Genomic DNA, 70,233 nt, shown 5'->3' with positions numbered 1-70,233 from the left:
CTGGTTGACATTTAAATTATGACGTGCAAAACTAGGATCTATACTAGGTACATCGATGTACGACCAAGCGAAGACGTCTTTATTCAATGATAAAAAGTTTACAAGCTGTGCTTTAAGAGTAGGGTCAAAATTAGCCCCTACATAGACAAATTTGGGATCGTCTTCAGTCCCCAGGTTCACTCGCTCCTTTTCTTTAGTTTGAACTACTATTTTAGAATCGGAAGCGACCTCAGTGGAGCTGGTCGCAGGTGCTGCTTTGTCGATCTAAAGAATGGAGATCTTAGCAACAGGAGTTGGTGTTACCTCTGTGGTTATGACAACATGGGCTGATGCGACCTCTGTGGTCATGACAATAGGGGCTTGTGTGACCTCTGGGATCCTGACTGGTGGATTAGCATGGGCTGGGGCGACTTCTGAGGTCCTGACTGGTGGATTGAAAGGGGCTGGGGCGACCTCTGGGGTCCTGACTGGTGGATTGACAGTTTTGACAAAGCCCCCAGTGTTCTCCTTTGGCGTTTTGGGTTTGACCCCAGTGACTATGTCTTTGGCCATCGTGGTGCTGGTGAGCTCACTCTTGGTTCGGATGGAAGCCCCAACGGACTTGTTCGCTGAGAGGACCTGATTGCAGTGGTAAGCCTCGAGCCGGTTGCTGCAAAGCTCCATCATACCTCTAGGGCCGGGAAAGCGGAGTACCTGATGGAGTGTTGATGGTATTGCTTGCATTTGATGGATCCAGCGACGTCCTAGGATGGCACTATAGGACGAATGGACATCCAAAACACTGAAACGTGTGTTGATGTTGACTTTGTCCTCCCTTGATCCAACGGAGACAGAGAGAATGATGTCACCAATTGGGTCGGCTCAAGAGCCATTAAATCCATATAGAGGGGCTATCGGATCTATGAAGACCGATCTGGGCAAGTTCATCTCTTTGATGGCCTGATAGAACAAGATGTCACATGAATTACCTGGGTTTACCAGGACACGTTTGACTGTCCAATCGCTGATTTTGACGTGGACGACCAGGGCATCATTATGGGGGAGGCAAACCTTGTTGAGGTTGGGCTCCGTGAAAGTTATATCACTTGAATTACCACCTGAACTGCGTGGAACAGGTGCTACCTGGGAGGAGAACTGGTAGACTTCCTGGAGAGCGCCTACGCGTCTCCTTTTTTCTCTAGTGGATGTAACAGAATCATCCTGGAACATGATCATGTTGATTATCATGTCGTTATCTCTGTCAGATGAGTGTTGACGACGGTCACGATGGGAACGGTCGCTCGGGCGTCCTCTGCTACGGGAGCGAGCTTGACTATTATGGCAAGCTAGAGATCTGCTACGCTCTCTGCGAGCCATGAGCTTATGGCGCAGGTCACCATCGGCAATATTGGTATAATGCATGATATGACCCAACTCGACGAGGTCTTGGAGGTAGTGCTTGAGCCCCCAGCACTCATTAGTATCATGACATTTTGCTCGATGGAAGGCACAGTAGGGTTTGCCTGGTCGATCCTCCGGCTGCCGCACTTCAAGTCGGTAATAGGCAGCTTTCTTGATCTTTTCCAGTATGTAACTAGGAGATCGGGTGAGTACGGCGAACTCGCGGTTGTTGGGCGTTTTGTTTCCAGACTTCTGTCCTTGTTGTCTGTGTCGCTTTTTTGAAGGTGGAGCATCATCAGAGATCGCTGCCACTTGTTGTTCTTCTATTAGGCCTTGACATTTCAGGCCTTCTTGCAACTTGATATACTTATCTACTCGAGCATACAGCTCAGATAAAGTTTCTAGACGTTCTTTCAAGAGCGATCTGGAGAGCGCTGTGTTGCATACACAGCAGGCGTTGGTGAATGCCAATATGGCAAATGACTCTTTGAGGCTGCTCTCCATGCATAATAGTTCGGTTTTGAACTGACCTAAGAAAGCACGGATGGTTTCATCTTTACCTAGTGAGAGCTGAAAAAGTGAATCTAGGTCTACTTTTTTACGCCTGTTGTGGACGTACTGGCTGGCGAATAGATCGGTGAGATTATCGAAGTTCTTTAGTCTGCTTTTTTACGCCTGTTGTGGACGTACTGGCTGGCGAATAGATCGGTGAGATTCTCGAAGTTCTTTATCGAGTCTGGCTCGAGTGAAAAGAACCAATCGAGAGCGCCATCTTGCAGGCTAGCAGGAAACAGACGGTAGTGGAGATGATCGAACTCCTGGGCACTATAGAGTGTGAGGCTCTGAATGTAGCGAGCCACGTGTTGACCGGGACATGTGTTGCCATCGTACATTGCAAAGCTTGGTTGGACGAAATCTGGAGGGGAAGGTTTACTGAGTACCTCAGCAGTGAAAGGGGATGCCCAATACGTCTTTAGCATCTTCTGAACGATTTGAGTGGCGTCTTTCTTGACTGCACTCTGATCGATTCTTTGCGAGAGCTCGTTAATTTGCTGATTAACTTCGTTGATACCGTCCTCTACTATGGCACCAGGTGGATTTTGCGCGTCCACTTGTGCTCGTAATGCAACATTCTCCTGCCTAAGCAGGGTGATGTGCTCGTTCATTGTACCTAGTTGACTTGCTAAGCTCTGGATTTGAGCTTCGAGGTTTGTCATGCTTCGTGAGCTTGAGGATTTTTGCTTATGTAAAGTGGTTTCTCAAGAAATCGAAACTACAAACGGCGCCAATGTAAAGGAGTTATTTAGTTTGGGCTTTACAACTTGTGATTAAAGTGGAGGAGATGGGGATATTAGATTGGAAAGACCGAGTTCGTTCTGAGCGAACTGCCTACATATCTATCTCTCACATCTAGGAGGAGAGTAGAATCAGGTTTGGCGTAGTTCATGTATGGCGTATTTATAGTTGATGATCATGAGGATCCACGCAACACGTGTGCTGACAAACACAGATGTAGGGTTGAGATTGAGGAGTGTATGAATGGTGTTGGTAGGAATTATATAATGATGGAGAGTGGTTACAGTGGTTCGTATTTTACGGTAATGGATTGTGTAAGTACGGCTTTGACAATGATTACATCTAGAAGATGGATGATGTCATTAGACCGAACGTTCTGCATGAGGATGTGCGAGTTGAGCTACTTTGGAGAGATCTCGTAGATCGTGTGCTTAAGCTGATGATGTGAGTCGTTCTGAAGCCAGTTTGGTGGACGAGGGCATGAGGTCGGTATGGTATTTCCCTTATACTGGACACGTGCCTGATATTCCTTAATGAGAATATCACTCCCTCGCAGTTCCTTTATAAACAGAACTGTTAGAAGTGAGTACAAGCGTTTTAGTATTATCCCCACCGAACGTTGAATTTTGGCCCCATAATACATCATCTTACTTGTTCAGTCAAAGTAACGCCTAGCACTTTGTTTCAAACTTTTTTGAGGTAAGCTCGCAACACTGGGAGGGAACATGAACCTCGCGGGCTGATGGAACTGGCCCATAGTAAGGAGGCTAGGCGCCCACGCCAGCACGCCTGTTATAAAGCATCCCACAGAAACGTGGGGGTGTGGTGCACTTTGACCAACTCAGCTAGGGGCTGATTCCCTATTGTGTCAATATCATCTTACTTGGTCACTAAGTTATTGAGTGTTCACCTTCCTCGAAAACAAAGCTCTTTTGTCTTAAGCTTCCACTTTGTAATAATCAATGTAAAGTACGTTTTTTTCTTGGACGGCAAAAAGATCTTAAACACTAAAAGGTCAAAGAAAACAAACAATAAACTTGAGAATTTTTCCAAGTCACCCTCCGTGAAACAGTAGCATTTCTCTATAAATTGTTCTCATCCTCGTAAGCCTCTGAAGTGTATAGAGATCAAATGAGCTGAACTGTTTTACTTCGTGCAATACAGATATGGCTGAGGCTATAGTGAAGTTTTCTCTACAGAGGCTAAAATCTGTACTGTTGGAAGAAAACCAAAAGATTTCAAGTTTAGAAGATCAAACTCAAATTCTCATTAGCCTACTTGATGAAATTGGTGGCTTCTTTGAATCTACAGATGGAACGACAGGGAAGAATTGTGAATTGGAAACTCGTTGGTTTCGCGAACTGATAGATATAGTTTATAACATGGAAGATTGTATAGATAATTTTGTCGTTCATATGGAAAATCAAAGTGCGTCTGATCAAACAATATTGATTGATCAATGCAAAATTGAGCTGGAAAATTTAGAGAAAAGCCTTCTTCATGTTAGGAACCAAATGCTTGAAGACAAAAAAGGAAAAGCAGTAAAACCTGAAAGCTTAGATGTGGAGGAGAATACTTCCAAGGCTGATGCTGAGCCAGGTGAGGCATCTTCATCACCAACTTCCTTTAAAGTATATCTTAGCAACTTACCATATTTTCTTCAGTCATGCTTGAAGTATTGTTGCATCTTTCCTGAAAATTACGCAATACCCAAAGGAAGACTGGTTCGTTTATTGGTTGCGGAAGGTCTCATACAAGAAAAACCAGGACAGATCGCCGAAGATATAGCCAAAGAAAATATAAAAGAATTGGCTAACCTCGGAGTGCTTCATGTAGATGGGAATAAACTCAAAGTCCCTGAAACAATTCGAGCATTTATGCTTTGTATGATGGGGGAAGAGGGTTTTATTGTATCATGCACTAGTTCAGATACTAATGTCCCTCCTACTACTCGGCGTCTTTCAATACATCTGGATGCAAACAACATTCCGGACAACCTGAATAACCTCCCACTTCGATCTCTATTCCTGTTTGGAATTAGAAGCCTATCAGATGCTGCACTTGATTCCCTAAGGCCTGTTTTTCATGAGAAGAAGTTTTTACGGGTATTGGATCTAGAAGATGTCCATATCAAGAACATACCTGATGAACTTGGTGATATGATTCACCTGAGATATCTTGGCTTAAAAAATTCAGACATAGATGCGCTTCCAGAGAGTGTAACTAATCTTCGGAACCTTCAAACTCTAGATATCCGATGGAATGGAAAGATAACAGATATTTCGAGCAGTATATTGAAACTTGTACAACTAAGACACCTCAAAATGTTCAAAAATTGGGGTATAAACGGGGTGCGAGAGATTCTAGTACCTACAGATATAGGGAGATCAGAAAATCTCCAGACTTTCACTGGCTTATATGCAGGTGGGGGCATTGCTGCAGCTTTAGGTAACCTTACGCAACTTAAAAGACTGGGTGTAATGGATGTCGCAGCAGATCATGTCAATGATTTATCTGTCTCTATCATGAAGATGAAGGGACTTCATTCATTGTCCCTAGAAGCGAAATCTTCTTATGCTAGTGAAGTACTTCCTTCCTTTGAACCGTTCTCGCCTCCACCAGATCTTCAAAAGCTTCGTCTGGGAGGGCGACTAGAAAAGATGCCCAGTTGGTTTTCTTTAATGGGAAATCTTATCAAACTAAGGCTAGGATTCTCCCATCTATCTGAAGATCCAGCTTTAGTCCTCCAGTTCCTACCTAACTTGAAACATCTCACGTTGTGGCGTGCTTATGATGGAAAGCAGATAGGGAAGGAATTTTGTGGGGTGGGCGGATTTCCTAAGCTTGAGGTTCTTGTTATTGCTTCTCATGTCCTGGAAGAATGGACAGAGCTTGAAGAGGGTGCGTTGCCAAACTTGAAATATCTCCACATGCATAACTGTTTGAGATTGAGAACGCTCCCTGAAGGCTTACAGCATATCACCACACTGCAGGAGTTGAAGCTGATTCCTTTGCTCGATGATCACGTAGAGAGGTTGAAACCTGACGGGGGTGAAGAAAACCATAAGATCAGAAACATTCCTCTAATAAGTTTCATGCCAACTTCTGTGGTTGAACAGCTTATGAGAGGCCATCCAGCTGGGCAATGTGCTTAGTGTTTTGGTGAAGACTTCATGTTGTCATTTGGTGGTGAAAATAATATAGTCGAGCCAAGCATCTTCCCTTCTCTTGAACTTTGCAGTTCTGTAATTCGTTACTCTCTAGTTGTTTTATGGATTTGACTTTATATCTATATGACTATATCAATATCTTTCCTTTGTGTGAATACATAATGTCTGAAATGTTATTTCTCTATAGTGCACTTCAACTGCAGGAGATCTAAGAAACTGACATCAGAAAAATTACATGACTAGAGATCTACACTCTGATCAAGCAAAGCATAATTGCTAAACCTCATAAACTCAGTTGCTTTGCCTTCTGACTCAAAACTTGTCATCAAGGTGTTCAAAGTTAGTATCCTAAAAAACATATCGGTCATCTATGATATTTGATATCCATATATAGGATAAATGTAGCTCAATCAACCCTTTTGCTTATAAATAAATAAATAAAGGTATAAATAAAAAATAAAAAATAAAAAATAAAATAAAATAAAATTGTAGCTCGATCAACCTTCTCCATCTTGTAAATTGGAAGTTTTCGAGTGACCCAAACTAGGACTACTACAATAACTTGAACTATATCAATGAGCATAAGGAACATTACATCTTACACGATCTCATCCCAGAAATCAAAATCAGAGTCTGCAAAACTATATTCTAATAAACTGGATGCTGCAAATTAACAAATATGTACACAGAATCTACATTTTCTTCTATTATAACTTGTGTTTATTTTTTTAATCTCCCCAAGATATCCATATCTAACTGTAGTGGAACATATCAAGTTTTTCCCTATCTGTCCTCCTCAGGAGTAAACCATGGTATACTGATCCCTCCCTATTAAATAATAGATAATGTTACAGAAAGATGGGTGTTACATGATAATTAAAACAAAAGTACAACCAGAAACCCAATAAAATCTATAGTATGTCCTACAGGGACATTTCATACAAGTGATAAATGGAGGTCTAGTAGTGCTCCAAGCTAAACCTCTTAAGTTCATGAAAGAGCCTATTCTTGTAGCAGCATCTGCACCAAAATTTGCTTCCCCAAAGTGTGGGAAACTCTCCAAAAATCAACCTGCTGAACTGCTCTTAGCCATCTAGGTTTGAGTTTCCTTGGCACTTTCCCACCGCCAAAGGCAAGTACCGGAACCATAGAGTCGCTCTCAATCCAAGTGTTTTCTACTGCCCATTAAGCTGCTAGGACAATTGTAGTGCTTTCAGCTTCATAGTTAAATATGACACCCGTTCCGTTCGCTAGTACCACCAGGAAATCTGCCTCGCGATCTTAAAAAACACTCCTCCACCTCCACTACGAGGGTTTCCCCTTGAAGCTCCATCAGCACGTATTTGCTTTTACCATTTCTAGTCAGGAGGGATCCAAGATAGTTTTTTAATTCTGCTTGAAGGTCTAGCCCTGCCCTTTATGCCCAAGAACGACTGTAAGGACAGGTCCTCAATGGAATCAAACCTAGTAACTTGGAGCAATCAGACCTACTGTTCTTACTTCTCTAAGGATATCTCGCTTGAGAAGAACAATATTCAGCTGCATATCCTCAAAAAAGATTGTATTTCTTGCCACTCTCTTCAGTTGAGGTCTTACTCAACTAGCTGAATTGGTCATTATGCAACAATATTTTTGTTTGCTGAAAGCCATTGTGTGAGCAACACAATTCCTACTGAAACAGATGGATCAATCATTCTCCAAGATGCATATCACTTCTTACTGTCATCTGGTGTGAGTCAGGGTGAATTTCTGTTACTGGTTTTCTCAACAAGTATTTCATATAGAAAATGAGAATGCTGTTTAGTTACATAACTGGAGAATATATTCTGCGAGATATAATGAACAGAAGAAAGTTGATGCAAGTCTTCTTGATGACAAACGAAAACGTGGTTCTCTCATACTTTTCATCCACTGGTTAAATCTCAGCTAGGATATTTTTCCCAATAAACTGAACTAGGTTATCTTATTCCACCTCTTAGAAAGAAAAATCTTACGTCAAAATCTTTGATAACATGGTGATACATTATACAAATGTTTTACCTCGACCACACGCAATCTAATTGTATCCTGGGTCAAGAACCATACCCGAGCCCTATTTGTCCCATGCAACACGTCTAAGGCTACATTTGTCGGGTATGCACAGGAACAATCCATGAATGAGATACCTTCGATGAGTAATACGAAATTAGAATTCGTCGTTAATGATGGTATAATGGCTCCATTCAGCACCAATAAATGGTGCCCCAACAATGCCCTAGTGGAAATATTGGGGCACCTGCTCTTCCGAAACATTGACTTCCTCAGATCATATCCTATCAAAAACAATGTAACAATCAAGGACCTTATCAAAATCTCTTGTTCACCCTCTTAATCCGGTCCTTCATTCTGTAATTCAAAAATGTTTGCTTCCCCTCTAGAAACATCATCAATGACCCAACTTGCCAAAATGTGGCACTGAACAAGAAACCCTTAACCATCTCATATTGAGCTTTCTTATGCCCCAAGCTTCGTCATGCAAACTAAAAAGCTACGTAATCAACATACCCCATCTTCACACCATATTAGTTGGAGAATACCACCTGAGGGATGAAGGGCTTTGAGTACTGATTGGGCTTGCCATGGTAACCCAGGACATATTGGGATTGACGGAGTAATTAGCGATCCACTGGGACAACTATTCATTCAGTTCCTATAAAATTGGCATCCCACCAAACAAAATTAAGAAGGCCCTTACAGTACATATTCATTTAAAACTCACTAATGACTTGACTTGCACCTTAGGCTCCTTAAAACTCTACAAGCAGTTTTGACTTTTGAGGAACATGAAGCAAGCTATAACTATATAAGGTGTAAGGTGAATGCAGCGGTTTGGCTGCCAAAGCATCATTGGAAGCTAGTTAACACCAGTAGGAGCATCTATTGATGCCCCAGTATCCAGTAGATAACTAAGAAATCATATAGTTGATTACGTAGAGTACTAATGGAGTATTGATGATGTAATAAGTGTGTCTATAACTAAGAAACCATTTTGTTGTTAATATAGCAGGGAAAACTAGGATTTGCAAATGGGGTAACAGGCAATCTTGTTCTTTTACCAGTACATCAGAAAAATAAAATACGTTGTCACCGCCTCACTCATAGCCGCCACCCATTCAGCACAATTCTCATCTTCAACTTGTGATCTTAGCCAAAAGGCCTGAAGACCGAGAACGTGCAATTCATTAGACTCAAGTTATGAGTGAGTCTTATCCCAAAAATAATAATAAATAAATAAAAAATGGAGTTATGAGTGAGGTTTTAAACATTGGATCACATAAATACTAATATCATTAGATGGCCAACCATCACCTTCACTAAGACTTAACACTTTATCATTCTTTGACCATGTCATGAGTTAGGTTTTAAGTTTTAACTATTGAATTCTACACTGTGATTGATAAAAGCCTGGTGTTAACAATGATTATAAATTCTTAATAGAATTTATATACTTAACAATTATTAAAGCTGTTCCAGTTTCAGCAGCAGTATTTAGGAAGACACTTCTATATGAGCAATACGCACATCCACGTGTTTGGGGGAATGGCTGTGTGAGAAATAGAGAGATATTTAAAAGAAAAACATCTTCAAACATAACCTTATCATCATTATTTATAGTCATACATCAACCAATTTACAAATATGAGTTTTTTAGAATACATACTGACAATAAACCAACACACCTTATATACATGTTCGGAACCTAGTTTAAGTTCAAACTTCAAAACAAAATCTGCGGACTCTCATGCATTACATTACCTAACCATTAATGCAGGCTTATACATAAAACAAAACAGAAAACTGACTACTTACGTGTTAATCCGCCATGTCATTCAGCCTTTCTACAACCACCAGCAAAACAAAGCAAGAATAACTTCCAAAAGTTTAACACTGAACATTGGCTGAAGCAGCTTCTGGATGGTAATTAAGCATTTCTTCCCACATCATTTCCCTGATCATCTCTTCCCCTAGATCCTCGTCTATATCAAGATCAATTGGGACCTCGGCAGGAGGGTTGCTGTTAGGATCATAGAGAGGTGACATGTAAGGGTGCTGGAGGGCTTCTGTTACACTTATTCTCTTGGATGGATCAAACACAAGCATCTTTTGCAACAGGTCAATTGCTAATGGATTTGCTTTGGAATAAATACGGCTAAAGGGAGAACCAGGAGAATATGGAAGGGATTTTATGTATTTCCTGGCCTTTGGATTATCAATAAACTCAAGATTCGCCTCGTTCTGACTGCCAAGAACATTGATGATAAGTTTGAGCTGATTGAGGCACTCCGTACCAGGGAAGATGGGTTTACGACCCAGAAGTTCGGCAAAGATGCAGCCAACAGACCATACATCAATCGAGGTACCGTAATTGTCACAACACAGTAGAAGCTCTGGGGCTCGGTACCAACGAGTGACAACATATTCAGTCATGAACTGCCCCTTTCCACTGCTAGTGCGTGCCAACCCAAAGTCACATATCTTCAAGTCACAGTTTGCATTAACAAGGAGGTTCCCAGGCTTCAGGTCCCTATGAAGGATGTTTGCAGAGTGGAGATACTTCAATCCCCGGAGTAACTACACTTAAAGATTTGAGGTTAAATATCACGTAAACATTTGCAAATACAAGTGTAAGGTGAACAGCATACCTGAAAGAGAAAATATTGGCAGTGGTCATTAGAAAGCTCTTGTGAAGACTTAATAATCTGATGCAAATCAGTATCCATTAGCTCATAAACAAGATAGACATCCTTAAAACTTGTCTTATGAATAGGCACCATAACATCTTTCAAAGCAATAACATTCTCATGCTTTAAATGTCTAAGAAGTTTGAGTTCCCTGAGAGTTCTGAGTGCGTCAACTCGATTCTCAAATACATTATGTATCCTCTTTATAGCCACTTTCTCATTTGATTCTCTGTTCACAGATGAACACACAACACCATAGGCTCCTCTACCAATTGGTTTTATCGGTACATATTTTGTGTCAATTTCAAATAACGTTTGCCACATCGAGTAGTAATGTTTTCCTTCTGCTCTGATTCCATTTGGTGGGTCCACATATGTAGCCATCTAACCTGCTGGAAAAATCAATTTCAATTTTCTTATGCAACAAAAAAACAATTGGGGAAATTTTGGAGACATACCTTAGATTAAAGATTCGATCTCAATTAGCCTACATCTCTCGACTTTCAATTTCACACCGAAAATATCTGCCTTAACGAAAATATCTGGTTTTGGTTTATTAACGACAGCTGCCTGCTGCTCATTATTATTATTATTTTATATTGTTACAAAACGACACTCGTTTTTTACGGGTGTCAATCATCCGGTTTGCGCCTACTGATTTTTTAATTTACGGTTCTCGTCCTGGTTTTTAGCGGTTCTTAAAATTGTGGCCTTTGTGGGAACTTATCCATAACAACGACTGATTCTAGTTCTTGACTTCGGTTCTCAAGTCAAAATAAAATCGTATATTTTAGTTGTTTGCTATACTTTTAAATTAGCCCAATTTTGAGGAAAATGAAGTCTATAGAGAATACGGTTTTTTATGAGTAATTCACAATGATAAATTTTGGAGACAAATAACTCACGAATCCACTATTTTAAAATTAGTGACCCTCAAAGACACTCATTTAATCTACCAAAAAAAAAAAGACACTCATTTAAAATAAATATTTTCCAATTTGACTTTTTTTGTCATTTTACTATAAACAATGAGTGTTCATACTGGTGTATGAACAATGATTGTTCATATCCAAATAGATAAATATACCATATACAATATATTAATGTATGAACATTCAATGTTCATACCCAATCAATATTCATACTCAAAGACTGAACATTGAATGTTCATACCAAAAGGACCAAGAACTATGAACATTGAATGTTCATACCCAAAGACTATGAACATTTAATGTTCATACTCAATGGACTATGAATATTGAATGTTCATACCCACAGGACTATGAACATTGAATGTTCATACCCAAGGACTATAAACATTGTATAATGACTATGAACATTGAATATTCATACTCAATCAATGTTCATACCCAAGGACTATAAACATTGTATAAGGACTATGAACATTGAATATTCTTACCCAAGGACTATGGACATTGAATGTTCATACCCAAAAGACTATAAACATTGAATATTCACATCTAATCAATGTTCATACCCAAAGACTATGAACATTCAATGTTCATATTAAATACACCGGGTCGTTTCGTCTGGGGTGAGATGTTAATTATTTTGCGTCAGGGGTATACTTGACATTTCATTTACCCGATCCGTTTTTTTTTTCGCGTCAAGGGTATATTTGACATTTCATCTACTCGGTCCTTGTGAGTTACAAAAATTAAAATGTGTCATTGAGAGCTACTTTTTCAGCATTTTTGTCATTGAGAGTCACTCCCTGTTTAAATTATTTATAATGTTATGTACCATGAAAACTACATAGTACACAAGCAAATATAATTTTTAAAATATATATAAAAAAAAATCTATAAACAAAAAAATAATCAAGTGAGCAGAACGAACGTTCTAGACTGAAAGGGGTGTATGTGGTCAAAATTTCATTTGGTTGGTTTCTGTATGTCCTCATCTCTTCTCTTTGTCTCCTTCTCCGCCCTTCTAATTCTCCACTCACGCCGTCTCCTTTTCCCCTCTCCACACCATTTCAATATCTTCCTTTCTTTCTCCACCCTTTTTTAATCTCTCTACCCCCACTACTATGCAATATACTGATTTTTAAAATATAAATGAATGTCTTAACTCTTAAGTTCTTATATATTTATTTAGGGTGTGTTTGTTTAGTGGCAAATTTCTAGTGGGAAAACATTAGATTTGCCAGTATTTTTCCACTAGAGTTTTGCCCCGCTAATTTGTAGTGGAAAAATTTAAATTTGCTAGTGTTTGTTTGCAAAAATTTCTAGTAGGAAAAATTAATGAAGGAGATATAGAGAGATGATGAGACAAGTGAGAGAGTAGAGCAGATGAAGAGAGAGAGAGAGAGAGAAGAGATGGTGACAAATTATTGTTGCCCTAGTGGAAAAATAAGGGATGACAAAAAAATTTAGAGGAGAGCTGAAGTCTATTTTCTCATTTCTAATGGGAAAATTTCATTTGCAGGCAAATAGCAAATAGTATTTGCCACTACCCTTAAATGCACCCAAACACTAGCAAATAGTACATCTAGTAGGAAAATTTTATTTACCACCCCATTTGTCACTAAACAAACACAGCCTTATTTCTAATTTTTTATGGTAAAAGTAGGATACCATTGGGTTTTGGTCGTTCTTTAAAAGAAAAAACACTTTCTAAACTTACCCAGTTCTTTTAGTACCCCGTTTTTTTATGTGGTTCTTAAAAACATGGCCCAAAATATCGCCGAGATATCCGATATCTCGCCGATATATATCGGTAAATTGGTACACCGATATCGATATTTCCGACATATATCCACAGAATATTGAACCCCTTTTTTTCCGAGATATATCGGAATTTCCGATATGAAAGGTTATATCGCCGATATAATCGATATTTCCGAGATAATCGATATATATCGGTTGACTTTTTGATCAATTGTTAATAATTTAATATTAAAATTTCCGAAATATCCGAGATATATCAGCGAGATATCCGATATATATCGGTGAGATATCCGATATTTTAGAAACTTTGGACTGGTCACCAAAAAAACCGAGATATCCGATATATATCGGTTTTTGGGTACACCGATATATTAACCGATATCGAAATTTTGGGCCTTGCTTAAAAATAGAACATATCTCTACTATAACGATCTAGACCTCCAAACAAAAGTAGACGTATGGAACTAGTACTCAAACGCACTGTGCAAGTTGCCTTCATGCTAATCAACGATTGACGTCAAAGAAAATATGAGGGAATCAAGAAGGATGATAAGACACAATTAAGGATATACATTAGAAATATTAATGACATTCATTACCAAATAATGAGAGGAAAACGGAGAGGAAGGAAGCAGTTACAAAAACGATTATAAGAAAATGGATGTAAACATCTTCTAGAGGGGTCTACTTCGATTATCTCCAATTGGATCTCCCAAGTGATTATCTCCATAGAATTACGTTTGGCTTAATTCTAGTTCGATCGAAGAACTGAACTAGATAGCTCTACATAACGGAGTGCAGCCGCTTCTATTCAAACTTGTTTTCTTTGTATATAATAGTAAAAGTAAAATTTTTACCATTTACAAATCAGTTTAATAAAAAACCTTTGTTAGGGATGACCAAATTTACCGAACAAACAAGTTCATTCATCTAACATTTATCTTCAAGTTGTGGGCATACTCTGAATGAATTTCAACTAAGGTAGTGTAAAAACAGTAGCCGTTGCCCGTCGGGAATATTCGAAAAAAGAAACTTCGCCGAAATAAGAAAGTCAAGTGACAAGTCAACTGGAACGTTAAAGTTGCCACGTCAGAAAAGTTAGATTCCCAGCTGTTGGCTTGTTACTTGGTTGTTACGCAAAATTAGGGTTTTACTCTCTCTCTCTCTCAAAGCTCTAAAGTCAAGGGCGAATTTTTTCCGTCAATTAACTCACTCAAGGTAATTTATTTAACTCTCTTAATCTATTGGTCCAATTTCGTTAATTTTCTTCATGTAATTTAGAGTTTAATTAGTGTTACTTCATCTGTTTAATTGTAGTTATTTCGAAATTAACTTAAACCGTTTGTTGCATTGAGGTGGATTGATATTGCTATCTCTGATGTAGATAAAGAGAAGGTTTCAAACATGGAAAGACAATCACAAGGTGTTTCTCAGGAGCTGCAGTGTTTGACAGCAAAGTGGTACTTGAATAGAAAGGAATTAGAAGGCCATTCTCTATCAAGAAAGGATGGTATTGACTTAAACAAAGAAACACATGTGCGGAGTTTATACTGCTGTTTCGTCCAGGACTTGGGAAAGAAGCTGCAAGTGTATGCCTTTTCACTTCAAATATATTCATGCCATATTGACATGTAATGAAAGATAATGATGCTTTATATTGCAGTCCTCAGTTGACAATAGCGACTGCAATGGTGTTATGCCATCGGTTTTACTTGCGCCAGTCTCATGCTAAAAGTGATTGGCGGGTATACATCTTGCACCTTCTAGACTTGCACTTTCTTTTTAACATTATCGCATTACTTTGGATTTGTTTCCCGTTTGTGCGACTATTTTATTGCGGTCTGAAGCCAAGTTATATCCGTAAACATAGTTAACTCTTTGATTGTACTCATTGTCTTTTATAACATTTTACATTGTAAATAAGCTTGCTCCGAGATCCTTGCATGATGACTAAGAGAATATGGATTTTACTTATAAAACACGTATTTTGAAATATTCATTTAAATTGAAATATTTGCCTTGGTGATTATGCATGAAGACTCTGTAGCTTTGGAAACATGGGCTTACTGGGGTTATGTAGAAGGACACATTACTGAAGGTGGACTAGGAGATAATGTGCACTTCAGTTGCTTATAAAAATTGTTCTTTGGTTGCTAATGTAGAATAAAACATCGCATGTAATGGATATTAAAGCATCTAGCACTTCTTTCATTTCTTAGATTGCACTATTTCATGTTATATCATATGGACACTTAGTTGAGGAAACCAGGTGTATTGATAGATTTACCTAATAGAAAAGTGAATGGCATAGGTGAGTCTGGAAATGATTTTAGTTTTCCTTGCCTTATCAAATATCGGGACCCCTCCTCTCTCAGGAACATAATTAATGAGTAAATTTAATCTGTATGTCCATTGACCAAACTAAATAACAAAGGGATCGGTTTCCGTCTGGTTGCATGTATCCTTTGCCACTATTTGGAGAACAAAATTACCCTTTAGTCCCTTACTGCTTTGCCTTCATTTACTCATGGTTTTTATCTCGTCAGTAAAAGTTGACTACTGTCAGTGATCCAAATTTTGTAAGATGAAAATGTGAAAGCAGAGTCTAGTTGGCTATTCTCAATTTGGCCAAGGAATATGACTTTTCGATGGGAGGATATTATTTGCAGAGATTCTTGACTAGGGAGTATGTGGTTCCCTTTTGGGTTGTTTTGTTACATAGTGCTGCTTTGTGCTTGTAGGTTACCAAGGCCTACTTTCTTTGATCTAATAAAATTTATCTCTTTACCGATCAGAGTGCAGTTTTAAATCCATGTTTCTTGGTCAATCTGTCATATGAACCAAATATACAACAGGGAAACTTTGTTTGGGGAGTCTTTACAATAATTTTATGTCGTTCGTCTCATATGCTCATTCAAATTCTTTGAGCTCAGTGTCCTAAGAGGTTTTTACCAATCTCAAAGGTTCTCGAGTAAAATATGTTATCAGCAATCTAGGATCCAACTAAGATGGTCAGTCCAAGTTTTCAGTCATAGAGCATGATCGCTTTATGTCTTCTCATGAACTTAGTTAAATCCTGTGGTTCATTGATAAATTGTTTTTTTACTCCGTGCTTACCAGTTTAATATTGGGTTGGAGAGGTTTTACAAATATCATACATAATTCGGTTCATATGCTCATTAAAATTCTTGGAGCTTAGTGACCGAAGAGGTTTACCAATCTCAATTCTCAAGGGAAATGTAATTGGCAGCGCTTTGGGATCCAGCTAAGATGGTCGGTCAATAACACACTTTCATGAACTTATTTATATTTTGTGGTCAGTTGATTGCGTCCTTACGAGTAAATGTGAGTTTATCCCGAAAAGAGTTACTATCTATTCAAATAGAAGTGTACAGGTGAAAAGCTTAAATATGCAAACCTAAAGGCGGCACTTAAAATTATTGTTCCTTTCTCTCATCTATTTTTTTCCTGTGTTCTGTCAGATTTTCACCGTTCCCCTGATTATACCACATCACTGGTTTAGATCGGGTGTTTGGCTAATACATGAAAGATTGACAATTTAGAACGACCCTAGAATGTAGATATTTGACTATTCTTTAATTGCAAAGTTTGTTAGGCGTTGAAGAGGAGGCACCAAATTAGTTCACTACCCGAAATATTGTAATGCAAGAAACATTGGAATTTAAAGGGAGTGGAATATAACTTGATGGCTTGTACATTAGAAACTCAATGCACAGTAACTACTTGTAAGTTGTAACATTCAGACCTTCATTAAAGACTTTTTACGTTTTCCTTGCACTCTAACATCTCTAGGAATTTCAAAATTGGATTGAACAAGTCAGCGGGGCACTGTTCCAATAGAGACACAGACATGGTTTGAACCCAACATGTTTGATTTATTTATCTGTTTCTTTATCAATTTCTAATTCCATGGGCTTCTTCTTATTTTTTCACATAATTTACTGGTGTCTGAAAGTACTTCAAGTTTTAAGTTTAACTTTGCACATTTACAGACGATTGGGACAGTAAGCATGTTTCTTGCTTGCAAGATGGAAGAAACTCCGCGCTTGCTGAAGGATGTTATTGTTGTGGCGTACGAGATGATATATAGACGTGATCCCACTGCTTCTCAAAGAATCAAACAGAAGGTCTGACTGATATAGATCTGTTAAATATGTATGGGTGTGCTTCGCTTTATTTTAAAAGCGACTTACACCTGCTTTTCATGTGAAGGATGTTTATGAGAAGCAGAAGGAACTTATTGTGACTGGAGAGAGACTCTTGCTTGCAACAATTGGGTTTGATTTCAATATTCAACATCCTTACAAGCCACTTGTTGCAGCTTTAAAGAAACTAGAAATATCTGGTAACGATGTGGCAAAAGTGGCATGGAATTTCGTAAATGACTGGTAAAGATCTTATTGCTTTCCTCATTGACACTCTGTATCTTTATTGACCTAAAACAGCTTTAACCTCGTGCTTTTCTGATTATGCTTTTTAAGTACTGAAGTTTGGTTTTGCGTACCTGTAGGCTTCGGACGACTCTTTGCTTGCAGTACAAACCTCATTATGTTGCTGCTGGTTCCCTTTATCTTGCTGCTAAATTTTGCAAAGTCAAGTTGCCTTCGGAGAAAGGAAAGGTTTGGTGGCTGGAATTTGATGTGTCACCCCAGCAGTTAGGAGGTTAGTTTCTACAAATATATTCCTTGTTTAAGCTTGTGAATGAAAAGTGAATCTGTTAAGTATATGGATCTGTTGTAAAGAAATGCTAGGTACCTTGGTGTAAACCATTTAGGATGCCCTGATTGACTTGTTTGTTGATGCAACCCCATATATTCTTGACCCCCCTGAGCTTGTGAATGAAAAGTAAATCTGTAAATTATGTGGATCTGCTGTGAAGTAATGTTAGGTGCTTTGATGTAAATTTTTTTTGTAGGGGCTCAACTGGCTTGTTGGTTGATGCAACTCCATATTTTCTTGACCCTACGAGAAGGATGGATAATATTAGATTCACCTTCCATAAAATTGGTTAATAGCATTTTCCAAAGAAATCTTGGGGCCACAAGTGAACTCAATGGCAGTTTTATATCCTTCTTAGTAATGGCGTGGGTATGATTCCCGTTATAGTGATACTGAGAATAGGGGTGATAACCTATTTGCGGTGAAAGGGGATAACCTGATCCTGATGCTGATGCTGAGGGTGATGCAATGGGAGAAGGGAGTGGCGATGGTGCAGCATCATTAACTGGATAGTTGGGAAACGGTGGTGGTGAGGTGCCAGGAATGGGATGGACAGGTAGAGGAGCTCGAAGGGTGGGACTATATCTACTGGTGATTTTGGATGTTGTCACGGCTAAGGCCTGCAGTTGAGTCCCATTGAGGGCTAATGCGAGGCTTGTAATAGAGTACGTGACAACTTGGATCTTTCTATAGGGATTATGTTGGGTGCAGGGGGTTGACAACCAAGACAAAGGGGTGGGGTGTAAATGGGGTGAGGTGCATTGGGTTGCGGAAATCGGTATAATGGGCCTGGGGCCTTAAACCATCAGCTTCTTGCTGATGGCGAGGGTTTGATGTAATCTGTTTGTTATATACTTATATTTTATGAAATTAACTATTAACGACAAAAATAATAATAACATATAAATAAATTGCATTTATAGTCTGGCCATCATATAAATTTCCTCCAAAGGTCAGGTTGTTGAACCTGTACTTTCCTCCTCAGTTACAACTGTTAAGCTCAACAAATGCACTTTGTTTTAACCTATCGAACCCATTCCCTCCACTAAGCGTGGATGAAATATTTATATCAAAGGTGAGCCCATTGTAGGATTTGAAATTTTCTTCTTAAACAAGAAAATAAACGAAATAATTAAAATGTTACGTAATTTTGAATGTGAGTCTTACTTTTCAACTGTTTTTTTTTTTCCTAATTGCAATGCTTACTGCTTCATCCGTTCTCAACTCAATTGTCTTATGTTACAGAGGTTATCAAGCAGATGTTGGGGTTATTGGAAGAGAACAAAAGACCACAGGTGCCTGCATCTCCTGAGAAGGCGACACCTCGACTTGTAAAACAAGCAACATCCACTAGTCCAGAGTCGTGTGTTCTAGATGGGAGCAGATCAACGAGTGAATCAATGAAAGAAATTGAAGAGAATGCTGGAGTAGGTGGCAAGTCCAGACATCCTAGTGATGCATGCCTTCAGAACAGCCAGACTTTGCCCAGTCACGACATCTGTGTTGTCAGAAACGTAGAAGTTTTACAATGTCAAACAAGCGATTGTGGAAGCTCACATAGTGTTGTTGAAGATGACAGTAGGACAGATGAGGGTGAGGTTCAGGTGAAAATGGAGGAATGCAATCAAAGTGCTGCCTGTAAGATTGTTTCTGATGGTGGAGGGCTGAGTAAGATTGACAAGGATCGCATTAAAGAAACATGGAAGAAGAGAAAATTTGAAAAAGCTGCAAATAAGAAGAAATTAACATCGTTGGATGATGATAAAGATGATTCTTGGATAGTTAGAGAACTGGAAAATGGCATAGAGCTGGGGTGTGCTTCTTCAGAGAAGAGACAGAGATTGTGACACTGTTTTGAATATAAACCAGATGCTCAGACTACTTATATTGAACGATTTCATTCTTCACAAAGATGACAACTTTTTACATTTTGTATTTACAATTTGTTAACCGTAATTATTGCACACAATTGTGAATATATCATATCATTGAGATCTATTGGATATCGTGATGTTTTCATGTAATGTCACTCCTTTATCAGTTAGAGCAGTACATCACATGTAATTGTAGAGATCTCGAGTCCAAAAAGAAGATACCTATTTATTGGAAAGTTCTCTCTCTCTCACTCTCTCACATACACACCCCACACACACGCGATACACACACTCACACACACACGCGCGATGCTGTTAGCGTATCATGTATCACAGATGAAATGTGATTGGATGACGTATGCAGTTTATTTTTCCAGTGCTGAATTTTTTTGGAGTCTAAATTGGTGTTACAAGCATTAGTGAATCAACAATAAATAATTATGTAGTAGATTCTGGATACTTTTGACTTCAATATTTTTGAGTAGATGAAATGGTATATAAACTTTTCAACTTTGAAACTGTTACATAAGTGCAATTTTCATTAATCAAGGACTATCAACGGAGGTGATAGCGCGGTTTGGGTCAGGCTTATATCTTCATATCTCCATCCTGAGCTCGGCTTTGACCCAATGGCCCAAAGAGAAGTTTTCCCTCTGCCAAGTTACAACTTACAAGCTCCTTGACCCAATTTAAGTCATTCAGTCTGAATATGATAGCGCATGTTTGGTACAAAAGATCTCCAAGTTAAAACTATGAAAGAAAAGATGATAAGTAAACATGAGCCCTTGCTTTTGTTTCCAAACTGAAGCTAATCCTAAAAATGAAAATCAAGCCTAATTACAATATATTATGCGGGTTTTCAATTTGATTATGCACGTTAATACTCTTTGTAATTCAGAGATGGTTCAACGAGGAAAAAAAACGTGCATCCCATTAAAGAAAAAAAAGAAGTCAAAAACCGCGTAAACATGTTGATAGCTCAAAGTTTATATTTTCTTCCATAGTTCCATGGTATTAACATGTGGTACTTCCCTTGAGTAAAAATAAACGTGAAAAAAGGAAGTAAAAAAAACGTGTAAACATGTGGTACTTCCCTTGTGGGGTTTACTGGTGTAAAGCGTTATTATTTCCGTTTTTTTTTTAGTTTTTCTTCATTCTAAAGTCTAAACGTTTAGTAGATTATAAAATGACTGTACATTATAGACATGTAAGTGGCTGTAGTTTAGTGGTTAGAATTCCACGTTGTGGCCGTGGAGACCTGGGCTCGAATCCCAGCAGCCACACTCGTACTTTTTCGTTTTTTTAACTCTCAATTCAAACAAACCGTTTCATTATCAGTCTTTCGGTGCATCCTCATCCACACTAAACTTTTTCTAGCTTTTATCTCAAAATTATCCATTCCATCAGCCCCTCATTTATTTTGTTTTTCTCTCTCTCTCATTAAAACCTTATCTCTTTTCTCTTCCTTACTCACTAACTCACTTACACATTCCACTACTACTACTACTACTCTCTTTTTTCCCGCTAACTCTTATTAATAAACTCAAACGATCTTGTTAGTATATATACACTCATTCAAACCAACTTGGTGTTCAAGAAATCATCTAAACATGGGAGTTCTACAACAAGGACCTGTTGTCTGCCCAAGTTTACGAACAAAACAAGCTGTAGTAATGAATGGAAGACTGTTCAGTTCTACAGTTGTTACAAAAAGAAGCTGCAAAGTTGGTATTATTAAGATTAATCATTTCTCTTACAAAGGGTCAGTGTTGGCGAGGCGGGGCAATATAATTCAGTGTACTTATAGTTCATCTTCTAATGATAATGGAAGCACGGCCGAGAATTTTGATGAAAATAACGATGAATATGTTAATTCTAGTGTTGTTGAAGCTGGTATGTGTATGTATGATTCAACTTTTTTATTGTTGTTGTATAGTTGTTGAGATGAGTGTTTTTGTTATGTGTAGTTGAGGTGAAAAGTGGGGCTGATGGATTTATGATTAAAATGAGAGATGGTAAACGGTTTAGATGTGTTCATAATAATCCACAAAGTGGGCATTTACCCGATTACGCTCCCCATCCTGCGATTGTGTTGAAGATGGAAGATGGAAGTGATCTTCTTCTTCCTATTATTGTTTGTAAGTAATTTTTTTAGCACATTTTTCCAACAAAAATATCTATGAATTACAGTGTTATTAATGAAGATCTTTTTGTGTTTGCAGTGGAGATGCCTAGTGTGTTGCTCATGGCTGCGGTTCGGAATATTCAAATTGTATGATCCTTTTTTTCCTTTGTTGTAAACCAACCATTTGAGATTAAAGTTTAGTACTTCTTTTTACCCCCTTTTTATGAGCTATGAAATGATTTGGAGTTTGTGATGATGTTTCAGCCTAGACCTACTCTTTACCAGTTAGCAAAGGTGATGATTGAGAAGATGGGATATGAGGTAAGTTGCTTTTGTACATTCATCAGTTGAAGCAATTGATATTCGTTGTTTTTGAAAACCATAATTCGTGCAATCTTGGTTACTTGATATAGTTGGGTTTGTGGTGTTTCTTTTATAGGTAAAACTTGCTCGAGTCACCAAGAGAGTGCACGAGGCGTATTTTGCTCAACTTCATCTTTCCAAGGTACAGTCATGTTTAATCTTTTTGCTTTCATTAGTATACTTTGTGTTTGTAGCACGCAGTATGACACATTTTGTTTTTTACCAGTTTTTATTGAATGTAACCTCAAAATGATAGGACAAACTATATTTGCAAGATGCTTAGTTTATTTTGTTTCATGTGCATTTTGGAAAGAAGAATGTGAAAATCAATTAAGGCTGTGTTTGGTTCAATGAATTTAGATTCATGGAAATACATGGGTAGTTATGTAAATAGGGAGAGAACAGAGAGCGCGAAAATGGTAATCATGGTTAGGGAAGCCATAGAATTCGAGATATTTCTGTCTAAGGGTATCGTAATTAGGGAAGGGAACTTGATTTTTGAAAAAAAGGATGGAGCAGATTGGGTAACTTCCCCTTCTGCAGTCTCCAACTTCGGTCTTCTTCTTCTTCTTCTTCAGTTTTCTTCATTTTCCAGGAATTTGGATTCCTTGAACCAAACACAGCCTAAAAGAAGAAAATTGTTTCATTATTCAACTAAGTGACTTGCGCATTGAGATAACTACTTTAGATTAATAATGTTCAGAATTCAGATAAGGTAAGTGGTGATCTTATATTTCACATTTCTTCTCAGATTGGTAATGAAACAGAGAGAATAAGCTTTGATCTTCGGCCCTCAGATGCCATCAATATCGCAGTGAGATGCAAGGTATTTCGTTTTTTAATTTTTTTTTTGAAATGGATGCATAATGTTAAATTATTTTGGCATGTGTAAATGCTTATTATGCCAGTCTATCAAAAATAGTTGAAATATTCATATTAATCCACACTATCAAAAGCCTGCTGTCGGACCTAATAAGCAACAGATGCCTGCGCTCGGAAGCTTTCACATGTTGGCTCTTAGAGCATTCATTGGGCCTTGCAGGGGAGATGAGTGAAGAAAACTAATGTTCTCCACTTTCCACAACTTACGACCATGAAAATAGAATGCATCATAATTTCGGATGTGCTGCAGTTGACAATTATGATATCTTAGTTTCAGCAAAAGCAAGAATAAATGGAATGTTATGTGAATTTGGGTATAAAATCAAGATGGTGTTTGTTACTGAAATGAAACTTGTTTGAGTTCTACGCAATAATGACATGGACAACTGTCGACGCTTTTACTTTATAAATTACCTTCACAAATCCGATGATCAAATTCTACTGTACTGTGTCTGGAGTGTAACGGTGTATGGCCCAATGAAGTCTTATAAACTGGTGTTTTTGAAAGGTTTTCGAGAAGTGCATCCTTTTGAAGAAAAGAGGAGTAATTTTTTTTTTGAATCTGTGAAATTATAGCAAGTGATTTCACAATTGGTAGCCAAATAGGGATTTGCCTACTGGTGTATTCTTAGCTTTTGAGAATCCAACCCTCTGTTTGACATGTTGTTTTCTTACTCCCTCTGCATGTATATTATATATTTCTATCATGTTACTGTTTGACTTGGTGCATTCTACTAGCTATGATCTGAACGCAAATTTTTTGTAAGCTCCCAAATTTATTTGCATATTAGTAGTGTACTATTATGCTTCCTTTAACAGACACAACTTGATGGATGCGACGTGCAAGATAGATGTCACTGTCCTATATTCCATTGGTTTTAACTTCTTTTACCTGAAATTCTATTTATTTTAGATGAATGAACTTTTTCTGCTTCTGGATGATAATTTTATTATATACAGGTACCAATACAAGTTAACAAGTATTTGGCATATAGTGATGGAATGAGAATTATCGAACCTGCGAAGCTGGCTACTGAAGACCCACATTCTGATGGCTTGTTGTTCTCAACACTGGATAGGTAGGATCTGGAACCTGTACTGACTTGTTTGTATATATGCATCACGTATGTGTATGACTACAATGTATACATGTGTATATCCATGTCAAAGAGTACTTAAATTCTGTCATCACTTTCTTTTGGTTCCATTTCCATTATGTTTTCATTCTTGAAGATGTTGTTTTCAACAATTTAATTTTTATGTTAAAATATCTCCAGATCATGTGTATATTCTAATCTAAATTAATCTGTTATGGCAATAATGAATTATCACGTAGGGGACATTCCACTTTTGCAGTGTGACGACTATCAATTTTTCAATCTGATATTATGTATTTATAAGAGAATGCTTAATGTTTATTCTTTCCTGTTGGTGAGAAGATAAATCTGTGGTATTAATTGTTCGTCTCTACAGGCCTGACGGTAAGCCGTGTGTTGAGACTAAAGAATTTGATCTTGTCCGCAACATGCTAATTGCTGCTGTTGAAGAACGTTATAGAGATGCCGGTATTTATCTAACCCATACTCTTTTTACTATGCCTATTATCAGTGTAGTATGAGTTCCGTACACTATCTAAGACCTAAAAGAAAATAGTTTTTTTTATGTGAGATAAGGAAAAGAATTATTTTGTGGTGATGGTGCCAAGTCTCGTTTTTTTTTGGTACAGCTTCGTTTGGGTTGGTCGAACCCCATCTTGAATTCAAGGCATCGTGTAATTGTTATTATTTAGCATTCATTGATATCGTCACATCTCGGGTAACTGGAAATATAGTGGGCTTAATCAGAACAAAGTAAGAAATTGTTTATTTGAAAGTAACAAACATAAATGAAAGTAGAAAGAGGTAGAATTCCTATAAAGATGCAGAAAAATAAATTGAAACACTTAGCATCATCTTTTCCCATTTCACTCTAGGCTTCTGCTGCTATATGTTGAGCTATATAGATTAATAATTGATCAGTGCTAATCAGATGTAAACATATATATTTCTTTTGATGAACTAAAATTTTAGCAATATGTCTTTGAAGTTTGTCTTGGATTTTGACATATATTTAAGCTTTTCTTGTTTGTCTCATACTGTTTCTGTCTTCACTGTGCTATATATCTGTACATATATATCTCTGCATACTGCAGTAAAGGCGCTACATTCCTCCTTATTGTCACTCTTTTCATTGAGAACACCAAATTAGTGCTAATTCCATCTCAATACTCTTTTGTTTCTCGTTTTTGTTAGCCTATTAGTCAGTGTTGATGGTAAGGTGGGATGCAATCCCTGGTAGCGTTCAGCCCCGATGAGTCCAGCACCTCCTGCGAGGGATACCTCTCTTAATACAAACTTTGTTGCTGTTTCTTTGTGGTTCCATCAAATTAAAGCTCCCCCTGATGTTATATTTCTCCTCTCCCTAAGATAATCTTATAAACTCGTGGTGTATTTCTGTACATGACAGCACAAGTAGTATCACTATGAAAAGTTTAAGTTCTTCTATACATATTTCCCCATACCTTAGCCAAATAACTTTTAGAATCATACGACTATCTCCTAAGCACTGGGAATAGTTGAAACGCTCCCCACCCTAGAAGCAAACTAGGCCATGTTTGGCAGTTGGTGAGAGTGTTGTATATGGAAGACAGTCAAATGACTAAGGATTTTATTCCTAGATTTAAGGTATCAATAAATGCAAGACGCTTTACGTGTTTGGAGGTGTGATGCTTTTCCTATTATCACCAAGTTTGTCAGAGTCAAAGGGTATCAAGGAGATACCGCTATACATGTTTTCATGAACACATAACGACCCTGTCGACCCCCCCACGTGTACTTACCATTTATGGTAATTACCAACCAAACATCATTTGCTTATGTGCACCATGCCACGTCAACTAACTAGTATAAGGAGTCCTTACACGTGCTGCCAAACAGGGCCTAGATGCATTCTATAGTCAGTGATGCAGCTACCAAAAAAAAGCCTCGCTATTGCTTTATAGTCCCGAGTAATTTTTTTAAGCTTCCCTATCCATCATCTATTATTGTAAAAGTTGAGTTTCTTAGCCTACATTGTTTCTTGGACCAGTGTACATCCTTTTGTTCCTTGAATATTAGCAGTGACTAAATAATACTTTTGCAGTTAGATTCTCATTATTAGTTGTCCATGCCAATAAGTAAGGTGGTTCTTAGACATTGTACGTTACGGAATATGAATCCCATAAGTTTTGGTATCCTAGCCAAGAAGTTTGTTCTGTATCTAATTATCTAGGGAGACGCTCCCTATGCATCCCTTTACAATCGAAGGCTCACAGCGTAACCAAGGACCTGCCCTGAAGCATGTCTTAGTTATTTTTTCTCAATCCAAAATTTCTTCCATACCCATTTCGTCTAGAATACCATTTACTTCTTTAGTGTTCCTCACGAAGATGGTCAAGTAAAGGCTGATGTGACATACAACAGTCGGGGGACTGCCACTGAATGCGTCCCACCTAGGAGATGTCTTCGGTCAAAGATAACTAGACTGTGAATATGATTTTTTGTTTCTCTTCTAGAACATTACCATATAGGAAGATTTCAGGTAAGTCAGGTTTTAGCGTGATTATGTTGACATACTCATATTAGTACGTACACTACAGCACGATTTTGTTTTTGGCTGCTAATGTCTTGAGGTTCCGTGTACCCCTTTTAATTATTGGTTTCTTTCTTGATTTGAAAAAAAGAAAATCTGAATTTGGATATGATGCTCGTGTTTGGGAGCATGATATAAGGAGATTATCTTGTTTTTAATCTAGAACATAAAGTGTACAATATAGGAAAATTCCAGGTAAGTCATCCTTTAGCGTGTTTGACATGCTCACAACATTCACAATCGGAAGATCGCGCTTTTCTTGTACCCTTTTTAAATATTGATACTTTTCAACTGGAAAACCTGAATTTGGATGTAAAGCTGGCGTTTGGGAGTACCTGTTTAATTTCTTTTGAGTTTGGAAGAGTCCATTTCCTTTCAATTTTTTATTTTTTTTATCTTGGTCTGCACTCAGAAGCCTCCTCTTGGATTTTCAAAGGCATAACTTTCATTTTTCTTATGATGTTCCACAGCTCAATTAAGAGACAAACTCTCCCAGCTCCGGTCCAAAAAACGCAATTGGACATGATAGGTGAGAACAATCCTCAAGAACTCATACTTTTAATTTTGTTAAGTTGCCTTAACAAACCTTCTCGTCTTTTCTGTTTCAGTTGCTTCTTGCCGTAACTTTGTACATAAAAAGAAGGCAATTCTTTGCGATAAACAAAGAAGCTTCTATTATACAACTCGACAAGTTGGTCGTATATATCTCAGTGGCCATGTAGATAGTACATACGTTAATATTCGTAAGACAGTATGGGACTCTACTATTATTAATGTACTTAGCATGGATGTGATTAGTACTTTACTGTGTTATACTCCTCCAGTTACTGTAATTTCTGGCCATTTCTATTGTTCTTTGTCTACCAACGTACTCTACCCAGAAGTCCAAATTGAACATTGAGGTTTTGGCCCTTCTGGTGGAGGAGGACGCATCACTGCCCAGCTCTTGATTCTCTTTGATGAGCAGAAAGCAAGGAAGTTGGGCAATGCCCATACTTGACCTAATTGTTAGTGATTTTTGGATGGTTAAATCATCACCTTGGGGATTTGCAACTATGCCCAAACGGGTGCAATAAATGGTACAGATTAATTGATACTGGAGATGTGGATTGATCTGACTGTATGCCCCAGAAGCTAAACCGTTAAAATGCATGAAGGTTCTCACCGCATTAGTGTTAAGTTTAGTTGAATATCCTCAATTGCTAAGCGGATATTAATCGACTCTGACTTGGCCTGACTTCTTGTATGGCTTAAATCTTCAAATCCGTTAAAAATTGAATATTCACAAGGGGCAGGGGAAATCCGGAACTTTGAACTAGCTGGACATTTTGCCCAAGGCCTAAAATATCGAAGTGTGGCGATATATAACGTACCCTAAATTCTGATATATATCGGCATTTATCGATACATCAAAGAAATCAATCTGTTGGTGAAAGAGTCCAAATATCGGTCAAATAGTAAAAAAAATCAGTCAAAATGTCAAACCAAATCAATTGATATATATCACCTAGAAAATCCTTCAATATTCGGTTCCAATATATCGCATATTTGTGCACGTCTAATATCTACACTATATGATAGCCGGATCTTTAGGAGGAAAATTTCTCAACCGAACTGTGTATTTGTAATCTCTTTATTTTATGATTTTAGAACCACATCCCTTAATTATTCTAATCAGCTCCTTCCTTTTTAAATAATTTACCAAAAACTCTCTCACTTTATTGAACCACCTCTCTTAATTATTCTAATAAGCTCCTTCCTTTTTAAATAATTTACCAAAAACTCTCTCACTTTATTGAAATTAGAATTAGCTTCATATTATTTAAAATAATTTAGAAAATCTCATTCACCTCACTCAAATTATATTCAATCCTTCCTAATGTTTTTATATTATTTTTTAGATTATAACTAGAATTCAAAAAATCATACTATCAGAGAGATATTAGAGCGACAGGTTTAAAAATTTGAAAAAACACCGATGCGTAGCACGGTTCGCATACTCGTCTCTACATGATAGCCGGGTTATTAGGAACTACATTTCTCAACCGATTTTTAATCTCTTAAGTTTTACAATTTAAAAACACCTCACTTAATTATTCTAATTAACTCTTTATGTTTTAAATAATTTACAAAACACTCATTCACCTTATTGAAATTAGAATTAATTTTCATATTATTTAAAATAATTTAAAAAACTTCTTTAACAAATTATAATCAATCCTTCTTAATATTTTTATATTGTTTTTTAAAATTGTTAGAGCAAAAAATTTAAAGATTTGGCGCAGCAGCATACTTGTAATTACAAAATAGTTGTTATCCTCAAGAATTAGCTAGGTGGCATTATTCAATCGATCGATCTGCCATTCTGCCGACATCCTCGCCACTTATTAACTAGAAGCCAAGACGACCGAGTCTAGAGAATGCTAGACATGGTTCAAGTAGGTGGTATAAAGTTAAGCACGCAAGATGGGCACCTCATGGTAAGTTGGTAACCGAAAGAAAACAAAATTAAGGAGTTACTTTGCGTGACTCTGCCTTCCTATAAATGGGCTTTGGCATCTTCTAGACTTAGACGCGACGTAATAAAAACTTGTTGTTCCTGTTTTGCCCCCAATTACTTAAAAGTGCACCCCGCGCGCAGGAGAAGAGCTAAGAACTCAAATCTCAAATACTAATAAAGGTAAGTTTTATCGAATTTTGTTATGAATTGTTGTTTGTAATTTGGAAAGTTTACGTTGTTTTTTTTTTTTTTAACTTTGGTTTTTCAGTTGTGAGATGTCTGGACCCTTGGATCCATTTGCTAGACCTTTAAGTAATTTTCCACTTGTTTTTTCATTTACTTATGTTGTTTCAGGGGTTGGGAAGATCTTCTAGTATTTTTTTTTAGTTTTGTCATAGTATCATCGTACACCTCTTCACAAATGTCACTACACTTCATCAATTAATCTGTTCAACATTCCACTCTCGTGGTTTGACCATTTTTTATGGGTTTATTAGCATTGTTTTTGTATTACGGTCGCAGGTTTTGAGGGGTTCTCTAGTCATGAAAAACAAAGAGAAAGAGAGTGTGATTTTGAAAATTCAGAAGATGAAAGGAGGGCAAGAATTGGATCTTTGACGAAGAAGAAAGCTATCAATGTGTCCTCCAAATATAGACATTCTCTTAAGAAAAACACCAGTCGAGTTACTTTTGATTCAATTGAGGATGTTCGGGACATCGAGGAGCTGCAGGCTGTCGATTCATTTCGTCAAGCATTGATTTTGGATGAATTGTTGCCTGCAAGACATGACAATTATCACATGATGTTGAGGTGCTCTCTCTCAAACCTTTTGTTAAAAGGAATAAATTTTTTGTTTCTTCATGTTGCATACAGTAGTATTTTCAGAATGTTAATGTTATGTCAAGTTTGAGGTTATAATGGAAACAATAGTTTGTCTAACTTAAAGTTTCCGAGGTTGACAATTTTTTCCCCTTCTAATGAACATATCCATGTCTGCTAAAGTAAAGTGTGATGATAATTGCTCAATTAAATTTATGAATATCAATTCTCTTATGGGTTATGTATGTATGTGTGTATCTTTTTTTTTTTTTGAAATAAATGCATAATTGGGTAGCAAACTTTATACGAAATCTGAATTTGGGGTACAAACTTTTTCTTGAGCAATTTTGGGGAACCAACTTGTTACTTTGTTGCAACATCTGGTTCTGTTTGTGTTCCATCCATTATTTTTGTATGTGGCACATTTTTCCATCTATTATTTTCATGTGGCACCTTTTTTTAATATCCACATAATAAATTAAATTCAAAATAAAATAGAAAATTTGTGACTTGTGTGAAAATAATGGACGAAAGTCATGAAACACAAACATAACCTAATGTTGACACAATGTGACAACTGACAAGTTGGTTACCCAAATTTGCTTAAAAAAAAATTTGTACCCCAAAATTCAGATTTCGTATAAAGGTCGTTACCCAATTAATTTTTTTTTTTTTAATGTTTGTGTGATTATGTATACATACAGGATACATCTATTATGTTGCATGCTAATGGATTATTTAAATTGCAGATTCTTAAAAGCAAGAAAGTTTGACGTTGAAAAAGCAAAACAGATGTGGGCTGAAATGATTCAGTGGAGAAAGGAGTTTGGTGCTGACACTATTTTGGAGGTAATTTTTTTTTTCATATAAAGATGGATGACATCGCAAATTCCTCGTTTATCTTGATGGATTGACATGTTTATTGTGTTGATTCATTCATAAGGATTTTGAATTCCAAGAGTTGGATGAAGTTTTGAAGCATTACCCCCACGGTCATCATGGTGTTGATAAAGAGGGAAGGCCTGTTTACTTTGAAAGATTGGGAAAAGTTGATCCCAACAAACTCATGCAAGTAACAACTATTGATCGGTATGTGAAATACTATGTGCAAGAGTTTGAGAGGTGCTTTGCTCTAAAGTTCCCAGCTTGCATTATTGCTGCGAAAAGACACATTGATTCCACTACAACAATTTTAGATGTTCAAGGGGTGGTAAGTCAACTTGCTTTCTTTAGTTCCTTGATGTGATTTTTTATACGTTGGTAAAACCATAGTAAACTGATTCTTTACTTCTATTTCTTTCATTCTATTCCTTTCCTTTACTCTTTTAGAGTTTAAAGAATTTCAGCAAGGCTGCTCGAGAACTCATTGTTCGGCTGAATAAAATTGATATTGACAATTACCCGGAGGTATTTGCTCTTTTAGGATGTAGATATACATCTTATGTACCATTATTTTATCTTCTGACTTGATTACCACATGCTGCAGGCTCTTGGCCGAATGTTAATCATCAATGCTGGTCCTGGTTTCAGGCTTTTGTGGAGCACTGTGAAGTCTTTTCTTGATCCCAAAACTACATCCAAGATTCATGTATACACTAGAATGCTTTACTTTGTCTTTTTCAGTGCTTATTATTTAGAATTGGCTTTTACGAGGACAATGAAAGAGTATTGATAGCAGGAATTGCCTTCGAATTTTCCTCAGGTTCTTGGAAACAAATACCAGAGCAAGTTGCTTGAGATAATAGATGCCAGGTACTTGGGTTTTTCGTTATTTTTTATTTTATTCATTTACTTTAAATATCTGTGCGTTTATTTTAGAATTCTATTATTTTTAACCGCGCCAAGTTTTCTATGACCTATGCTTGATGACTTTTATCGAAACAATCTTTTCTAAAGACTCCTATATTATATTGCGTTTTTTTTTCCCAGTGAGTTGCCAGAATTTTTAGGTGGTACTTGTACTTGTGCAGATCAGGGGGGTTGCCTCATGTCTGATAAGGGTCCGTGGAAGGACCCGATGGTAAAGAAGGTTCGGGATGTAGAATATTTGTTTTCTAGAACTCCTTATTTTATGTGGATTCATTAATTAATTGCTTGGACATTACATTGTTGCAGATGGTTTCAAATGGTGTTGCACAATGCGTTAGACAAATTGTGACAGTTACCAATAGAGATGGGAAGATAATTGCTTACGCTAAGCCACATTACCCAGCAGTAAGAGCTTTAGTTTACTGTGCAGCGTGGAACCAGCAGTCTGATCTTGTTTTTTCTTGCGCTGTAAATACTGTACCATTCTTTGCTGACGATTTGTTAATTCTTTCCTGAATCAGATAAAAGGTGGAGATACATTGACTGCTGAGTCAGGGTCAGAAGCTGAAGATATTGCTCTCGTAAAGCAATGAGGGGTTATGCACATCCTCTCTTGAGACCAGTTCGTGAAGAAGTAAGCCCCCGTTTTTTACGTTCTGTGAATAGGGTGAATTATGTAGCATCACCAAATCACTAATCACTTAAATTGCATCCATATAGAAGTCTCATCAATTTGGAACAAGAAATTTCCAGCATATAAGCATTTCCTACAATAATACACCCTCAGAAGTCAGACCCATGCTTACAAGACTACAATAACAACACTTGTCACCAATTTAGTCTTTGTGAGCAAATTTATGCACATCTCGGCTTGTTCCAACATGCCCTTACTGCTTGTATTTAGGTACTAGTTCTGTTAGTAAATTAGTAATCTGTAATTTCACTTGAAAGATCCTGTCAAGAACATAATGTAGCAATCTTGCTTGAAAGATATTGTTAGAAAATAAAAAGTAACGACAATCTCAAATATATTTTTTCTGATTGGTAAAGTCAAAATATGATAACTCGAATTCACAATGTTTTATCTCTACTAGTTCTGTTAGTAAATTAGTAATCTGTAATTTCACTTGAAAGATCCTGTCAAGAACGTAACGTAGCAATCTTGCTTGAAAGAGATTGTTAGAAAATAAAAAGTAACGACAATCTCAAATATATTTTTTCTGATTTGTAAAGTCAAAATATGATAACTCGAATTCACAATGTTTTATCTCTTTCCCAAATGTCCTTAGTCACAGCCTTTGTTTCTTTTTTTCCCCTTTCCCTCCACACACAAGGTCATTGCTCGCAATCCTCAAATCAAGCGATTGTTAATTTGAAGAAGACAGTCTGAGCCATGAACTGAAGAGGGATAGTTGTCTAACTGTTTGATGGTCTTTCCTGTATGTCTTATCTCTAACCAATTGAACAATAGAACTTTAGCAGTCATGCACATGACAGAGTATCCTATATGGGAAGTGTAATGTGAAGGGTATTCTTGAGCAATCTAACAGTTTCATGTTTCATGAGATTCTTTAGGAATGTGTTCCGTCTCACAGTTTCCGTTGTTGAAAGCAGGCATTGTATGTATCTTTAGTTTGCAAAAGTCAGAAAAAAGTTAGATTAAGAATATGATTTTTTTGTTTCTCTTCTAGATAATTACCTTATCGGAAGATTTCAGACAAGTCACTTTTTAGTGTGATTTTGTTGACATACTCATTAGTAGTTTAGTACGTACACTACGGCGAGATTTTATTTTTGGCTACTAATGTCTTGAGGTTCCTTGTACCATTTTAATAATAATAATAATAATAATTATTATTATTATTATTATTATTTTGAATAAAAGAAAAATCTGAGTTTGGATATGATGCTCATGTTTGGGAGTATGATATAAGGAGATTATCTTCGTTTTTAATCTAGAACATTAAGTATACTGTATGGGAAGATTCTAGGTAAGTCATCCTTTAGTGTGTTTGACATGCTCACATACACACACACATACACTATTCCCGTTTTAAATATTGAAACTTTTCAACTGAAAAACCTGAATTTGTATGTAATTCTGGCATTTGGGAGTACCTGTTTGATTTCTTTAGATTTGGAAGAGTCCATTTCCCTTCAATTTTTAATTTTTAATTGGGTTAACGAGTATTACCCCCAGATGGGAAATTAGGGCCTCCTCCCCCCCAAATACACAAAAAAAACACGGTCAACCCAATTTGACTTTTTTTTTCTGTGTGTATTTGGGGGGAGACTCTAATTTCGCATCTAGGGGGGAATCCTAATCAAGAAATTGGGTCAGGGAGACTCTTTTAGAAAAATTTACATTTTACAGATTGAGGAATATTATTTTATAGATTTACTACTACTTACCTTTTTTATATAGTGAAAACTACTTGTACAAGAAAAAAAAAACAAAATTTAGAGGTGTTATCTATAACTATCCACGTTTTTTGGAAGTGAACAATTTAGTTATTGAGATTTGTAACAATTTTATTCTCTTTTTTACCCTTATATAATTACTAAATTAAATATTTTCACTAAAAACAATATAATTCAATTATAACCACTTATTTTGCATTTTTAAATATATATGTACAAATATAAACCACCAAGGTAGTAAATTTATTTTAAAATACTAATGCATTTTAAAATGTATATGCATAATGATATGTATTTTAAAATGCATACACAAAATGCATTTTATTATTTAGTAGTTTCGACCAACTACTATGAAATGCAATGAGTTGGTATATATTTTATAGATTTACTACTACTTACCTTTTTTATATAGTGAAAACTATTTGTACAAGAAAAAAAAACAAAATTTAGAGGTGTTATCTATAACTATCCACGTTTTTTGGAAGTGAACAATTTAGTTATTGAGATTTGTAACAATTTTATTCTCTTTTTTACCCTTATATAATTACTAAATTAAATATTTTCACTAAAAACAATATAATTCAATTATAACCACTTATTTTGCATTTTTAAATATATATGTACAAATATAAACCACCAAGGTAGTAAATTTATTTTAAAATACTAATGCATTTTAAAATGTATATGCATAATGATATGTATTTTAAAATGCATACACAAAATGCATTTTATTATTTAGTAGTTTCGACCAACTACTATGAAATGCAATGAGTTGGTATAAGGTTTAGCTTATAGGGGTTTAGGATTCGGTGTCTTGAGGTTTAGGGTTTATGAATTTAGGATTTAGTGTCTAGAGGTTTTTAGGGTTCAGGCTTAGGGTCTAGTTTACAGGGATTTAGGGTTTAGTGTGTAGAGGTTTAGGCTTTAGGCTTTAGTGTCGACAAGTTTAATTTGTGATACACCATAAATGCAAAGTAAGCGGTTAGTTATAATAGAATTCTAACATTTTAAAATGCATTGTAAAACATTGAGATCAAAATAACTTAATAAATTTTAAAATGTTGAGTTAAAGTGTAATACTTAATGTTTACTTTCAAATACATTTTAAAATTTATGAAATTTTTAGATATTATGGGAGAGGAAATATAGTTGTTTAGTAGGTGCAAATAATTAAACGAGGGTATTTTTGTCAATTTCTTTCGAAAATGGGTTAATACTTGTCAAATTATGGTTTTGGCGTAGAAACTAAAAATATTATGTCTCTGGTTTGGGAGTCCAAACAATTCTTAACCGACTCCCTTAAACTAATTTTCTGCAATCCTAATTGGCTCATCTAGTGGGCGGTAATATTTGTTAACCCTTTTTAATTTGGTCTCCACTAGGAAGCCGCCTCCTGGATTTTCAATGGCATAACTTGCATGTTTCTTATGATCTTCTGCAGCTCAATTGAGGGACAAACTCTCCCAGCTCCGGCCCAAAATACGCAATTGGACATGATAGGTGAGAACAATCCTCAAGAGCTCATGCTTCTTTTAATTTTGTTAAGTAGCCCTAACAAACCTTCTCTTCTTTTCTGTTTCAGTTGCTTCTTGCTGTAACTTTGGACATAAAAAGAAGGCAATTCTTCCCAGTAGACAAAGAAGCTTCTATTATACAACTGCACGAGTTGGTCGTATATATCTCAGTGACCATGTAGATAGTATATATGTCAATATTCGTATAGACAGTATGGGACTCTACTATTATTAATGTACTTAGCATGGATGTGAATAGTCGTTACTTTATGTTATACTCCTGTTATTATGCTCAACACTCTAATTTCTGTCCATTTCTATTGTGCTTTGTCTCAAGGCCCAAAATATCGAATTCTGTGAATATTTCGGTGTACTAAAAAACCGATATATATTGGATATATTGGAAATATCAGATATATCTATTTTTTTTTTGTGACCAGTCCAAATTATCTAAAATATCTAAAATATTGGTAAAAAAATATCGTAAAATATCAGATAATTATATTAAAAAATAGTCAAAAAGTCAAATGATATATATCATAAATATTGTATATATTGGTTATATTGGCGATATAAAGTTCTATATCGGAAATTCTGATATATATTGGAAAAAAAATCAATATTTGATGAATATATATCGGATATATCGATATCGGTGTACCAAAAAAATAATATATATTGGCGATATATTAGATATATCGACAATATTTTGGGCCTTGCTTTGTCTACCAACATACACTACCTAGAAGTCCAAATTGAGCATTGAGGTTTTGGCTCTTCTGGTGGAGGACAGTTTACCTGCCTTGCCCTTGATTCCCTTTAATGAGTAGAAAGCAAGAATGTTGGGCAGGGATTTGTGACGTATCTCAATTAGTAGAGTATACCATAATTAATATGGACATTTAAATTGGACCAGTCTTTTTTCTGTCATGAAATACCCTTGATAAAATATTAAAATCAATTATTCAATGCCTTTAAGAAGGACTACTTAGTCATTTCAAAATTTACTACTATCTATACCCTTAAGATTATATAGTAACTTAAGGACGCATGTATAAATTCAGGTTGGAAATCAACCATACGCCCCCTATTCAATTGTTCGCGACTTACCCTTCATTAATTGTTCATTAATTGTCAAATAATTACCTTTTATACCGAAATTAAATTCAAGAAACTAACCGTCTCTCTTCTTCTCTCTCCCAATCAGGTATTCTCTTCTCCCTCTTCGTCCTCTATTGATAAAAAAAATATACACTCTTTGTTGCCTTCTTTTTCTCTTGATTTCTTCCAGTTTTGAAGAAAGCAAAGCAAGTAGGAGAATACCGACTTTAAGAAGGGTGGGAAGAGAAGTGAAAGCGCGAACGACGATATCGTGGTGTCCTAATATCACGTGTACCATCAAGGGCATTGGTCAGAATGGTGAGTTTTTTTTCATTTGCAATAAAATTTAAATTTTGGAGTGCTTGGTCTGATTTCCTGATTTTAATGGGTTGTATGTTGTTACTTTAAATGGGTTATGTTGTGAAAATGTTCGTTTAGAGTTAACATGAACCCTCAAATGTCCCCTCACCTTTAGTTAGACTTTGCTTCGTAAGCTATACGGCCAGGAGTTCAAATTGGATACGAAATAGGGTAAACTTCTTATTCTCAAAATCATTCTACCGCCCTTTACCCAAAGAGTGCAGAGTAGTCTACTATATTTGCTTCCGTACCGGGGAGAAGGTCTTGGTAGATTCGGATTGTATAGCTCTTTGGGGGTCCGCGACTTGGTAAGCCTCGACTTCTTAGATGATAGTGCTAAAGTGAAAGTTGATCGAGGAAAGACTTTGTCCCCCGCATGAAGTCGTTTAGGAATATGAGTTCTTTCTTTCTTAGCCATAAGAGAGTAGATCGACAAAGTCTGTTTATTCACCGGGAATCATTCCATTTTCCTTCTTCTTCATTAATCGGATAGCTGGTTTTCGCTGAAATCTATCTCTGTCAATGGCAACCCGGCTTGCATTTTTGCACGAATAATAGAGTGTTAGTTTGCACTATTCTTACCCTTTTGTTGACATTGGGATTTGCCCTTTGTGGACAACCCTTCTAGCGAGGGAAGCGGGTCGGGGACCGACCTTTCAAAATTTGGAGGTAGTGGTCTCATATTGGTAGCATTTACCAAAAAATTCGTCTATTAGAATTATCTCTTTTAGTATTAGGTCATGAGTTTAAAACAACGGGAATAAAGGTGAATACCTTGGAAGCACTTTCGGAGAGATTCCACCGTCTACTCAAATGCGGAAAGTGGTCGGTTTGATATCTTATACATTACACCTGAGGGGGCTTGCACTCTTTCTCGCGGGTACTAGAACCTTTATGTATCCTACCTATCATTTAGCTAGAAGTTGTGAAAATGTGTTTGTATTTTACTTCATATAGTTCCCCTGCTCTTTTTAGCCAAATAGTTAAATACTGTATTCTCAGTTCTTTTAATTCCTTGAGGCACTGGAGAGGAAACCGTTGAACGTGATTGTGGCATAATGGAGAAGGACAGAATGAATCGTAAAACCATTGATAAAATGACTCGTGGTGATAAAACACGAGCGTGTGATTATGTTGAAATAATGTAGTGGGACTAGATTTCAGGACACAAAAATGCATGAGATTACATGGCTGTAGATGGAATTGAATTTAGGATTATGTTAAATCTATCTGACCACAAACTCAGAATTGGCTTAGATAATGATGATGATGATGATGACATCAATGGTTATGATGCTCACAACCCTAAATTTTAAATACAGGGACGTACGCCCTAAGATCCCAATCAGTAAGTATGATTTTAGTCTCTACTGGTAGTTTACTCAAGTAAGATTTATGTTGCTTTATGACTTGGATTTATTCTATTACATGTCGGTAGCCAAGATTCATTTAAATGTAATTTTTTTTCTTTTTTCATACGGTATTGTAGGTTTTGGTCTAATTTGTTACAAACGGAATCTGTTTGTTTGCTGTTGACGAAGCACATTGCATTTCAGAGTGGGGTCACGATTTCAGGTATCACGTGCACACATCAGTATCCACGAGGTTCTTATTGCCCTACTTCGCTTGGTGGTTTGGGGCTTATCTATGATACACTCAATTTGAGCAAGTTTTTTGTCACCAAATTCAATTTTCCCTTGTGCTTGCTTATTATTAGTATTTTAATTATTCGTCTTGATTGAGTTACCTACTTTTAATATTGACTCTTCTTTTTTGCAATTTAACTTTGTGAGAACTGGAAAGTGTATATATTTGTTTGGTTGTCTTATGACATATCATGTTATTCCCTTGGCTGTATAGATATTGCAAATAAATATCGTAGTGTTTTTATACTTTAAATTGTAGATAAATCCACTGTTGTGGATGCACAATATGGTAAAACAACTTTGCTAGACTGCTGTCTTGTGCATAATCCATTGTTTGCGTCTGTCTTTAGAGTTTAGAGTAAAATAACCTATCCATCACAAGCTATGAATTCTCTCTTGAAGCCTTCAGCTGAGATGCGCATGCATGTTTTTTTTGTTCCTTGGATTAGTTCTATTGTATCCTCTATATGCTCTTGGCACTATCCCGCATTTTTTTTTTAATATTGTGAACATGTTAAATTTTATATTTCATCATATGGGTTGACTTGTGCTATTAAACAATGTAGTTATATAACTTAACTTTGGGAGTGTTGGGAGGACCGCTTTGTGCTGTTAGTTGTGGTAGTGATATTGGAAATATTTCCTATAGCAATTAGTGGTTACTTTTGCAAATAGAACAATGTATCTTGGTATGTGCCTAAGAACTAAAGGTAGAATTTCTTTCCCTCTCTTGACAACCCTGAAAGACTTCAACAACTTATAATTTTTTGTGTTGTAGGTAACATTGGTTGGATTATGAATTTTTACCAATGGAGTCTAACACATTTTTTTTTATCATGACGAATCCGTTTAGCTTTGTAGGGCATTGGTATGTCTGATTTTCCACATTTTAGAGCATGAACAGTCAGCGTTAAGATAGATCTAGATCAAGCCTTCTTGAAGACTGAAGCGGTATCCTCGTGACTCACGCGGTGTTGTCGGTGAGGTCATGCTCTGCAAGCCTTTCTTAATGGACAATTATCGGGTAGAATATTAGCCCTTCAACATTGAACTGAAATCTGATTCTTGCGGTTGGGAAAGTTAGCATGGAATGGTTGGCTGGGGAAAAGACTAAGCTAATTGGGACATTTTGCCAAGAAGAAAACGTGTTGGGCCGGGTTATGTTGAGAAAGACTTCTGCTTTGGACATACAAACATATACTCAGTTGAGGTTGGTACTGTTTATAGTCTTTATTCATTTAGAGATTCCAGCATCTTACATCCTTTCTTCTCAAATCAAACACCAATGGGTAACAACCGTTTTGTAATGCTAAATAATATGATTCTCATCGTAAAAAGTGTTGTCCTGTAGCCCTGTAGGCATCTAGCAGATGAGTGATCATCTTTATAAGAAGAGAGAAAGAAAGGCCGATGTGATCATTCATATCTCTAATACATATATTCACCTAACCTTTATTAGTTGATTATGTGTCTTAAGTATATTTGTTAATTTGAGTGGTTTGATTTGGAATTTGGGTTTTCGTTGAGATATATATTTACCAGTAGGATATAGATATTAAAATATGACTCATTAGTATTGGTTGCCTATCATTGATTATAGAATGTATTATGCAACCAGTAGTAGCCTCTAACTCTACTTGCAGGTGCATTGATTGGATTGCTTATTGCCCCCCCAAATAGTGACTTACACTTTACTGACTGATATTTGGCTCGGTATGTTTCAGGCATATACAACGAAGCTCTCTTGAGGGGTCTATACCTGCAGGCATTTCTACATTGACTAGCTTGAGTGATTTGTAAGTATGTCTTTCTAATTCATTTTACTGATAGCAAATTGCTAACCTCGATGAGTACATAAAGATTCTAAGCTGTTGCTTCTTCCCAAAAGTTGCAACACCACAATTTTGCAACTTTTATTGCAAATTTCGGATGTTAAAATTCCAAAGAAATTTACAAATAGCACTATTTTCTGAAGTTGTAGTTTCCATTCCATGTCCCCAAGAATTTATGGAGACCACAGGAGTTGTTTTCTATCTGCAAGTACTTTTGGATACTACTTTCGGATGTCTATATGGTCAAACGATTTACTTTTATATAATGTGCAGGAGGATTAGTGATTTAAAGGGGACGAGATTTGATTTCCCACAGTTAAGTACAATGAAATCCATGAAAACATTGTAAGTTAAACTTCTTAGGATAAACACTCCATTTTTTTTTTCATTTTTAAGATATTCTCTACCGCCATATCTTTGCTTTGATTATATCCTAAGCCTACTTCTAAAATGTAGGATACTGAGAAATTGTATGATTCATGGAAACATTCACGAATATTTTGGGAACTGCAAAAACTAAAAACACTGTAAGTCTTTTTAACTTTATTATCCGATAATTTTTGGTTGGCACATGCATTTGCTTTCGTAGATTATTAGCTATTGTTCACTCATTAAAGGGTCTGAGTTGGAGGTTGCAAGGAAATATGTATATGTACTACTTCAACCAGTTATCGATCCCACAATATAGGAGGGTTGAACTTCTACTTGAAAACTTATAATATGTTAAATATTAATGTGGAAATTCATATACCAAAATCCTAAGTCTCTATCTCGAGAATCTAAAGTAAGCCATGGTTACACAGTAAATCCACATCCCTGTTACAAGTTTCAATCTACTTTAAATGAAAAGTCTTTATCGATTTCTTTAGTAAGTCAGAGTAAAGTATCGCAATGCAATTGACAATGACAATCTGAAGTCAGAAAGCCCTGAAAATCTCGGCCTTAAAACACTGTGATAGAATCCTGTCCTGAAAACAGAATATTGGTACATTTGTATTTTGCTAATTAACTATATTGAAGGTATTTTGCTAATAAGCTACATTGAATTGCATTAATTGATTTCTCTGACATTCCCTGCATCTTTTTGAAAAAAATCAGATGAAAGAGCATGGACTCCAACAGCAGTTGAACCACCAGAAGAAGAAAAGTTCCTAAGTGGAAATAGAGCTTCTGAACACTCCGAGATTCCAAGCAAAGTAAGAAAAACAAAATTTGAATCTAGAGCTAAGAGTACGAATGAAGTTCTATTAAAATCCTTTGCATATCTACAGGATGAAACATCTTAAACTGAAGCAACACCTGTACTTTCTCAAGAGTTGAACACGCTCCGTCATAAAGAAGGCGCTCAGAAAAATACGGGAAGAACCTGATGCTCAGTTCCCGTCAATTGATGTTAGCACAAAATGTAATTCTTCGCACAACGAAACATATGGGATTGAAGCACCTGTACCATCAGAACATATAAAAACCCTCCATCTCAGAGAAGCAAATCAGAAAATACCTGAAGAGCTTGATACTCGATCCCCACCAACTGAGGTTGAAATAAGGCTTAATTCTTCATAGAATCAAACTCATCCTGCTGTTAAGCAGATTCCATTTGAGTCAAAAACTAGAATTGTAAGTAAACTCAGTTGCACTTCATTTTTTCTAAAAAAAAAACAAAATGATTAGACTTCTGGCTGATTACCTTTAACATATATTGATTTTCTTAAGAATGAAGAAGGCGGTATAGAGACATCATCAGCGGCTAAACTGTCCAAAGAGCTTAAAGTCTTCCATGTTGCAAAAGTATCAGAGAAGGATGATACCCATTTAACACCGAATGTATCCAATCCGCTGATGAGATGGCAACGCAAGCATCCAATCCTACCTGCCCTCATCCTGTCCAAATGGTCGAAAATGGTTTACAGATTCTATCAGGATTCAAGTGTACTAAGCAGGATGGGAACCGATGGAAAGGTGACTTCTGTCAAAACAATTGATGTAAGTTGCTTGAATCTAAATCTGTCACAATATTTAGATTTTATCACCTATCATCGTGATAAAACAAATCTTCAATTCTCATCACCATGTTTCGCATAGGTCATATGTGATTTGCAAGGAAAATAACTGGTCTATAATGTTTTTCAAATTACATAATTAAAAAAACGAAAATATCTATTTACACGATTACACACAGTAGATGTTGGATTTTTTCCTTTTAATGTTCTAAAACTCAATATTGTATTGATGTTGGTGGTGGTAAAATATGATCTCGATATATAGCTGAGTCCCCTACCTCTTTTTTATCTGTTTATCATAAACCCATGAAACGAAGTTCTCAGGACAAAAAACATGATTTTTAAATGCCATTGAATTCTTACAATGCAGAAAAAAAATGAAAATAATAGTGTTTTATTTAGCTTGAAGCAGGCAATTAATATGGTCATTCTCTCCATGGACTACAAGAAATGTAAGGCAGAGATCAAAACAATTGATGCTCAGGACTCTTACAAGGGTGGAGTTGTTGTTCAAGTAACTGGATGTCTCATTGTGAAGGATAATATGAAAAGGAAGTTTACTCAATCATTTTACCTGACCCCACAAGACAAAGGCTACTTTGTTCTTAATGATATTTTTAGGTATGTGATTGAGTATGAAATGGTGGAGTCCGATACAGTTGCCATTGCAGTTAATGGCGTAACTGAAAATGCCACATCAACTCCTGTTACCCCAGATCCAGGTTGCCTTCATATTTTTTTCATTTCTTTACATTCCACAGGTGGCTTGGTACCATTTGTGTTTATTCTTGGTTTTTTTTTTTTTTTTTGCGAGGGCCCTCTCATATTCCTAAGCATCCCATGCCCAGAATACAACTCCAGAGGTAGAAGTGTCATATGGAAATGGCGAGGTGGTTCATGAGCCATCATGCAATGGTGAATTATCCACTGTGGAAGTTGAGGTTGTGGAGGCCCCTGTTCATTCAGGTCAAGATGAAGTTCTTCCAGCGACCGAGCCGGCTTCAACATTTCCGGAAGATACTCCAAAGAAGTCTTATGCTTCAATCGTGAGGATATTAATTTTTGTCACTTTTACTGATAAGTTCCTTTTTTTTTAATCACTTGAATGTTAGTTATTTGATTTAAATACTTGATGCAGATTAAAGTTATGAAGGAAACTACTCCTGTCCATGTACATACGAATATTGGTCCTAATTTGGATAAAATCTTCTTGATCAAAATTTGGACGAAAAGTCGCTGGTTGTTGGTACTCTTCTTGGATTCAAACAGTTTATGGATTTGGTGTTGGAGAACACCCTTGAGATGAATGGAAATGATAAAAATTAGATAGGCATGGTGGTAAGTCGAAAGTCGAGATATCTTTCAGTTTACGATTATTACCTACTGTCAATTTTTTCTTGAGTTAATTTTTTGGTGAACTTGCATGCAGGTTATCAGGGGGTAATAGTGTGGTTATGACTAGCCAAAAGGAAAAAACCTTAAGGCTGTGCGATTGGTAGAGATTGACAAGAAAAACAAGGCCGAAAACTTCACGAATGCCTCTGAAAAGAAACCAATTAACAAAAGTTTTAAAGCTGCTGAAAATGGTTATGATCCATTCTTCAGAAGATGTAAAAAGTCCCGAAATCAATTTGTATCAAACCCTTTCATAGAAGCTTCAAAAAATGGCCATGTTGCTGCTAGATCATTAGAGTCATATGAAGGCAATAGGGCAGCAGGGACAACTAATGTGGTAGTTTTGCTTACTGCCCTTCATCTCTAAGTTTTTGCATTTCATCCAATTTAATTTTATTTCATCTTTGTGTTTGTCCCCGTGTTTCAACTAACACCAGAAACAACCAATCGGATGTAAGCAACGAATGACTAATACTCGAAGAAGACATCTGCGTAGTATTAGGGATGGAAATAGATATTGAACGGGGTTTCAAACCCCACATTCGTTTACTCATGCTGAAGGTATCACACATAATTTTTTTTTTATCAATTTCTCTATTTTCTTTAAGGAACTTTGTTTGTTGGCATTAATTTGTGACGCTCATTGTTTTACAGTCTCGACATCCCATACACAAACACACAATGTAGATCAAGGTATAGTGTCAAACTCAATGCTTACTATAATCTGCCAATCTCACTGGCAGTGCTGAAAGTTTTTTGAGGACTCGATATTAGGATCGACAATGGGATGAAAAAAGAAAATAGGATTCCAACGTGGATCATGCACAGATACACTTTTATTATTCCCAAGCTATTTGTGTTTACATGTGCTGAATGTTAAATATTGCTCTTGGTTGTTTGCAGAATGTTAAATATTGATGTGGAAATGATACCTTGCCAGATGTATTTAGCATTAATAAAGGTGATTTGCTATCGTATCAGCCTTATGCCATGGGACATATGAAGTATATCTGGGGTGAGGATGCAATGAATATAATCCAGATAGGTGGATCGACGACCGTCCTGTTACACTTCTTTGTTTCGAGCTATGGAATCACAAGAAACTCCTCAACTACAAAACCATGATCGCTCTTCACATTGCTGGCCCTCTCAACCTCCGCGCATCTCCAAGAGTTCGAGGCAAATATTAAGAAGTTGATCAATAATCTTATGTTCTATTCATTGTCATATACTATCCCTGGTGTCTCCAACGGTTGCAACATTCACATGCTATCTTAAATTCTTAATTGCGAACTCATACAGCTTGCATCAGTTCTAATTTTCGTTTTGATCCAGCTCCAAATTTGAGAAGTAGAACTGCACCGTATAAATAAATATATAATGTCACTAACTAGCTGTTCCTTCCTTCCATTGGCAAGTCTACTACAGGGAGCAAGAGCAAGCTTATAGCTCCTCTTTTAATTTTTTTTCTCAATGGAGATCAATGAGCTTCCGAGCAGAAGTATTCTAGGATGGATGTGCACATCCCAAATTAGTTTAGTCCAGTTGGTTCCAACTCTTCTTTTTCTAATGTTTTGCCATGCAGAGGCAATTACAAACTTTCTTTTGACGCGTCCGAACACGGATCGATCTTTCTATTCAAACCCCTTTTTCTAATAATATATCATCTCACGGTTTTCTCTCAAATAGTTTCCGTTGTGTTGACATAGTCAGTTCATTGTTCAGGACAAAGGACTTGACTGCAGCATTGCCCCCTTTCATTTCACTCTTGCTGAAGTTCAGAGCTTCAACAATTAACTTATATATCTTATCCAATTATGTTTCGATCTATCCCCATTGCCAACTGGCCACTAAGCTCTAGAAGTCACTTCATTCATAACCAGTCCATAATGATTATTGACATGATTTGTGGTACTACATAAATTCCCCTTCCTTTTTCATATATTTATGGCTGCACAAATATTAGCAAAATAATCTGTCCCAATTCTGAGGCTAGCTTCATTACCATAGTCACATTGATCTTAGCCACCGGTGTCACACTTTGGTAGCTACCCTACTTTTTGTTTTGCAAATTTGGTTTGTGTTGTTATTGGTGCAACAAACTGTGTTTTCGGCACGAGTTATATCTATATGTTCTCTGCATAATTCAGCGATGCAATATCTTTATAATTATGTACTGAAGACAGTGTACATCAGTTTTTTTACTACAACGTTTCTTCGATAGTTACTACTATCTCAGTGACAAGCTTATATGGTTTACACCCTCAAATACACTAACATAGGACCTAAAATCCCAATCTTATGTCTATGTTAGAGCAGTATAGAAGCTCACTTAGACACATATACTATTATAAGACTAATACAATCCAAGTAGGTGATACCTCATTCATGAATCAGTACAACACTCATTATCAGACTTTGACAAAAGTACTCTATCTCCCCAACACTCCGCATAGATGTACATTTTTACCCATTCCTAATGCACCAAAGGCACCACTGACAAACCAAACAAATAAAGAGCAAATTAAAAACTAACAAAATGGCGCTAAGGAAAAGATACTTAAGTGTTAGGGAGGAGCTAGGAGTCTTCCCTTGAGTCTTCATTCATGCCTTCATGGATCAGCCACCTATGAGATATTGTTTGAAAGCGGTTTTTCTACTATTACTTTTGGAAAATGCCCATACCATAGAGATTTGTAGACAAACTAGCGAGGCCTAGGAAGGAAACAAACAACAACAGATATATCACTTCGATCTCTACTGCTTGAAGTTCAATTCCCTCTACCATCAAAAAACTCTTCCTTAAAAATTCAAAGACTAACTGCTCCAACTATCGCTAATATGGTTTTTTCAAGCAATAACCATTTGTGCACCGAAACTGTCAGTATAAATACATAAATTGTTACGTTGCCAATGCCTAACTTCTTCTCTTGCTTCCCAATTTCTCATGTGGTATCTTTGGCATCTGGGAATAGCATCACCCTGCAAAAAAGGTTTCACTACAAGAAACAGGGTCTTTGGCGACAAAAGTTTTAGCGACGACAGTATATCGTAGCCAATGGTCACTTTTGGCGACGTTTTTAATCGTTGCCCATACTATTCTAACTTGCTTTTGAAAAATATTTTTGTCGACGTTTTTAGCGTAGCCAAAAGTGGCAATCATTATTTGTAGAACGAAAATAGAATTTTGGCGACGAAGTCAACGACGTAAATTGATTTTTCTATTTAGCTACGTTTTTAGCGTTGGTGATTGTATTTCATTACCGGCTTTTTTTGAACCATTGCTACTAATGGGATTTCAACCACGCGTAAAAATATCGCCGCTAATTCACTTTATAATTTAGTTTATATCTAATTAGTTTAGTGACAATTTTTTTTTATGGCTATATTTTTCGGTCGAGCCCGCTATATTTTTTGTTGCCCCCATTGTTTTAAGAAAACACAAAGAAAAAATTAAATAGGAAACCTAAGTCTCCAAAATAGAAAATAACCAAGTTTAAAACCCGACTTTCCTCCCCTTCTCCCACACTCATCTTTCTCAATACTGAATCGCGGCAACCATACGAATCAATACACCAACCTTTGGCTTGAGGTGGCTAAAGGTGATCGAGGTTATTTCAATCCCAACTACTAGAACCCACCTTACCTTAATATTGGTTATCTGATAAAACATTGTTTCGCAGGTTCTTACACAAAGATAGGAGTTCTCAGATTAGCCTTGCGCTAACAAAAGGTGGAGAGCATTAACTTCCCTGTACATTGGCGTAATAAATCAAACTTCATTATCAATTGGTACACTTTACACTCTCGTTCATCTTCTAGAAACCTTAAATTAACCTATGAACTGTTTTTATGAAGAGAGGCTTGACTAGTTTTGTATTGTTGTGTTAGTTTGACATCCTTTCCTTCTTGTTTGATAAAATGCTTTATAGAAATTTATATTCACTAGTTGCGGTCGCTCAAGGAACACATTTTTTAAGAACTTGAAGTCTTTTTTTTTCACGAGGGATTATATGTTAGTCTTTGATCCTAGAGTATTGAATTGGCATGGTAAAGATTTATGAAACAAAAGGTTAGTATCTCCTAGGTGTAGGTCTAATAATCTGTTGAGCCCATTCTCTTAGGCGTAGGCTTCCCTTACCGCCTAGTAGAATTCTTCTTGCTACTCCATCAAGATGGTCGATGCCCCTTTGTCTTGCTTGATTCATGTAGGATGGGTTGGTTAAAGGTGAAGCAGGTTATAAAGAATCCATTCAATTAGATGCGGTTCATTGGCGTTGCCCCCTTTCCACTCCTTTACCTCTTTAAGCGGGAATGGCGGTTGAACTCAATTTCTTTGGAGCGAGAGCTCTTTTTTGTCTCCGATTCCTTTCAGCCGAACTACCTTTCCCGAAGGAATGGCGGAACAAGGGACTTCTTCATCCGGCGTATCCTTCCATCTGCCCGGGGAAGTGCGGTTGAAGTAGAGTCGGTAAAGCCAGTTGTTGATGAATTATACTTGTCCCCGAATCAATGAAAGGGGCTAAGCGCCGATTCGAAGTCGAGTCTTCCCGTGGCGGTCGGAAGATGATGAGGCGCCCTTTTTCCTCTTTATTGACCGATCCGCTGGACAAGTGGCTGATAGATCCCTGGTCTATCTCGTAGTCTCGGTGGCCTCGAGGAGTCGAGAAAGCTGCCCTTCTTTCATTCCCATCCTCGGGTAGGTCAATCTTACCCGTCGCCCGCTTTGTTGAATGAATTCAGATTGCCCGGCCTAGGAATCCATTTGTTTTTTCCGTTGGGCTTGGGGACGCTAATGCTTCTCCCCACCGAGCTCTGCACCGCTTTCGTTCCCACGGGGCGGTTGGCGTAGGGAAGGAAAGTGGGCCAGTCGGTTCGGTGAAGACTTTTCCCCTCGAAAGGATAACCCCATTCCATGCTCTAAGGCGATAGTCGAGTGGCTTTACGGCTCCCCGCACCTCTTTAAATTCTGTGTTGGTGGGTCCCTTAGCAACTTTTCCAACTCCCTATCTTCTGTTATCATTATCTCGAGAGAAAGAGACATGGCATGGAAGGGAGGATCAGTTTCGGGTGAAGACTCATCCGAGTATGCCTCATATGTCTTTGGCAAAGTCGAGTTCTTTTCTTCTTCATCGGGGAAACCGCTCAACCTCAAGGTTGGGAAAAATCCCTCTACCCCAACTGAATGAATGGCGGGATTTAATCTCTAAAGATAAGGTCTTCTTCCACGCTTATACCATTTATGGGCTTCCATTTCACCGGCTCGATTTACAGAGTACTATGACCCGACTCGTTTATCTATCCCTTTCCGGCTTCGGTGTTGGAGGATTGCTAACCCAACTCTTTGAATCTCGACTAAGCCTATTCCCGAAAGTACCGCTTGCTAACTACCGCGGCTAACGGAACTTGGTAACCGTTTCTGCTCTATCTCACCACCCCTATCCCTACGGGGTTTGATCTCGCATACGATGGAATGTATCATTTTTTGGTCGAGAATCTCGACAGTAATGTCTCTGTTAGATAAAACTTAACGTAGAGAATCAATCATATGTTTTTCGTGCAAACCTTTACATCAACAAACCACAAAGTTTGCATGCATTTCGTCATTATGTTCTAGATGCACCATGTTTTCGAACTGAGCCAGTAATTTACTCCATGGATGTTGTAAAAGAGAATTCAGAATGACAAGCTCCATCTATGATTAATCCTCTTACAAAGTCGGCAAACTTGTTAGAGGTAAAAGGATATCGTGCATACCTGGGCGTATGCGGACAAGCAACTAGATATATGGACTTCAAGCGATAGAGTGACGGACTCTGCCATTTCTCGAGAAACGATAGACTTCAACCGATAAAGCAGGTGTGGAGTTCCTTTTCTTTCTCACCACTCGTTTCTTCAAGTCTCGCGGCTTGGGATTTTCAGGCGTCGAGATTGGACTTTAAAGTGTCGATCTCGGCATGTGCATCTTTGAGTTGCCCGCATCGTCATCATATTTGGACCCGGAGACTGGTCGGGTCGCAGAGATCCCGAATTCCACCACCATCTTTTCATTTTCGCTTTTAAAGCGTCGTTGAGCTCGAAATATCGCATGAGCATCATATCGAGTCATCTGCAAGATAAAGACTTGATAAGTACAAGACTTTAGATAGAAAGAAATAGGGGAAAAGCGAGTTTAGGCAGAGAAAGAAATAGAGTCATCCGCAAGGAAGCAGGGCAAAAGGAGTTACTCGGAATGTTTTAATTTGAATGAGATAAAGTGATGTCACCAAGCATGTTACAACAGGGAAAGAACGTATTTCTATGGTGACTTGATTCCCCGGTGGTGCCTTTGCGCGAGCAGGTTCAACTGTTTTTTGATTAGGAATAATCTCTCATCCTACAAGAACTAAAAGTATAATGGCAAAGAAAGATTATAAGGTTAATAACACCCCGGACAATGAGATTATGCAAGATCACATTTATCTCCTAAACTTTGCATCGATATTCATGCATGTTGAAACATCAAATTCCCGTCTGGGTTGGCCAAGCTTCTCAGCCTCTACCTTTCCTGTCTCGATTTTGAAGCACAACATAAGCATTTGCTTGTGTACTTCTCCAAGAAAATAAACTTCACTACATGTTTGAAAAAAAAAAAATTCAGAAGTAATCTGTTTTAGGAAGGCATAATAAGCTTGTTAAAAATATAATATTGATGAATAACCTACAAAGCTGCCCTTTTCGTGCATCACGATCGGTTTTGATACACAAGTGAAAACTAACCATTCCCACGAAATTTGTAAGCGGACTTCACTTTCGTAATTCTTGGAGATCACAAACTTTCAACTCCACGACAAAAGAAGGATGAGGCAACCTTTTCTTATGGATAAAACAAAATTTCAACCATACACTAAATCATCGAAAGTACTGACCATAGGCATTCCAAGGGCAAATGAAATTTTATCATATAATTGTTATACTAACATATAGTAGTTACACATGTAGTTCCCTCTGAATGAGTCACGAATAGCTTTTCAGAATTTAAAGCATATAAACTTGGACAACTTCAAGAGTTTATATTTCTAAATTATAAAGTTGCTTGTAAGGGTTGTATATCAACTACTTTAATTGTCAATTAAGTTCATTTTCATGTAATAGCACCCACTTTCTTCACCTATTATATTTCCTTTTTATTATCACTATAAAATAGAATTTAATATTATATGATAGCCACTTCATCTGTACAAGAGTGAAAATCATTGATTTGGTTAGGGATAGAAGAACATAATAGGTTTGGATCAAGTAGATTTCATTAGCTTGGTTGATACATAGTCCGATGGTTGCATCTCCTACTTGATTTAATTGATTTTTATGGTTTCATACCCCTCATAATTTTATGTTCTCAATTTTGGAAAGAACATTCTAGTTCTTGGTCAAAAGCCTACATTTTATAGAGTGATTTTTTTTTTTTTTTCTCTTAAATTTTTGCAAGTCTTATTTTTGCTTTCACCTTTTATTGCTTTCTTGATTGTTCTTAAATATTTTTACAAAGTTTTGTTTAGTTTGTCTTGCTCAATGATTACTATTGAAAGGGGTAAGCATGTTTTATGTTTGTGACATAATTTATATGTTGAAAGATAAATTATTTCTTGTAGTTTTGATTTTTTGCATGTATGATTATATACTAGGATTCATTTTTAATTCTTGGGTATGATAAATTAATTAGTTAGATATATATGCTTAATGGATTTGTGAGTCTCTTTAGTTAATCTGAATTGTCAAGACATTACATAACTTAACAAGATTATATTGACCCATTTTTTACGTAGGCACCTAAGAATTAGTTTAAGTAATAGTCCGATTAGTAACAAGTTATTGCAAGTTTATCCGAGGTCCTGGTAGCATCCTAGTATTTGTTATTCTTAAATGAGTTCAGTAATGGAGTTTGAATCAATGCCTTGAAGTACATGTAAAGTAGCAGCCTCGTTTTTGCTTCCTATATATTTGGCATGTAGTGAGAGGGAAATAGCTTGTTTTAGTCCCACACCACCCTTTTTAGAACCTTGTAACATACTAGAAAATCAATAGGTGAGAAATACCAACAAACACGACCTTACGTTTAATTTAGAATGTGATATGTTAAATAGGCTCACACATTTAAATCCTCGAGTCATAAGGAGACAAATATGGTTAATGTGGAAAATGTTGTGAAATGCATGGTGTTTCTTTGTTTATTTATTATTTATTAGTTAAATGATCATTGTCTTATGAATTTTTAATAGGAAGAAATATGGATAAGAGTTGGTTGAATATGCCACATAGGCCTATTCAATATGCCCAAGGTATTAGGGATTTTATTGCTCTTGCTAGCAATCATTTAGGGCGGTGCAGGTAGGGCCGTTGTCCATGCAAGAAATGCAATAATAGGATGTACCGACACTTCCAAGAAGTAAAAGATCATTTGTATGATAATGGTTTTGATAAAGATTATACTTCTTGGATATACCACGGAGAACCTTTAGGCGTCGCAAGTGATGGCGGCGATGATGATATCTTGATTTAGGTGGTGAAGGTGTATGCGCTATGATGGTTTGGATGACATGCTTGAAGATGTGAGACAATCAACACATAGAGACAATCGTCGGGCATCCAACATGGGGAAGCTAGCAGTAGTTACATACCGATGCAACCGGACGGGGTGCATTTCTTGGCCATCATAATACGAAAGTGATGGAAATACAATGTCATTTGATAGACTCTTAAGCGAAGCTGGCCAACCTCTCTATCTGGGGTGTGAGAAATATAGCACGTTGGATTTTCTCATGAAGATGTTCCATTTGAAGATAATTAATCGTTGGAGCAACAAATCTTTTGACATGGTCCTTGCGTTGGTTAAGTCGAAAGACTACCTGCGGGTGAGAGGCTCCCAAAATCTCACTATGAGGCTAAGCAATTACTGCGGGATCTGGGCCTAGGTTATATCTCAATACATGCATGCCAATATGATTGTGTGCTCTTCTGGGGGACAGAGAACAAGGATCTTGAAAATTGCCCTGTTTGCAATGCATCGAGGTATAAAATTAATGAAGGTAAGACTAAAAAAGTACCAGTGAAAGTATTACGGTATTTTCCACTTAAGCCAAGACTTCAACGGTTATTTATGTCGAGGATGACCGCTGAGGACATGAGATGGCACAAGGAGAAGCGAGTTGGGGAGGAGAATATACTTCGGCATCCTGCTGATTCTGAAGCTTGGAAAGAGTTTGACAAGGAACATGAGTGGTTTTCTAGTGATCCCCGCAATGTCCGTCTTGGCCTAGCAAGTGACGGGTTCAACCCTTTTTCTGACATGAGCAGTATCTATAGCATGTGGCCAGTACTGCTTATACCATATAATATGCCCCCTTGGAAATGTATGAAGGAGCCGTTCATTTTCATGTCTCTCCTTATCCCTGGGCCTAAAGCTCCTGGAAATGACATTGATGTGTATTTACAGCCATTAATAGAGGAACTGAAAAGAGCTGTGGGTACATGGTGTGGATACATACGATGTAAAATGAAACAAACATTTCGGTTGCACGCTGCATTACTATGGACTATAAATGACTTTCCTGCATTTGCTAATTTATCTGGTTGGTCTACAAAAGGCAAACTAGCATGTCCAACTTGCAACAAGGATACATGTTCTATGTACTTGAAAAATGGCAGGAAGTTATGTTATATGAACCATTGTAGGTTTTTGCAGCCACGACATCCTTTGACAAAGCGTGCTAGGCGGTTATTCGATGGAAACAATTGGAGCGGGTTGCCTCCTAACAAGTTATTTGGGGAAGATGTGTTAAAGCGGTTAGAACATGTTGAGGAACAAAGGTATGGAAAGCATCGAGGAATACAAGAAGAGGAAGCGCATCGAGACCGATTGAACTGGACAAAGCATAGCATATTTTTTTCGATTACCCTATTGGCGTACCCTTAAATTACCCCACAACATTGATGTTATGCACCACGAGAGAAGAATATTTGTGAAAGTGTTTTAGGGACATTGTTGAACCTAGATGGGAAGACAAAAGATTCAAGCAAAAGCTTCGGTTGGATTTGGCGAATTGGGTATTAGACAAGAGTTGCATCTAATTCCAAGGGGTAATAAATTTGTTGTACCTCATGCATGTTATACATTTGTCTCTTCTTTGAAAGAAGGATTTTTTTGCGAAGTGGTTGAAAACGGTGAAGTTTCGGATGGTTATGCATCAAACATTTCTCGATGTGTAAATGTTACTGGTACGCAAAGTACATGGTGAAGAGTCATGATTGTCATGTACTTTTACAACGAAGTTCTCGGTTGCACTTCGTGGTTTTGGCTAGTGGCGTATCTTACGCTCTAATTGAACTAGGATTCTTCTTTAGAGAGCTTTGCTGCAAAGCGTTAAAAGTAGAATTACTTTCGAGAAATTGGAAAAGGACATTGCGATGATACTTTGTAAGCTCGAATTGATTTTTCCACCAGCATTCTTTGATGTCATGGTCCACTTGGCGATCCACTTGCCTCGTGAGGCAATAGTTGGTGGACCTGTACAATACCGGTGGATGTATCCAATTGAGAGGTGATGTTCATAAACTATATTCTACTCATTTTGGTGCTAAAATACTATCATACTTTGATACCTCATCATCTAACTTTACTTATATAACACTTTATCGCAGATTTCTCAAAACTCTCAAACAATATGTTCGTAATAGGGCACACCCAGAAGGTTCCATTGCAGAAGCGTACATTGACTCTGAATGTCTCACTTTTTGTTCAATGTATCTCCAAGGAATTGAAACGCGGTTCAACCGTGAAGATCGTAACTACGACGGTGGTCAAGTGAAACAAACCAAGGGGTTGCATGTTTTCTCACATAATGTTAGACCATTGGGACTCTCAATTATATAACAATGAGTTCAAAGGATTTCAACAAGGCTCGATATTATGTGTTAAACAATTCAGAAGAAATATCATCATATTTAGAGTAAGTGTCTTTTTCGATTAGATGTGTCATTATGTAGATTGTGTTAAATCAATCACTTTAAAGATAATAATACTCATTTTGCAGTGAGCATATGGTTGAGCTACAAAAGCACAGCTCTCGTGATTTGGAAAAAAGGCAGGAACAACATTTTGCTGAATGGTTCCGGGCTCGCGTAAGTGTTAAATTAAGTTGACATGTAGTTAGGTTCACTCGATTACAAAAGATCTTAAATTATTATTAATTTTTTTTCCCATTTGATAGATGGAACAACTGTACTATGAGAAATCTCCCAAGGCAACCGATGATTTATATTCACTATCATGCGGTCCCGATCATCGTGTGACTCGATATAGTGGTTGCATTATCAATGGAATTAGGTTTCATACCAAGGATCGTGAGAAAACTCTACGGACTCAAAATAGTGGTGTGGTTGTTAAAGGGGATGACCAATCAAATGATATCGACTTTTATGGTGTCCTGGCGGATGTTATAGAGTTAGAATATATATTTGGGAAACGAGTTTGGCTTTTCAAGTGTGATTGGTGGGATGTTAGTAACAAAAAAACAGGAATCCATGTAGATAGATATTTCATTAGTGTTAATGTGTCTAGGAAGTGGTATAAAGATGATCCGTTTGTGTTGGCCACACAAACAAGTCAAGTATTCTATGTGGCAGACACCAAATTGCGTGGTGATTGGCAAGTTGCATGTAAGATAGTTCATAGGAACACGTTTGATGTTCTAGAGAAAGAGGAAGAAATCGGAGTACATCGAATCTTTGAGACTTATCAACAAGAGGAGCAACTCATAGTTGATGAAATTCTAAGTGATGAAGTTATGCTTGTGCAAATGAATAGAGATGATGTGAACCTAGATGAGGCTGAAGAGGTTGATGCAAATGAGGTCTTTAACAATATTGTGGACGCTAACCAGACTGACGATACAATTATGACCAATGACTATGACATTGAAGAAGATGATACATTGATAGAATATTATCTTGAAGAGGGAGATTTTCGAGTGATAATGATCTCGATATTGATTGATCATAATCAATGTAAAAGCTTGTTATTTTTCTTCTATAAAAATATATATTTCTCAAATACTTATAAATGTATATCACACATTCATACTTGTAGGCTTCGCTTTTATTGCCTTTTGATATTGTACTCTTCTTACTCTTCTTTTATTGCCTTTTGTTTAAAAGTATTGTACTCTCTAGTGTCCACTTTGTGTTTTAAGTGCTAGTTGTGGGTTCTTAACCATGTGTTAATGGCCACATTTGATGGTTCATAACCTGCCTTCTCTCTTTGTTATGGTATCTCTACATTTTTTGTGTTTTCGTGTTAGTTGTCATTTTTTGTCTTTCCTTTGGACTAGTCCGTTAAAGCTATAATGGTTCTAACATTATGTGTTGTCTTTACATTGATGTTTTTACTAGTAGCTCTTCTTCTTATTAGTATTCTCCTTTTTCCTTTATATAGTACTTGCTGTGGAACAGGTCGTCTTTTAGTGTCTTGACCCCCGATGAATAGAGTCGAATTTCATGCCCTCCCATGGTTTTCAATCAAAGACACGTCTTGATTTGGATAGGACCTTGTCTGTCCTAATGCAAGTATTTGGAGGTTGTATCGTGCTAACATGTGTGGTATTACTTACACATGTAAAGGTTAAGATGTGACTTGAAGTTTTCATTACTCACAAAGACATTGTAGGTTGCTAGTTACTTCTTAAACCCTCGAGGGTTCATGTTGATTATCCTTTCTATAGAGATTCATTAATATTTGATATTAACTTTGAATCATGAATATGATCTGATTATAGGTGTGATTTACTCTTTGCTTGAAGTAAATATTAAACAGGTTCAAACTTTCGGGAACCTTTTCTTCTATTGCCTTTTGATATTGTACTCTTTTTATTCTTCTTTTATTGCTTTTTGTTTAAAAGTATTACTATTTAATTTTCTTTGGTGTAGCTATGGCACCTGGTCGTCCACTGCGTACTCGTGTTACATCACAGTCTCAGGCCAGTAACACAGTCTCAGGCCACTCAGCCCGCGCAAGATGGTTCTAGTGTTGGTATAATTCTTTCTTAATTTTGTACTATTCTTCTTCATACTAATCTTTTACGGTTCTGCTAGTGTTGGTACAATACTTACTAACAAATATTTTGTCTTCTAAATAATTATGAAAGCCAAAAAATGGGAGCCTAGAAAGAAGACCCAAAACCTAATTCTTAAGAACCACTTAGCACGAGGGGGTGGAAAACCGAGGATAGAGATTGCTATTGGGAAAGATAGGCCTGTATGCAATTGGAGCCAACAGTGGATCACCGAGCTTGGCGTCATTGCTAGGTTTAGAATACCGCCTTTTGCCCATTCTTTGGAAAGCGTGGTGATGATCAAAGGAAAAGTCTTCACAAGCTTGTTTTGGTAATTGATGTTTGTTTATTAATTGTTTCTTTTACTAAACTCTTTAAACATCGTGCTGAAAATTACGTCTTTATGATATCTCATGCGTATTTTATTTTATTTGTTTTTGTAGGAAAAGTTTGACATGGACATCCATCTACCACATGTCGAAACTACTGTTAATAATTATATTAGGGATCGTTTCAGAGATCATAGGTGTGCCCTTCACAAGTACTACGTGAGCATTCCAAATAATGTGAACAAACGTCAACACCCATTTGATGGTGTATCACAAGAGTCGTGGGAGAGATGGTGCGATCTGTGGGAAACAGATAAGTTCAAGGTAAGTGAGTTTACTCCTCTTTTTTAAAGAAGAGGTTATGGCGGCCAAATTCAATGTGGGAAGTGGTAGTGCTAAAGGGTTGGTTGTTGTACTTATACACATTATAATAGTTCTTTTTATGATGCATTGTTTATTTGTTTTAACCCAGGATGTTAGTACGCATAACCAATACAGCCGCTCATGCCTTGTCGTCAACCATTGTCTTTGGTTCAAAATCTTTTTGTCTTGGATCCGTCTGACATGGTACACTTAATTGATTAATTTTAGATATTATAAATAGTTTTCTTTTTAGTACTAACTTTGGAATTTTGTCTGTCTTTTAAAATGACACAGCCGGTTGATCGAGACTCAACAAGAGGTGGGATGATCATACTATATCGTAAGACTCATTTCGATTGAGAAAAATTTTGGGTTTCTCTGAAGCAGAAAATAATTATGTAATTAACTTTCGTACTTACCCTTTAACTTAGCTAAATCGTACTTTTGTGAGATAGTTATATCTATTTGTTTTCTTTTCGGAGAGAATGGTGGAATTACAAAATCAACCTACACTAGAAGGTTCTAACCCTTTGGTGAAGAAGAGATTTTTGATGAAGTCTTGGTAAGACACTGGTTATAAGCGTGGTCTTGGACATGGCGAGGCACCCCATCCGTAAGCGTGTGGCTGGATATGAGCACCCGGATGTGGATCGGTTGAGAGCAAAGGGCAGAAGAGGCAGAGTCTCAACTAGAAGAGTTCGCGAGGATGGAAGGAAGCGGCTCAAGAGACACAAGAAACACACGGTAGCAAATTCAACAACAACAACGCCGGTTGGACTATCTCATGGAGAAGCTTGGTGGTCCTCCTTCAATGTGGTATGATTTATGAATTTAAGCTTTTTTCGATATGTGTTGGTGTTGCTTGATTGGGATATAGTTGTTTGATCGGAATGAATAAGCCTCCATATCATGTTTTAGGTTGTATATAGTCCATTCAGTTTTGGTAAATGGAATATGGGTTTTCACCGTCTTGTGAAATATATTATTGTGATTTTCAGGTTATGACAGGTTATTGTATTTATGAAATGTTGAAAATACAGAGGAGACTCTGTCGAAATTTTACTATAAAAGTCACATATCTTATCTTAGGTATGTAATTGTTTGAGATTTGGGTAGACATAAACTTTAAGTAGATGACCTATTAGTTCATAGCTCCTCACTAAATTCTTCCACCCCTATTGTTTGTGGCTTTATTTATTTATGTTTAAATTAATTAATTTAGATTTACTTTCCATAGTATTGATTTGATTAGTTCTATTTAACTCTATTCTATAAGTATGTATCTTGCAGTATATATAGGTCTACCTTACTTGACTATGTTATGTAATTTTGAGGTGATTTGTTTCACGTTAGCTGTGTTGGGGCGGGGTTTCCTGTTGGTGGTTGATTAGCATGATAGGTGGGTAATCCTTTTTGTTATGACTGGGGAGGGTAGAGCTTTTTATTTTTTTCATATTGTCTGAGTCAGAACCTTTAGTTAGACTGATCTTGGGTAGGTTCCAAACCCGCGGATTCATCTCAATGCTACTTGGGGAGATAACTTGTCATCTTCAATAGAACTTGTCACCCTATTCATGTGTTTATGTGGAGTACACATAAACAGAGTCTTCTGGTGAATCTATTGATCGAAGGGGGTTTTTTGATCGAAGAAGTTCACCATATTGAGTCTTCTAGTGAATCTATTACTTTGGAAGGGTCAACCGATTCCTTTAGTACTATGCCTACTTGAGGTTAAATCCCTATCTGTTGAGTCTAGCTCGAATGAAGATGAGCGGTGTATATGAACCATGATGATCCCATTGAAGCTAACTCTAGATTTACAAGTGAATATCCAACAGCTACTACTGTGGATGTTGTGAGTGATGTTGAATCGAGCCCATTGTCAGGGAGCCTCTTTTAGAAAAGTTTACAAATAAACAATTATAACCACCTATTTTGCATTTTTAAATGCATATGCACAAATATAAACCACCAGCATAGTAAACTTATTTTAAAATACTAATGCATTTTAAAATGTATATGCGTAATGATATGCATTTTGTGCACAAAATGCATTTTATTATTTAGTAGTTTCGACCAACTATTATGAAATGCAATGAGTTGGTTTAGGGTTTAGTGTCTAGAGGTTTAGGGTTTAGGGTTTAGGCTTAGGGTCTAGTTTATAGGGGTTTAGAGAGTATGACTCTTGCTCTAACCAAAAGAGAAGTTAATATATCAACTGAAGAAGAAACGGTCAGTTAACTTGCTGGTGAGGAAACAGTTTCAAATGGCATTGGTCCAATTGGCTTATAGATGATTCCGCACTTATGCAGTGTGAATACTTGGTCTTACTCTCTTACCTTGTAGACTTGTAGTGATAATGCGTAGAAAATTAAGTTAATAAACAAGAGAAATTGACAACAACTCCCAGCTGGCGAAAGCAACTGCGGTATAAACTGCTGAAACAAATAAATAGTATTAGGAAGACCTTCCAAGTTCGAAGCAATAGAAGAGCGAGCTACAAAAATTCAGTTGATCTAACTACTAATATGCCAAGTGTTGTAGACCAACTGTCTAAGCTCGATGGTAATTGTCTTTATATGCTTAGCGATTGGTTTAATGACACCTTCAAAAATCTTGTTATAGTGCGGCTTTCTCCAATTTTTTTTTTTTTTTTTTTTTTTTTTCGATTCCCATCTTTGTTCTTCACAAATCTTTTTATAGATGGCAGAAATAGAACCTTTTTTCCCTCGATTTTGATGCCTATTCTGTCTCTACCTTCACTATCGGCGGGTGACCTATTTTATTGGGGTTGGTGAACCCTAGATGTTAATCTATGAACTTCTATTGTCGAGTCTTTTTGCAAGGCGAATAAGTTGTTCTCGTGGAGACCTAAGCACAGTTCCTTTCAAGATTGTTTTTTTCTGTAGAATTGGGTTTTTAGTTTCATCTTATCTTTTTTGGTTTTTAGGCAGGTGTTTCTCCCTACCCTAGGTCCCCTCCAGTTTTGGTTTTCCATAGTTGTCCTTCCCACCCCGTGTTGCGGATGAGAGGATACTAGTCTATCTTCTTCTCTCAAAAGTCTTTGAAGTAAGGTTTGCTCTTGGGTAGTAAGAAAGAAAAGCAAAGGAATATTATATGCTTTACTGAAGTCGGAAGCAGGCACTCTGTCGTCTTTAAGGGCTACTATTATACATATAATTCCAACCGGGTTTGTGGTTTTGATACTGGCAGCCTTACTTATAAGTCCATATACAACTCAAAAGCTTATTTCACCATTTGTTCGATGGCGTGAGACCATTGAAACTTCGGTACGTCGAGAGGGGGCTTGTGTCGGTTGAGTTGATGGCTAGACTGCTATTGATCTGGTGATTTTCAGTTCACTAACTCTTTAAGATAAGCATGTTGCTCATGGTATCTCTTAGGTCTTAATTGAACAATTTGAGCTACTGTGTGAAGTTGTGACCTATAATACATGTCTGTGCAATTACAACATTCCTAGTCTTACGGATATTTAACTATAACTTTATGATATGTGATTGAAATGTCGAGATATATACGATTATAATCCATGTCCGTACATAATAGTATATAAGTTCACAGGGCTGCTCTGCTCATGACCAATTAGTTTTGAGTTGGATGCTCCAAAATTAGAATGAATAAATTAATTAGAAAAAAAGTAAGGATTTTGATGGACATTTCTAGCATTCATTCAAGTATATACGGATTGAGATCGTAGAAACATGGCTAGGACTCTTCTTTAATATTCGTGGTCTTTAGAGTCTATGCTTTCCTTAGTGCCGTGCTAAGGAGGTATATAACTTCGTACTGCAGACTCCTCTAGCCTTGTACCTTTGTGCCTCTTCATATTAATGAAATTCTTGTTTTGTATATAATTCAGTTCTTAGATTTATCTCAATGAATACTAGCTAGTAGAGGTCTAATGGATAAATTATTTTGATACAATTTAAACTTAACATAATTGTTAATAGTTCACTGGATTTTAATTTTGACGTGATGAAACTATTATATTTTTTGTTTCAATTTTTTTTGTGGTCTAATAGATAATATCTTTGTATGCAGATAATCTTATGCCAAAATGGATCGGTTTGGTATTAGTTTTTGTGAAGAAATGGCGTTTTGGAATTGCAAGAGACACTAGAGGAATCTAAATGTTATTTATTATCATTTTTATTTTGTGAAGATGGTTCATTCTCAAGCTACTTGAGGGATGTTTAGAAATGTTTTTGTTTAAGTTAATACTTTTCTTAAGATGAGTTCAGAAATAAAAATTATGAAAGGGGATGATGCAACTCTCTTTTGTTTCTAATGGAGTGAATTAACTCACTTTTATTTATTGAAAATTTGTTGCTTAAGATAATTGATGTTACAGTTTGTGTTTATTTGTTGAATAGGGGGGGCAATCGGAAGCGATATTAGTGATCAAAATAGTCTTTTGTGGCGTATGTATGTGTGGGAATATGATTACAATTAACCAATAGCTACGATGAAAGCGTCACTTATAACACTAATTTTTTTAATTTGTTTTACCTTTTTCGACGATAGAAAGCGTCACTAAAAATACACAAAATTCAAATATTTTAGATCTTTAACGATGATAACAACGTCACTAAAAATACACAAAATTCAAATATTTTAGATCTTTAACGATGATAACAACGCCGCTTATATAACCAAAGTTTCAAATTATTAATATTTTTAGTGACAATAAAAACGCCGCTAATAAGATATTTGTTTTTAATTTTTGGACTTATAGCGATGATTAAAAGCGTCACTAATAATGCTAAAATTTTCAAAATTTTCAGACTTTTATTGGCGTTAAAAGCGTTGCTAGTAATGCTTTATTACCGGCGATTTTAAAAATGTCGCCAAAATTTCATCTTTTGCGACGTTACTACAATGAGAATACCAAAATGAGTTAGCGACGAAATTAGAGAAATAGCGACAGTAATAAACGTCGATAAATATCGGCTATTTGGCGACGTTAAAATAGCGTGGCTGCATATCATTGCCGACTATAGCATTAGCGACGTTGACTCGACACTCCAAAAAGCGTCGCCAATTTGTATTAGCGACGTTTATGCGATTTTCAGCGACAATTTTTTTTGTCGCCAAAGACCCTGTTTCTTGTAGTGTTTCCTCATTACTATCTTAGTCTCTTCTGCAACACTTTGCATATATCAAATTAAAATGGTCACAATTTTATCCTTACTACATTGTTTCATCGTCTCATTTGTTTTTCATAGTACTGTACTTTTTTATAATTAAATAACAATTTGACAACTACACTTTCCAGAGTGATTTATTACTTTTTTTTATTATTCCTTCCCTGCTTTATATTCCTCTGACTTTAAATTTTATAGGTTTCCTTCAAAATGGCAACGCCGACATATCTTCCTTTATATGACATTGCAAAAGAATTGCAAGGAAAAACTATCAGATTTGACATGGTATTGATAGACGATAAAGTTAGCCAATTTTATTTGAATTGAACAAATTCCCTTTCTATTATTTTTATTGCAAACAATTACCAACTAATTTTGTATGTTTTGGTTTCAGGGAAATCAAATGCATATCAAATGCATGCAATTGTTCCAAATAATTTTTATCAAGACCTAGGACCCTTACATTCTTATCTTACAAACAATTTTGTATTAAATAATAATTTCTTGCAAAAAAAAATCGGAGAACAATTGTGGGGGTGGAGAGCCCTATCTACGACCTCCTGCAAAAGTGTGTCAACTACACCAATTAAAGCATTTCACAACCTAAGAGAATCAGTTTATTCATTGAGCATCACAGGATTTTGGAGAGACATCTTGATGATGGGGAAGCACAAAATCAGGTACCTCCTCTATATCCTCTAAAGGGTGATGGAAAACCAAGCAGGAAGATAACCAAGACAGAGTTAGAAGAAAATTTTCCAGCAAACAAAGAGAACAATGAAGATCGAAGACTGTGCTTGAATCCTTGCTACTTTGCAAAGTTTACTTGGTTACAGTTTGAGCTAGAACAGTCTGATTCAAGGACTTGGTAGGTGGTTCCACACTTCCACCACCAGAATCCTTCCCAAAGAATATTCAGTTGCAAATGTTTCTCCTAAAGGTAGTGTGTATGAAGCCCTTTGTTGGTGTCTTTATTTGACATTATGATCTCATTTACTGACAAGTCACCTTACCATTACTCCAAGAGTTACAGATTTCTTGTGTGGATGATGTACATATTTCGGATAAGAAATTGGAACCAACTTTGTTGATGAATTGCTAAGTCTAACACACTTGGAAAATCTTCCCATCAGTTTTTGTTACTTGGCTGAATTCCCTAGATATGTCAAATCTGTCAAGTTTAAAGGCTTGAACAATTTCTTTTTTGGTGTAGAAAATGTCAACAAAGATTTCCAACCATTTAAGAAGAGAGGTGTATTTATGTGCAACTACTCCTGCCGCATGCCTTCCCATGCTCTTTCCTCAAGCGGTTGGGTAATATGCTACTCCCTTTGCTAATCCAAATCATCAACACTAAAAAAATTGACCCGATAAATTATGCCCACTTTTGCAGCTCCACCAAACAAAACATTTAAAAAGCCTATATACCACAATAAACAAACTATTAATAATTTTCCCTAGCCAATGTATTTTCTTTTTTCATCTTTACCATCTTTAATCACAATTTTTTTCTCCCAAACTCTCAAACATCTTGCAATGCTTCTGCTGGTTAGGTGAGATTCGATTGACATTCTTAATCGTGAAACCAATGGATTCGATTGATCGTTTCAAATACAATAAGGTAAAAGTGGTTCTTCTGATTCATCATATACATCTTTTACAATGTACATAAAAAAAAATATGAATTTATTACAAACTAACAACTATGAACATTTTTTTAGGACTTTGATTCACTAGAATCTAATGAATTTCCTGAGTTCAATGCACAACTTCAAGAACCAAGTTATAATAGCAGCAACATCAAGGTAAATTCGAGTTATTTATATATTATATATTAAGTTTTCCATCAGCCTTTTTTATATATTAAGTTTTTTTTTAATTAAATAGTACCTTTCTCAAGTACTAAAAAATTGCTAATTAAAAACAAGTAGCTAGATTCCTCTCCAAATATTTTTTTTTCAACACATGAAAAGGCAAAAATGCAAGTGACTAAAGATGAAGCTGCAGTTGAGAAAAACAATTAGCGTCTCCAAATTCATATCCAAAACAATAATGCTGCGAATTATTGTACTTACAATTATCATATTATTTGCTCATATTAAATTCTATATCAATAAATCAACTATATGACTTACACATGCAACACAAGTGCCCATTTACTAAGAGTTCCTTCAACACAATTAAACCTTTCAAGCCATAAAGAAAGCGTCATCTCTCTCACTATCGTTCCAATTTCTGTAACTCCCATCAAAATCTTGGTTTACTATCACGAGTTAAAGTTCGTATATATTGGTTTACCAGCTAGACTGTTTATCTTTATTTGTTCTGTGTGATGGTTGTTTTGTTTTCAACATCTTCAAGTTGCATATAAAAGCCACATGGGGATGGTATTATGTAGTAAAAGCTCTAAATTTCAAGGGAAAGTGGCTTATCTCTTTGGCCTTACTCCCAACATAACTTAATGGTTATTTTGTCATTCTGCAAATGCTATAACGTGCATGTTCATCATTTAGACAGTAAAAAGTATTGAAGAATTTAAGAATAATCTGACATAAGGGGTTTTCTCCAATGCCAACGTCTATCCCAATCAAAAGAAAAACGTTAGGACTATTACATTGATTGTACTATTACTCTCTCTCTCTCACTCTCCGGTCTCCCATACCATTTTTAATTTTATTTTCTCTTGATTGAATGGTTGATTCATGGCTTTTGTACATGTATTTTTGTCTATACCAACTTGATCGAGTCTTCGAATATATATGCACGTTATTGAAATTGGTATGTTTCTTCTCTTATTCTTCTACCGTGTCGCTTCAATTTTCATTTTTTTTTTATATTTTACATCAAGGTCTTTATTCTTGCTGGGATATAAGTAATTTAGGTTACTATAGAAATGCTAATTTTTTATGGTATTTTTACTTACTTGGACTCAACTCACATATGTTATTCCGCAAGCCTTTCTTCTAAGTTTACTAATTCTGAAGGCATGTAATTGTTATTTCTGCAAATTAACGACAATGACATTAACAAGGCAATAAGGTAGAGAAGATTTCGATGACCTTAACGACAACTATAACGAAAATAGTGATGAACCTGACCATTTAAGAAACACTATTCCTAATGATTTGTTTTTATTATCCGCTGTAATTCTCATGTAAAACTAGGGTGGGCTTGGCATACTCAATTGTTTTTTTTAGCTTTTTACATGTTGAACACAGTTCACCCAATTCACGCGGATGTCACCCAATTTGAACTTTTTTAAAATCTGAAAATTGTCAGACAACTAGGGGGGAAAATAGCATATACGATATTAATAAAAAGTGCTATCAACAATCGAAATAGTGATAATGTAACAAGCTTCAAATACATGATATAAGTTGCTTTCTGAAACAAGGAAGTTGCAGTCGATATTCGGTTACAAAACATTTAAGGGTCTTCTAAATTTAATTGAAAAAATGGGGTTTCGGTTTTGGAGTTAGTGCTTAATTAATTTCCTTCTACGGGTTTGAAGCATTATGTGGGAAGTATTCTTAAATGGGGTATAGTGTAAGTATTGAGAATGGTTCTACGTTCCTCTTTTACATTGTGAAAATCAAATATATATCATCATAGAAAAATATTTTTCTATTGTTGTCTCAAGGAGGAATCGATCTCTAAGGTTCCACTTTACCTTTGTTATTTTGTTTGAATGCTCCTGAATTTTGTTGTTAATCTAATTAATATGTGTTTACTTTTTCATTTTTGTTGTTGTAATTTTATGAAAAGCTAAATAGATTTTGTTCTTTTGGGTTGTAGGTGATGCTTTCATCCAGTAATTGATATTCAGTTCCTCTTAATCAATATATTGGATTCGCCATTAAACAACATTGAAGCAACTATATTCATTCCTTCAATTTTGCTTGAACAAGTAAGGTTTTTTTTTAATTGTGTGTTAAAATGAGATAATTGCATAACACTGTAGATATTCTATCTCTCAATAATCTTATTGAAAATCTGAGTGAATTTGTGTAGTAGTTTGATGGTATTGAAAGAAATGTGTTAGAATTTATAGAATTTGATAAATGTTTGATTCTTGATTATATTGATTCTTGATACAATTTGCTGCAACAATGACACTTGCATTCGAATGGTTGGGTATCAGTAGCAAAAATGGGAACCAAGTGTGTGTATGTGTCATGAATTACTTGACATAGATTTTTATGCAAGTAAAACAATTAGTTTTTTTAATGCATAACATTTTCTTAATTAAGTTCTTAGTCTTGACTATTTGAGTTTGGTTGTGTTGCCTTTTTTATATAAAAAAATTTATTAAGACAAGAATTTTGATAGAATTCAAGATTTTTGTAATAATCATACTACGAGCTATTTTTGGATATGAGCTCTAACTTATACATGGCTGTTAGAGCTCATATATAACTTAAATTGTTGCTTAGTGACATTAGTTAATGTCAATTAGTAGAGTACCCAAATCGTTTCGATGAGTTGGTCAGGGGTTTGAATTTTTCATGCAAATTATTGCCAGTTTTCGTTGTTATTGGTCTGGTGTGTGCATTTGTGGTGAAAAGTTGCTGAGGTTAATGATACGCCTTTGTCGGTAAGAATTTTGAACGAATCAAATAATATGGTTCATATTTTACTTTCTTTCAAGTTAGTTTCTTAGAATATTTTTGGTTTTTAATATATTTTCTTTTGCTGGTAAATGTTGAGCAGTAGTAGTAGGTTAAGGAACTCAAGAAGATATTTGATTGGATTGACGGAACCGATTGTAACTATTGAGTTATGAATATGACTGTACTATTCAATTAACGGAGACACACCTTTTTTTCTTTTTCTTTTTCTTTTTTTCCCCTTTCTTTTTTGTTAATAACTTTACTACGAAACATGTGTTTGGTATAGAGGTTGATCTGCAATGAATCCCATGCAATGGCATGTTTAATCAGATCCCTAACCACCTCATAGCAAAACTTTTATTAGTCTTGCTCACTTATAACTCGATTTATACACTTGCTAATGGTTATGTGTACGACAACCATTCTTATATGAAACAATGGATTATAATTTTAAGACTTAAGCTTATAAATAGATTTGTATGGACAAAATCCATTGTATAAAGCCGCCATTGTTATCTTGATAGTTAGATCATTGTTATATCCTGAAGCTTAATTTGGGTTGTTGAATACATGTATTAGATCTCACCTTTATATTTCTTGGATAATAGCTTATTTGTAAGCTTCTGTCACTATATGCTTATTTGGAGAAGGGCTTATTTGAGTACATTTTGGCAAACAACCTATATGAAAGAGATATCTTAATGACTATCTAAAAAGTCATTAACCAAAGTCGTGATTGTTATAACAAACAGATCGTATAGTTTCTTATCTCAATGAAGGTTAGACGGCACCTTAGTGACTCCTTTGACACCATATGGTCACTACAAGAAACAGGGTCTTTGGCGACAAAAAAAATTGTCGCTGAAAATCGCATAAACGTCGCTAATACAAATTGGCGACGCTTTTTGGAGTGTCGAGTCAACGTCGCTAATGCTATAGTCGGCAATGATATGCAGCCACGCTTATTTTTAGCGCCGCCAAATAGCCGATATTTATCGGCGTTTATTACTGTCGCTATTTCTCTAATTTAAATTAAGCTAACTCATTTTGGTATTCTCATTGTAGTAACGTCGCAAAAGATGAAATTTTGGCGACATTTTAAAAATCGTCGGTAATAAAGCATTACTAGCAGCGTTTTTAACGTCAATAAAAGTCTGAAAATTTTGAAAATTTTAGCATTATTAGTGACGTTTTAATCATCGCTATAAGTCCAAAAATTAAAAACAAATATCTTATTAGCGGCGTTTTTATTGTCACTAAAAATATTAATAATTTGAAACTTTGGTTATATAGCGGCGTTGTTATCATCGTTAAAGATCTAAAATATTTGAATTTTGTGTATTTTTAGTGGCGTTGTTATCATCGTTAAAGATCTAAAATATTTGAATTTTGTGTATTTTTAGTGGCGTTTCTATCGTCGAAAAAGGTAAAACAAATTAAAAAAATATTAGTGTTATAAGTGGCGTTTTCATCGTAGCTATTGGTTAATTGTAATCATATTCCCACACTACATCGTCACAAAAGACTATTTTGATCACTAATATCGTTTCGATTCCCCCCTATTCAACAAATAAACACAACCAGAACATCAATTATCTTAAGCAACAAATTTTCAATAAATAAAAGTGAGTTAATTCACTCCATTAGAAACAAAAGAGAGTTGCATCATCCCCTTTCATAATTTTTATTTCTGAACTCATCTTAAGAAAAGTATTAACTTAAACAAAAACATTTCTAAACATCCCTCAAGTAGCTTGAGAATGAACCATCTTCACAAAATAAAAAATGATAATAAATAACATTTAGATTCCTCTAGTGTCTCTTGCAATTCCAAAACGCCATTTCTTCACAAAAACTAATACCAAACCGATCCATTTTGGCATAAGATTATCTGCATACAAAGATATTATCTATTAGACCACAAAAAAAAATTGAAACAAAAAATATAATAGTTTCATCACGTCAAAATTAAAATCCAGTGAACTATTAACAATTATGTTAAGTTTAAATTGTATCAAAATAATTTATCCATTAGACCTCTACTAGCTAGTATTCATTGAGATAAATCTAAGAACTGAATTATATACAAAACAAGAATTTCATTAATATGAAGAGGCACAAAGGTACAAGGCTAGAGGAGTCTGCAGTACGAAGTTATATACCTCCTTAGCACGGCACTAAGGAAAGCATAGACTCTAAAGACCCACGAATATTAAAGAAGAGTCCTAGCCATGTTTCTCGATCTCAATCCGTATATACTTGAATGAATGCTAGAAATGTCCATCAAAATCCTTACTTTTTTTCTAATTAATTTATTCATTCTAATTTTGGAGCATCCAACTCAAAACTAATTGGTCATGAGCAGAGCAG

At 36.3% G+C, this 70,233-nt stretch overlaps 5 protein-coding genes, 5 long non-coding RNA genes and 1 other non-coding gene across 15 annotated transcripts in view; 9 read left to right on the top strand and 2 right to left on the bottom strand.

Moving 5' to 3' along the window:
- The first annotated feature begins 3,641 nt into the window (after nt 1-3,641).
- On the top strand, nt 3,642-5,986 carry LOC147514981 (disease resistance protein RPM1-like). Its single transcript, XM_086585737.1, has one exon. It carries the CDS (start codon nt 3,843-3,845, stop codon nt 5,829-5,831), a length of 1,989 nt encoding a protein of 662 aa, XP_086441863.1. The 5' UTR covers nt 3,642-3,842; the 3' UTR covers nt 5,832-5,986.
- Nucleotides 5,987-9,468: 3,482 nt separating this feature from the next.
- Nucleotides 9,469-11,273, bottom strand: LOC147514980 (mitogen-activated protein kinase homolog NTF3). 2 transcript variants are annotated; one of them, XM_086585744.1, is made up of 3 exons: nt 11,026-11,273; nt 10,529-10,956; nt 9,469-10,457 (listed from the first exon to the last, which is right to left on the bottom strand). In XM_086585744.1, the coding sequence occupies exons 2-3, from the start codon at nt 10,949-10,951 to the stop codon at nt 9,768-9,770; spliced, it is 1,113 nt and encodes a 370-aa protein (XP_086441870.1). In that variant the 5' UTR covers nt 10,952-10,956; nt 11,026-11,273; the 3' UTR covers nt 9,469-9,767. The 2 variants fall into 2 exon arrangements, with proteins under 2 accessions (XP_086441870.1, XP_086441868.1); XM_086585742.1 differs by having other exon boundaries at nt 10,529-10,959; nt 11,026-11,263.
- A 2,895-nt stretch (nt 11,274-14,168) lies between these two features.
- LOC147514979 (cyclin-T1-3-like) lies at nt 14,169-20,024 on the top strand. 2 transcript variants are annotated; one of them, XM_086585726.1, is made up of 7 exons: nt 14,169-14,478; nt 14,645-14,849; nt 14,924-15,005; nt 17,274-17,408; nt 17,494-17,669; nt 17,792-17,943; nt 19,246-20,024. In XM_086585726.1, exons 2-7 carry the CDS (start codon nt 14,665-14,667, stop codon nt 19,845-19,847), a joined length of 1,332 nt encoding a protein of 443 aa, XP_086441852.1. In that variant the 5' UTR covers nt 14,169-14,478; nt 14,645-14,664; the 3' UTR covers nt 19,848-20,024. The 2 variants fall into 2 exon arrangements, with proteins under 2 accessions (XP_086441852.1, XP_086441857.1); XM_086585731.1 differs by having other exon boundaries at nt 14,462-14,478; nt 14,616-14,849.
- Nucleotides 20,025-21,085: 1,061 nt separating this feature from the next.
- Nucleotides 21,086-21,157, top strand: TRNAH-GUG (transfer RNA histidin (anticodon GUG)). The gene has a single exon. It is a non-coding gene; the product is annotated as a tRNA-His (tRNA).
- Nucleotides 21,158-21,235: 78 nt separating this feature from the next.
- Nucleotides 21,236-27,718, top strand: LOC147514977 (bifunctional nuclease 1-like). The gene is made up of 10 exons (XM_086585719.1): nt 21,236-21,767; nt 21,842-22,012; nt 22,097-22,146; nt 22,264-22,320; nt 22,439-22,504; nt 23,114-23,188; nt 24,205-24,323; nt 24,718-24,809; nt 27,384-27,442; nt 27,522-27,718. Exons 1-9 carry the CDS (start codon nt 21,485-21,487, stop codon nt 27,437-27,439), a joined length of 969 nt encoding a protein of 322 aa, XP_086441845.1. The 5' UTR covers nt 21,236-21,484; the 3' UTR covers nt 27,440-27,442; nt 27,522-27,718.
- A 1,672-nt stretch (nt 27,719-29,390) lies between these two features.
- Nucleotides 29,391-36,414, top strand: LOC147514976 (phosphatidylinositol/phosphatidylcholine transfer protein SFH6-like). Of its 2 annotated transcripts, XM_086585712.1 has the most exons (13): nt 29,466-29,593; nt 29,682-29,725; nt 29,936-30,224; nt 30,983-31,082; nt 31,177-31,443; nt 31,563-31,640; nt 31,720-31,821; nt 31,936-31,985; nt 32,163-32,262; nt 32,349-32,447; nt 32,564-32,676; nt 35,905-35,963; nt 36,046-36,414. In XM_086585712.1, the coding sequence occupies exons 2-11, from the start codon at nt 29,689-29,691 to the stop codon at nt 32,633-32,635; spliced, it is 1,194 nt and encodes a 397-aa protein (XP_086441838.1). In that variant the 5' UTR covers nt 29,466-29,593; nt 29,682-29,688; the 3' UTR covers nt 32,636-32,676; nt 35,905-35,963; nt 36,046-36,414. The 2 variants fall into 2 exon arrangements, with proteins under 2 accessions (XP_086441841.1, XP_086441838.1); XM_086585715.1 differs by lacking the exon at nt 29,682-29,725 and having other exon boundaries at nt 29,391-29,593.
- Nucleotides 36,415-37,277: 863 nt separating this feature from the next.
- On the top strand, nt 37,278-40,032 carry LOC147514975 (uncharacterized). The gene is made up of 3 exons (XR_015209766.1): nt 37,278-37,396; nt 38,928-39,013; nt 39,938-40,032. It is a non-coding gene; the product is annotated as an uncharacterized LOC147514975 (long non-coding RNA).
- Nucleotides 40,033-41,842: 1,810 nt separating this feature from the next.
- On the top strand, nt 41,843-44,116 carry LOC147514974 (uncharacterized). Its single transcript, XR_015213324.1, has 6 exons — nt 41,843-42,112; nt 42,188-42,533; nt 42,630-42,899; nt 43,319-43,638; nt 43,731-43,962; nt 44,055-44,116. It is a non-coding gene; the product is annotated as an uncharacterized LOC147514974 (long non-coding RNA).
- Nucleotides 44,117-44,152: 36 nt separating this feature from the next.
- On the top strand, nt 44,153-45,575 carry LOC147514973 (uncharacterized). The gene is made up of 3 exons (XR_015213323.1): nt 44,153-44,254; nt 44,346-44,648; nt 44,749-45,575. It is a non-coding gene; the product is annotated as an uncharacterized LOC147514973 (long non-coding RNA).
- Nucleotides 45,576-57,690: 12,115 nt separating this feature from the next.
- LOC147514972 (uncharacterized) lies at nt 57,691-58,251 on the top strand. The gene is made up of 3 exons (XR_015213322.1): nt 57,691-57,727; nt 57,840-58,049; nt 58,198-58,251. It is a non-coding gene; the product is annotated as an uncharacterized LOC147514972 (long non-coding RNA).
- Nucleotides 58,252-69,528: 11,277 nt separating this feature from the next.
- LOC147514971 (uncharacterized) overlaps nt 69,529-70,233 on the bottom strand; it is a 1,153-nt gene continuing 448 nt past the window's right edge. For both annotated transcript variants that reach the window (XR_015213321.1, XR_015213320.1), the window contains one exon: nt 69,529-69,754. This is a non-coding gene — a long non-coding RNA (uncharacterized LOC147514971). The remainder of the gene's footprint in view (nt 69,755-70,233) is intronic.

The sequence above is a fragment of the Coptis chinensis genome, chromosome 2 (assembly GCF_015680905.1).
Source record: "Coptis chinensis isolate HL-2020 chromosome 2, ASM1568090v1, whole genome shotgun sequence".
Lineage (NCBI taxonomy): Eukaryota > Viridiplantae > Streptophyta > Magnoliopsida > Ranunculales > Ranunculaceae > Coptis > Coptis chinensis.
This window is presented reverse-complemented; position numbering and strand designations above follow the sequence as displayed.

Excerpts from the sequence above, each read along its gene's own strand:
- LOC147514977 (XM_086585719.1), top strand. The coding sequence starts at position 21,485 with ATGGGAGTTCTACAACAAGGACCTGTTGTCTGCCCAAGTTTACGAACA. Across the intron at positions 22,013-22,096 it reads TCTTCTTCCTATTATTGTTT|TGGAGATGCCTAGTGTGTTG; the intron begins GTAAGTAATTTT and ends TTGTGTTTGCAG. Across the intron at positions 22,147-22,263 it reads CGGTTCGGAATATTCAAATT|CCTAGACCTACTCTTTACCA; the intron begins GTATGATCCTTT and ends ATGATGTTTCAG.
- LOC147514980 (XM_086585744.1), bottom strand. The coding sequence starts at position 10,951 with ATGGCTACATATGTGGACCCACCAAATGGAATCAGAGCAGAAGGAAAA. Across the intron at positions 10,458-10,528 it reads GCCAATATTTTCTCTTTCAG|TTACTCCGGGGATTGAAGTA; the intron begins GTATGCTGTTCA and ends CTTTAAGTGTAG.
- LOC147514979 (XM_086585726.1), top strand. The coding sequence starts at position 14,665 with ATGGAAAGACAATCACAAGGTGTTTCTCAGGAGCTGCAGTGTTTGACA. Across the intron at positions 14,850-14,923 it reads TTGGGAAAGAAGCTGCAAGT|TCCTCAGTTGACAATAGCGA; the intron begins GTATGCCTTTTC and ends TTTATATTGCAG. Across the intron at positions 17,409-17,493 it reads CTCAAAGAATCAAACAGAAG|GATGTTTATGAGAAGCAGAA; the intron begins GTCTGACTGATA and ends TTTCATGTGAAG.
- LOC147514976 (XM_086585712.1), top strand. The coding sequence starts at position 29,689 with ATGTCTGGACCCTTGGATCCATTTGCTAGACCTTTAA. Across the intron at positions 31,444-31,562 it reads TTTTAGATGTTCAAGGGGTG|AGTTTAAAGAATTTCAGCAA; the intron begins GTAAGTCAACTT and ends TTACTCTTTTAG. Across the intron at positions 32,263-32,348 it reads AGGACCCGATGGTAAAGAAG|ATGGTTTCAAATGGTGTTGC; the intron begins GTTCGGGATGTA and ends ACATTGTTGCAG.
- LOC147514981 (XM_086585737.1), top strand. The coding sequence starts at position 3,843 with ATGGCTGAGGCTATAGTGAAGTTTTCTCTACAGAGGCTAAAATCTGTA.